This window comes from Humulus lupulus, chromosome 1 (assembly GCF_963169125.1).
Source record: "Humulus lupulus chromosome 1, drHumLupu1.1, whole genome shotgun sequence".
NCBI lineage: Eukaryota > Viridiplantae > Streptophyta > Magnoliopsida > Rosales > Cannabaceae > Humulus > Humulus lupulus.
This window is the reverse complement of record NC_084793.1, coordinates 227,076,210-227,148,298: the sequence shown is the minus strand read 5'-3', so window position 1 is coordinate 227,148,298 and position 72,089 is coordinate 227,076,210. Positions and strand designations below refer to the sequence as shown.

Genomic DNA, 72,089 nt, shown 5'->3' with positions numbered 1-72,089 from the left:
TCACATACAGTTATAAGTCATATATTTCTAAGATATTTGATCCTATTTATGTTTAACTATGATGATTTCCGTTATTATTCAAAGATGCTTGTAAAAAAGTTTAAACACGACCCATTGGCCCATATGTACATCCTTGAGCCTATAAATAGGACTCATCGGATTCATTTAAGGGGAATGAATTTTGTATTCAGAGGGAACAAGTGTTTTTATACGCGATTTTTGTATTCCACTTTGGAGCTTGTGAAACTTAGTGAACCCTAGTTTGCTAATCGCAGGTGTCAAGGTTTACATCAATAAAATCATCAAGTGGATGTAGGTTATTACCAATCTCCGGGGTCGAACCACTATAAAAAATTTGTGTCGTTTAGTTCTTGCATTCAGCTTATAAATTCTTATCGTTTTAGTGACTCCGTGTCGTTGGCAAAATCATCAGTCAACATTTTGGTGCTTTCATTAAGAGCTGAACTCAAGAACTTTAGGATAAACAATGGTGAAAACCTCCAGGAAAGTGGGTCAAACGGGGAAGACATCTGAGAGTACGTCAAATCAGCCTCCTCCACAAAATGTAGCAGAGGACGAGCCACAGGTGGAACTGGAAGAAGAGGAGATGGATGCTAAAACCCTGTGAATAACTTTGATAGTATTGCAAGAGGAATTAGCTACTCTGAAAGCTAATCAAGAGAATGTGGCTGAAACAATGGTGTTACAACAAATGGAGATTGACTAGCAGCGCCGAGAACTGAATGAGCGGCATGCCGACATGAATCGTTGATAGAGAGACACCACGACAAATTTAGAAGTAGCTATTCAGTTGGCTTGAGGAAAACCTGCACCAACCACTCAACCAGATCAGCCACCAAGCTCGCACCCTCAGCAAAATTTGCAGTAAGAGCGTCCCCAGTATCATCACAGTCCACCACACCTAAGGAGTCCTCAAAGACCAGAGCAACCTCCTGTTGCTCAGCAAGAAGACCAGCCCAAAATTTGGACAGAAACAACCAGCAACAACCACCCTCTCGATTTGGTCGAGATAACATTCAACAACACAGGTAGAATATAGCCAAGCAGCATCCTAGAAGCCCTAGACGCTAGAAAGCTGGGGAATAGAACCCTCCTGGCAGGGGACAACATCCCTTGGGAAGCAGAAGGCAAGTGGACTCAGGCTCTACTGTCCGAGATCCCCCACGACATAGTAATGTCAAAGGACCTAACGACCAATGCAGGCCTCCACCTATTTATCAAGACGTACCAGAAGAAAGAGAGGGGAACAATGCATACAACAGGTCACACACTTATAGGTCGCAATTTAGATATGGCCATGATTATAATGAGGCAGATTCTGGCAGGAGGAACAATGGTCGGCAATAGGAGGAGAAAGGCGGACAACAAAATCCTCCCCCAATGGAGAATCGAGCGACGAGCCAAAATGCTGGGGGACAGCCTAAGCAGCCTAATGTCTTTGACCGACTAGGTGAAAGTAAGCAGAGACGTAGGGATGAAGATCTGAGGGATGTGCTCAATAACCAAAGAGAAATACATGACGAATACTTCCCCCCAGCACAAGCCGCTCCAGCAATACCAAATGTTGTACAGGCTCAGATAGATGCCTTGAATTAGGTCGTGCAGCAACTAGTTGGGAATAAAATGTCCCACATAGAGTTTGATTGAAGGATGGGCATCCCATTTGTTAATAGAATTGCTATGGCAGAAGTTCCGAGCAAATTCAAAATGCCAATTCTACCCAACTTCACAAGAGGAGAAGATCCAATATCTCATGTGAACAAGTTTGAGATACAAATGGACATCCAGAAGGTGTCAGAAGATGCTCGCTGCATAATTTTTCCTACCACTTTGTCTGAATCTGCTCAGGAATGGTATTTCAAGTTTCCTCCAGCCAGTATAGTTTCCCGGGAGATGTTCGTGAAGGAGTTTTACTGGCAGTTTATGCTGGTCGAATACATCCAACAGAAGCTAATCAGCTGGTCGACATTCGACAGAAAGAAGGAGAAACTCTCAAGGAGTATATCCAGCGATTTATGCGAGCAGCTACTCAGGCCAAAAACTATTGGAGACAAGAGGAAGATGATGGCACTCACAGCTGAAGTGTGACGACATTCCCCCCTCTGGAGTAGTCTACGAAAGAATGGAGTCAAGAGCACTCAAGAATTTCTGGATCGGGCAGACAAATATATCAAACTCGAGGAGGCCATTTCCAATGAAGGAAAGTCCCCAAAGGACGACTAGGGTAAGAAAGAAGACCCGACCAAAGCCACCAATGGGTCTGATAGCGTTAAGAATGGGGGAAAAAGGCGAACACTGAACCAACGACATCTGATAGCAAGATCTTCAAACAAAACAGATATGAACCAGGTTCACCAATTACAGTGCCCTAGTCGATAGCCGAACAGAAGTGTATCAGGCTTGTCATACCACTGTTCCCTTTAGGCGGCCAGCCCCGATCAGGAAAGACATATCCAAAAGGGATAGGACCAAGTTTTGTCATTTTCACAACGACTATGTCCATGATACCAACGAGTGTAACAAGCTCAAGGACGAGATCGAGTTCCTTATTAGACAAAGACATTTGAGGAGATATGTATGATCAGGGGGTAGTTCTCAGCAGGAGGCAATGAGTAGGCACCTATACGCCAATGCTTGCCTTCTCTACAGCCGACTCCTGTCGTTGGTACATTTTTTACCATCTACGGAGGACCACATGTAGCAGGTGATAGTGGTAAGGGGAGGGAGAGATATGCCAGAACCCTACATCACGGTCAGGACATTGAAATGATGAACGTCGAGGAGCTAACTCACAAAAAAGCTCAAACAGAGGAAGAGTTGATAACTTTCTCCGAGCTGGAAGCAAAATATGTCTGATTTCCCCACTCAGATCCTCTGGTCGTGGATGTTCAAATCGCTAACATGATGGTAACACGAGTGTTGGTAGATACAAGAAGCTCGATCAACATTTTGTACAAGTCTTCACTGGAAAGAACGAAATTGTTAGTGCAAGATTTAGAGCCATTCAACCAAACCATCTATGGCTTTTTTGGAGAAGGGATAGCACCAACAGGGTCGATCAGACTCCTAGTCACAGTAGGAACTGCACCTGCGAACAAGACATTACTCACTACTTTTATAGTAGTTGATTGTCCATCTTCATATAATGATGTGATCAGGAGACCCATACTCGTTGATCTGCGAACCATAACTTCGGTTTGGCATATGGCCATGAAGTTTCCAATAGATGTAGGAGTTGGGTGCGTGTTGGGAAACCAACGAGAAGCCAGAGAATGCTCAAATTCCTCGATCATAATGGCAAGAAAAGGCAGATCGGGAAGCGGAGCCGAAAAAAGGTTGCTATTGGTAAATGAGACGCAATCCCAATCATGTGAACAAGTCACCAAATAGGGCGTTGCCCAAAGTGAGGATAGGGACTTAGACCCTCGCTTTGGGGATTTTGAAGAAAATATTGGGCATGTGGGGGACCTCGAGGAGGTCCAACTAGAAGAGAAAGATGCAACCAGGGTTGTGAAAGTCAGTAAAAACTTAGAGATAACAATAAAAAACAAACTGGTGGAGTTTTTTACGAGAGACCAGGAGGTCTTTGCCTGGTCGCATAAAGATATGGTTGAGATAGACCCTGCAATGATCAGCCATGTCTTAAACATAGACATAAATTATCCACCTATACAACAAAAAAGAAGGTTGCTCGACAAAGATAGATCTAAAGCCCTAAAAGAAGAAGTCGAGAAGCTAAAGGAAAATGGATTCATCAGAGTAGCATTTTATCCATCATGAGTCTCTAATCCCGTACTAGTTTCCAAGCCAAATGGTACGTGGAGGATGTGTGTTGATTTCACAGACCTAAATAAAGCCTGCCCGGAGGATTGTTTCCCACTTCCAAGAATCAACCAGCTGGTCGATGCTACATCAAGACATGAAGTTTTATCATTCATGGATGCATACTCCGGTTATAATCAAATTAGTATGCATCCACCTGATGAAGATCACACTAGCTTTCGAATAGAAGCGGGACTTTACTGCTACAAAGTAATGCCCTTCGGTTTGAAAAATGCTAGTGCGACTTACCAGCGACTAGTCAACCATATGTTCAAAGATATGATTGGAAAAAACATGGAGGTCTGTGTCGGCGATATGTTGTTCACGTAAAAAAAGGCCGGAGAACACATCGAGAACCTACAGGAATGCTTCAACATCTTAAACAAATATGAGATGAAGCTAAATCCTCTAAAGTGTTCGTTTGGTGTTGGATCAGGAAATTTTTTAGGATTCATAGTAAACTCATGAGGAATCGAGGCCAATCCCAACAAGATTCGAGCACTGATTGAGATGAAATCACCGGCCAAAGTCAATGATGTGCAAAGCTTGACAGGAAGAATTACTACCCTGAGTAGATTCATATCTAAGCCTACAGACAAGTGTACCCCATTTTTTAATCTACTCAGAGGAAACAAAATGTTTGAATGGACAGAAGAATGCTAACATGCTTTTCAGGCCTCTCAAAGCCCACGTGTTACAACTGTCTATTTCGTCCAAGCCGATCGAAGGAGAGACTTTGTACATCTACTTAGCCATAATATAGTATGCTGCTAGTGCTGTTTTAATCAGAGAGGAAGACAACATTCAAAAAGTAGTATACTACGTAAGCAAAAGGCTAGTGGGAGCAAAATTACGATATCCGCCCATAGAGAAATTGGCTTATTGCTTGATACTGGCGTCTAGAAAACTGTGACCCTACTTTCAAGCCACCCCATAATAGTGCTTATCGACCAGCCACTACGGCAAGTCTTACAAAAACTGGAAGCCACTGGTCGATTATTAAAATGGGCAGTTCAGTTGGGCAGTTTGAAATTTCCTATGCACCACGAGCAGCCATAAAGGGACAAGCCTTAGCAGATTTCGTTGCTGAATTCACAGGACTCCTTGCCAGCGAACTGATGATAGAGACCGATAATCAATATCAAACCCCTGCCTGGAAATTGTTCGTAGATGGGTCCTCTAACGAGCACAACGCGAAAGTAGAGCTAATCTTAATCACCCCCAAGGGACATCGGTTTCACTGTGCGATCAGATTCAACTTTACAGCCTCCAACAATGAAGCCGAGTATGAGGCTCTGCTCGCAAGATTAAGAATAGCCAAGGATATGAACATAAAGTCACTAGAAATATAGAGTGACTCCCAGCTAGTAGTTAATCAAATTATTAAAGAATATCAGGCTAGGGGTCTCAAGATGGTTCTTATTTAAACAAGGTGAAGGATTTACTAGCACAGTTTGAGAAGTACTCTCTAGCAAGTACCTCACGACCAGAATTCAAATGTCGATGTCTTAGCCAAGTTAGCAAGCGCCAAAGATGTTGACACTTTGAGCATTGTATCGCTCGAATGTTTATTGGCACCAAGCATTCAAGCACAAGAATCCTCGCTAATAATACAAGTGTCCGACACATGGATGACTCCCATCATACAATATCTCGAACAAGGATTGTTACCAACAGATAGGAATAAAGCAAGGATGCTTCAAAGTCAATAAGCTTGGTTTATTTTGTTCGATGGAGTCTTATATAGACGAGGATACTCGATGCCTTTATTATGGTGTGTCTCTAAGGAAAAAGCTAAGGAATTGATGCGAGAAGTACATGAAGGTTTCTGTGGAGATCACACTGGGGGCAAAGTTTTTCAAAGAAGATTCTCCGACAAGGGTATTTCTGGCCTACAATGATCGAAGATTCTATGGAATTCGTTAAAAAGTGTGACAGATGCCAAAATTTTTCCAAGATACCTCGAGTAGCCCCAAATGAGCTCAAACAGATGCAAAGCCCATGGGCATTAGTGGTTTGGGGAATTGACCTAATCGAGTCTTTGCCTACAGGAAAATGGAATGTCAAGTATGCAGTAGTTGTTGTCTACTACTTCACTTAGTGGGCTGAAGCTGAGCCACTCGCAACAATCACGACCAAGAAAGTATTGGATTTCATTGTCAAAAACATTGTATACTGATATGGGTTGCCAAAAAAATTGTCTTAGATAATAGCACACAATTTGACAGCGACCTTTTCACCGATTTCTGCGAACAACATGGTGTCACGGAGAGCTTTTCGGGCAGATTGAAGTTGTTAAAAAAACTCTGAAGGACACACTGAAGAAAAGTCTCGAAGAAGCAAAAGGAGCATAGCCAGAACATTTTCCAGAAGTGCTCTAGTCGTATAGAACATCTCACCGAACAACAACAGGCCATACGCCATTTTCCTTGGCCTATGGGTTTGAAGCCATGTTACCTGTTGAGTTAGATCCACCATCACATAGAAGGCTGACGTACGACCAGAATATGAATAACCAATTATTAATGGAGTCTTTGGACTTGGTCAATGAAAGGCGCGAGCAGACTCAACTTCGAGTTGCAACTTACCAACAAAAGGTCGCTCGATATTTTAACTCTAAAGTACACGAAAGAAAGTTTGACGTGGGAGATTTGGTACTGAGAAGAGTTTTTCTGAATAATCGTGATCAGACTGCTGGAGTACTCGGACAAAACTGGGAAGGTCCATATCAAATTGAAGAAATCCTTCAACCAGGCACATACAAACTTGCTCGCTTAAACATAGATCTTGTTCCTCGCTCTTGGAATGGAGAACACCAGCGCAAGTATAACCAATGAAAAATTCTTTTTAAAGAGTTGACTTGTATTAATTTTACTTTTTACAAGTTTATGAACAAGGGCTGGTCAGTTAGATGGTTGGTCGCTTATAAGTGTAAGATCAATCTTTGATCACTCGTACAGACACGAACCTTGTCCATTTTATTACGAGAAATAAAAGGAACTGTGCGCAACCAGTTATTCTTGCCAATTATTGTATTCATTACAAGTATTTTCTCATTACATGTGTTGTTTTGCTATATTATCATTGATCATTTATAAGTATGCGAGCAGTAATGTTCGAACAAGTATTGGTCATGGCAAGTGACTGAGAACCTTAAGCTCCTCGATCACTTGGGGGGCATAGAAGATACTAATCGAGCAAAGCATATCAACATAAACATATGTAAACACACGAGAAAAATAAGGGAAAGCATACTACGACACTTAGAGTATTTTTAAAAAAAATTAGTTAATTTTGTGAAATCTTAATAAAGTGTTATGCTAAGTTCGGTCATACGAGCAGATGTCATAATAGCAATGAGAATATATTATAATATCACAATGAAATATCTTTACACCGCAAGAAACTGCTGCTCGGATGTAATTAAAAATATTAAAAGAAAAGTAAAGCTGCCTTAGGCAGCAAATTGTCTTAACACCGCGAACGGTTTGTTCGAGTGTTTTAATTACATAACAAAATTTTTACTATGTAGCTGAAGGGGGGTCCTGCTGAGACTGTTGGTTGACTGAAGATCTAGCTTCTTCGTTAGAACTATCGATGCCTGTTGCTAAGGCAATTTTAGGAGAATTTGAGGCATTTTGAGCATTTTTCTCCTCCTCTAAGCAAGCAGCACACTTGGCGAGTTCGGCTTGTTTTATTTTCTCGGGAAGGTAGTCAAAGTTTTCCTCTGGATTTTTCTTCCAAAACATGTAGAAGCATTTGAAGGTGGCTCCTCGGAACCTCTCCAAGTTTTTGTAATTTTTCTCCTCGAGCAGCTTGACTCGCTCCTCTAGACCAGTGGCCTCCTTCATGCTTGCCTCCAGATCCTCTTGAAGCTTGGCTGCTTCCTTGTAATTGGTCTCAGAGGCTTCCTTAAACTTCTCCTTGGCAGCAACAACCTTGGCCAGATCTTCTTTAGCTCCTCGGATAAGACAACTTTATCTTCAGCTGCCTTAACCTTGGCCTCTCATGCCTTGATTTCCTCGGCAGCTGCTTTTTTCTTGGCCTCCCGTGCCTTGATCTTCTCGGCATGTTTTACGTCAACCTCCTAAACACGACGCTAACCGTTGCTCATGGTCAAGATACCCTGCGAATAGTGGAAGAATGAATTTTAGAGATAATCAAAGGCAATGTTGTTTGACTAAAATACAATACAGAAGAAACTTACACTAAGGACTTCATTGAGTGCATGAGTAAGGACCTGGCTGGGTTACAATGAAGGAAGACAAAAAAAGGCCTCTTGGCTGCGATGGTGCTTGGACAATCTCTGCAGTTTGTCATTTGTTGAGCTATAAGCATTGCTCAGCAATTCTGCAGCCAAAGATCTTCCCGTTTGGTTGGTGGAAGGATCAGTGCGAGAAGGAGTTGTTGATCTGGAAGGAATGGGAGCTGGAGTGACCTTTGGTCGAGCCTTTTTCTTTGAAGGTTCCCCACTGCCTTCTCCAGGATGTCTTCTACTCGACTTCTTCTTGCTCGCTGAAGCGTCTGCAGAAGCGTAGATATCGAAGGCGTCATCAGATGGCATGACTACAAAACAAAAATAAATGACCAGATATGTCAAGAAATAGTTTGGCACAATAAAGGAACAAACTAAAAAGAAATTCTAAGTAGTATACCCAAACTATTATTACCGGTCGTTACATTATCTAAAGAGCTACTGCTACACTCACTATTTGCCTCGAAGAAGTCCCAACTAAAACTACTAGTCGTAAAATTTTTATTGCCATCCCTATCAAATAAATGATAAGGGATGGGCAGTTTATTTAAGAGTAAGAAATCTATACCGTGCTTGTTGAAAGATTCGAGTATGGGACCAGTATATTATGGTAGCTTTTGTTTTCCCCTCCCATGTTGGGTAGGAGTATTAGCTTCTCGAGTGTTAGGGGATGATTCTCGAATGGTCACTCCCATTGGTCGGTGCCTCTGGGGTTGTGACACACCCTGCTGGTGCTCGAGGTTTTCTTGCCCTTTAGTGCTGTTGACTGTATTTTTAGCCAACGACGTGAGAATGTCAATAACGACAAGCCTTCAAGAGAATGTAAACGACAACAGACAGTTTAATAAAGAAAATAAAGAACACACAAGAGATTTTTATAGTGGTTCAGCCCCGATTGTCGGTAATAGCCTAATCCACTTAGAGTTGTGATTTATATATCTGTACTCAAGATCAGATGGACTGAGCCAACTGAGTTTCTTCAGTACTGATGGCAAAAATACAAGAATTCTCTCTCTAGAATACTCAGACCCAATTTTCTCTCTCTAGAATACACAGTCCCAATTTTCTCTCTCTAGAAAGAAGAAGCAGAAGAAGCCCCTCTCTCATCCCATCAGCCCTCAATTTATAGGCTTAGGGTCATACAACTGATATCCCTTAGAAATAGGATATTTTATTATTCATCTTATATTTATATTACAAGAAATATTTAAAATACAACTGATTCCTCAATTTGAGTGAGGAATGAGAGATTCCCGGATGCTTAGACCAACTCTTGCTGAAGTCGTTTCGGGGATTTTGACGTAGTCTCACATGCATGTTGATTACTCCTTCAAGCTTTCCTTGGACCAAGGTGATTCAAGCTTGGCTCTCCTTGGACCAAGGTGGTCCGAGCCAACTTCCTTGGTACCTCACCTCGGACAACTTTGAGGCAACCTCCTCGATTCAAGGTCCCTTCGGACCTTGTGGCCTTCTCCACGGACCAAGGTGGTCCGATGCATCCTTCTCTCTTGTTTCTCTCCTCGGAAAAATCCAAGCATACCTCCTCCATTCAAGGTCCCTTCGGACCTTGTGGCCTTCTCCTCGGACCAAGGTGGTCCGAGGCATCCTTCTCTCTTGTTTCTCTCCTCGGACAAATCCGAGCATACCTCCTCCATTCAAGGTCCCTTCGGACCTTGTGGCCTTCTCCTCAGACCAAGGTGGTCCGAGGCATCCTCCTTGGTATCTCACCTTAGACAAGTCTGAGGCACTCTCCTTTAGCATCTCCCAACTATGTCCGATCGAACATTGTGTAGGCTCTCCTTGTCAAAATCTAAGTCTCCATTCTTGACTTGCATGGGACTCCTCCTCCTTAGCTACTTACCTTGGACACTTTCAAGCCAACACTTAGGAAACCTTGAGAGGACCACATCCTCCTCGGGGTCTCCTAGGACCACATACTCCTTGGGGTCTCCTAGGACCACTTTCTCCTTGGGGTCTCCTAAGACCACTTTCTTGAGTTCTCCTCGATACACCCCCCTTAGCTCTTCTAGGATGTACTCCCCTAGCTTTCCTAGAATGCATCCTCTTTAGCCTCCTAGGATCAAGGTGCACTTGGCTTGGCTATGACATCTTTCAAGCAGTCCAAATTCTTCGTCAGTCTACCGGGTCACTTTCTCACAACTCTGAGGAGTCAATGTATTTATTGACTATTAACGTGTCTTTTACTGACCATACACTGCCATTTGTCACATTTATTGCCACGTCCTTGATCTCCAATTTTTGGGTATAACAAGTGCCCTCTCCAGTGGCACTCCCCGCGGTAGATTCCCCCACTTCTTGATGAGGTTCTAAAAGACCGACCAACCTTAAATTGCTTTCCATGACCAGCTCCTTGACATTTTTTTCTATATATGTCATGCTGGCTAGGGCTGTGGCCCTTATCTCCATTTTTGGAGTGGGGTCTGGTCGATGCCATGGACCTAGATACAACACTAAGCAACTAAGGACAAGGAAAGATGAAAAATGACTAGATAAATATCGATTAGAGATTAAAAGTTTACCTCCTTGTGTGAAGGCCATACTGTCTGCAACCAAGTTAGTCATGAGGAAGTACTCTTGGAAGTACCTTCCTACATTGGACTTGTAGGTAATGTCACTCAGGAATGTGCAAGCAGATTCCTGGTGGTAGAAATGGAAGAACCATGTGTTGTTCTGATTGGGGTTGGATTTGAAATCGAATAGATAGTTGATCTCATGAGGAGTAGGCACAGGAATTTTTTTGTTATTAGATAAGATATAGAGTGCTTAAAGTACTCTATATCCATTGGGTGTTATTTGGAAAGGGGGGACTTCGAAATAATTGGCCACCCCTTGGAAAAAGTCATGCAAGGGCAAGATTGCCCCTGCTTCTATATGATACCTCGACCAAGCGCTGTAGGTGCCTCCAGGCATGTTTGCCCTAAGGTAAGGTGTAGGTTTGTATAAAGTAATCCCTAGAAGTCCGTACTTCTTGGGATATTTTGCCACCATCCTAGTCGATATGACGCTAGGATGGGCAATGTACCATGCTGCCTCTACTCGAGGACCGTCATGAGCATGAGCTTAGGGTTGGATGTTTGATGGAGAAAAGTTTAGAGGTTAAGGATCATTTGAAGGACCCTCGGCATTGGTTGCAGGCTAGTTGGAAGGTGAATATGTGGTTTTCTTTTTTCTACGAACAGTGTGTTTGACACGACCCATGTTCGATTGGTTCTGTGACAGATTCTATGGAGGATTGGTAGTAGGGTGTAAGTGTGAAGTCGAAGGCTCGGGAAAAGGCAAAGAAGGTTGTTCTTGATCCTCGAACAGCAAAGCGAGAAGGTCGTCGTCTATAGGTCTCCCACCTCCCCAGAGATCATGCATGAATATCTGAGAAGAGCAAAGGGGAAGTGAGAATCTACGACCAATCTATAGAAGAAAGAGAAAAGCAAGGATATTGTTGCTTGTGTATAAAAGTGAAGCTTTTATACGACCAGCAGCATCCTGATAAAAACACAATAAACATGCGAGCAGGGAGGAAAAACAGATCAAAAAGTGAATGTGAAGAGACTTTTTGGAAAAAAATTTCAAATCTGAAAACAGGCGGGAAAAACCCAGTTTTTTTCGAAATACTCAAAATCAAATTTTCACTTCGATTTTGGACCTGAAAATAGTGTACCTACACCCCATATTCCTTCTAAGAATTTTCTAGTATTTTATATTGCCTAAAATCCCTATTCTAGCATACTTATTCTATGTATGTTTGCCTAAACCCGATTACCCAAAAATTTCTTAAGAACAGTAGAAACCCAGTTACAAAAACTCGTGAATCAGGACCAGAATACATGAAAAGTGCTACAAAGAAAAGAGGATGGATTCGAAAACTTACTTGGAGTACAAATTATGGGAGAAATCACGAAATTTTTTCTTGGAGTTGCTCGAAGACGTCTCAAATCGCACTGGAGTCTCTGTGTTTTTTCTTGAAGGTTTTTCTGAGTATTCTTGAAGAGAGAGAAGGTTTGGGTAAAAAATGAAAAATGGTGAAGAGACTTATATTTATATTTCTCAGGGAAGTAATGGGAATAAGGTTTCGATGCATGGAGAATCGTAATAACCATCAAAACGTTTCTGGGAAACTGTAAAGGTCATGATTACTTGCCTTTTTTAAAAAGTAAGTACTGACAGATGTGATAGGTTAGATGGATTGCTGGTCGAGTAAGTTTATTAAATGTTGATCGCATTAAAATAAACTTAGGTGGCAAATGTTTAACCAAAAAATATTTTCTTACTGACGTGGCATGATCTGGGTGCACGTGGATAGCACGAGACTATTTAGTGATGACAGTCTGGTCGATCAACAACCAGGATAGCAAGCTGCTCGATGGATTTAAGAAAGATGTTGAATAGTACGACAGAAGATATGCTGACATATGCGACCAAGTCTGATCGTAGTAATGAAGCCAGAGTTCAAATATAGCTATAAGTCAGATATTTCTAAGATATTTGAACCTCTTTATGTGTAAATATGATGATTTTCATTATTATTCAAAGATGCTTGTAACAAAGTTTCAACACGGACCATTGGCCCATATGTACATCCTTGAGCCTATAAATAGAACTCATGGGATTCATTTAATGGGAATGAATTTTGTATTAACAGAGAACAAGTGTTTTTATACACGATTTTTGTATTCCACTTTGGAGCTTGTGAAACTTAGTGAACCCTAGTTTGTTAATCACAGGTTTCAAGGTTTACATCAATAAAATCACTAAGTGGACATAGGTTATTACCAAACTCTGGGGCCGAACCACTATAAAACATATGTGTCATTTGGTTCTTGCATTCAACTTATAAATTCTTATCATTTTAGTGACTCCGTGTCGTTGGCTAAATCATCAGTCAACAGTAGTAGTCCTTAGATCCAATGTTATCTTGATATCTCGGGCTATCATTACATTCAACCCCCATACACAACGGTCTCTCCTTGCCACATCAGTAGGCACCAAGTCCTATTCGAACTTAGCCAATCGGTTGAACTTCAAAGCATACTTAGTTACAGTCATCCTGTTCTGAGTTAGATTGGTGAATTCATCCACCATTGCAACTCGAACTGCAACACTGTAGTATTTTTCATTGAAAACATCCCTAAACTCATCCTAGGCCATAGTAGTCACATCCCTCCTCTGAGATACAACTTCCCACCAGATACGGGCGTCATCCCTTAGCATATAGTTGGCATAAACCACCCTCTCATTTCCTTCCACCCTCATGAAATCCAATATGAAAGAAATCATATTCATCCACTGCTCTGCCCGCAGTGGGCCTGGACCACCCTCAAAGGTGGGAGGGTACTGCTTTCTGAACCTCTCATACAAAGGCTCCCACCTATTCTTTATCACAGGCAAATCTAGTACTAGTGCCACAGCCTGTGGGGCCTGTAATCCAACATCCCGAAGATGGGCCTGCTGTCTCAACTCTTGGAGTTCATCTTCAGTTCTCTGAAGTCTGGCTTGCATTTCTACAAACGTCTTCTACAAGTTTTGTGGGGTAGGTGGAGGGTCCTTGTAACGCACTGGTTACACCAAGACTATTACTGTGGACTTTCAATAGTGTTTAACTCGCTAAACAAGTCATTAGGTTATAAACGTCCATCTAGGTGTTAATAACAGGCCAGGGTGAAAATCTTGGTCAAAAGGAAGGGATATATTTTAATTTAAAACGTTAAACTGTACATGGGCCCATAAAAGTGTTTACAAAGTTATTTACAATCCAAAATGGTCATTACAATGTAAAAGTTACAACCCGCCGACCTAAGCGACAAAAATAGGGTTAAACCCTAGTTCCTCTAAGAAACACCTTGGCTGTGGTGGTCTAGCGACCGCATATGTACACATTGCCACCTAAGCTCTCCACTCAAGGCTGGGTGAGCTTTTCTTTCCCTTTACCTGCACCACATAGCACCCGTGAACCAAGGCTCAGCAAGAAAACTCATTACTGCATGTATACAATATCAATAAATGATCATGTAATCATTCTGGGGCTTCCAGCCCTAATCAGATAGGAGACTAATGAGTCACTCCCTGGGTAAGTGACTAATGAGTGACTCTCTGGATAGGTGACTAATGAGTCACTCTCTAGATAGGTGACTAATGAGTCACACTCTAGGGCTCTGCACCCTAAGCCACGTGATGTTTCAGTCACCTGAGCCTTTTGGCCCTAGCTCTAAGTAACTAGCCTTTAGACTAGACCAGCGCTTTAGTTTTCTTCGACCTTTGGGTTGGTCAAGCGTTTAATGCTCATGTTGATTAGAAGTAATCATTTTGGCCTGTGTTAAACACATTAATGCCGCTCTTGACTCTTAAGCCAATACCATACGATCAATGCTCAATACTACTGTCGATGATGACTAATAAGTCAAGACTTCACAACCAACACTAATACCAATGTCGTTTCTGACTAATAAGTCAGTACCATTAGCAAATAAGCAATGTTGCTAAGAATTTACAATGCAATCAATGTCCATATATAGAGCACTCAACATGCCTCATTAATAACCATGCATGTCACATACTGGGTGCAATTTTCTTACCTCTAGTTTGAGCATGAAATAATAAAAGAACGACCCTTGAGAACGATCGATCCTTATGCCCCTTAGCGGTCACCTAACCATAACCAAATATAAAATACCATCAATAAAATAAGTAATAAAAGGTTCCCGGACCAAGACCTAGCCTCTGGGATGTTGAATCCTACGAAACCGGGTAGTAGGAATGATCCCGAGGCCTTAGATTTGAGTTCCCACAATTAAAACATCACTTTGGCCCAATCTGCACTTAAGCTCTGCGATCCCACACCTCTGAGAAATGTCCCACCTCAAAACAGAGACGCCAGCCTCAAGTTGCATGCAACATGCGTCGCGGCCTACCTCCCAGGCGCCGCAGCCTCAACGCCCTTCAGCTTCTTCTCTCATCTCCACTAAGCTTGGGTCGCGACGCCCAATAACAGGGCTGCGACCCTACCTGGAACTCAGCCAAAAATCTTCATTTTCCCCCTTTTAAATCACTCCATAACCCTATCCAAACATATCCAAATCCCAAAACAAAGTTCCCAAACATTCCAGTGGGCCAAAACCATCAAAACCCATGCTTCAAACAACTCAAAAACTCATCAACACATAGAATCCAATTCAAAACTTAGAAACTTGAAAACTCAAAACTTAAAACTTGGATTACCTTTGATTGAGTCGTTTCTTGCTAAATTCTCTAGTTAATAAGCTTCTAACCTTCCCTAGAATTGCTATAACTTGATCCTTGCTTGAATCTGAGTCATAGAACTCAAGTTTCCTTCGAAAATGCGACGAACAGTAAAAAGGGATAATGGGAGAAAGAGAAAAAGTGTTTGAACGTATTTTCCTTCTGACAGGTTACTTCAAGCTTAAGTAACCTCAAGTAAATCCTAATGCTCGAGGTCCCGAAAATTCCCCCGGGGTAAAATAGTCAAAATTCCCAGAATTTCCTCCTGATCTCACTAACTCCCAATATGTCATCAAATAATCAATCTCATTACCCAATATCTTGATAATTGACCTCGTTATGATAAAATCGCTAACTTGCATCTTAGGATCGTCTCATTCCGAATAGCTCAAATATATCCACATAATAATGTGATCTCACTCATATATCACATACATGCACACAAATATACAATTATGCTCTTCATGGCCAAAATTATGAAAATGCCCTTCTAATAAGTAGTGGGCCCACATGCATGCAATTATCATCATATAATAATATAATTCACATAATCATGCATATAATCACATAATTGCATATTAAATCAATTATGGCCCTCCTGGCCCCCTAATCCAAGCATTAAGCCACATTAGGGAATTTTGGTTGTTATAGTCGTGACGCTAGTTGTTATCTTCGGCCATATTGTTATGGAATCTAATTGATCACTGAGAAATGACTTCAATATGCCTGCAATCAATGACGTCGCACATCAGGCACAATAACAACATCTAAAGAAAACAACATCCCAATTAAACCAATCAAACACACACAACAACCAACATAATGCACACAAAGCATAATCATATAACATTCAAAGGGGACATGTCGTAGTATTATATATATTCATCACGCTCTATACATGTCAATCAGGAAAACAGGGCAATTCAAATAAGCAATTAAACATATATTTCACTTAATACCGACCAACCCTGAGTCGAGCTTGTCTTCGGTAGTGAGCGTACATGTTCGGTCAATCTCCAGGAACCATAAACCTTGACACACTTTGATACCAAGTTGTAACACCCTACTACCCTAGAGTCATTACAATGTGATTTTAAAATTGCCATTAGCTCACTAATCGAGGTTTTAGACTAAAAAGTGTGATTAAATTAAAGTGAAGACTCGTTTAATGAAACTTCAATGGAAAAGGTTTGGACATTCATTAAGATTATAAAAGTGTTATGTTAAAATCCCAAAACATTGTTTAAAACATAATCACAACTCAAAAGTTATTATACAGTCGACCCAGGTGAAAAAATCGCTCGTTTGCACAATGTTCCTCAAAACTACCCTAACCGTGGCGGCTAGGTAGGCCAAAAATGTACGCACCGCTCCATGCCCTCCAACTCATGCTTGGTCAGCCTTTACTTTGCCCTTACCTGCACCATAGAGCACCCATGAGCAAAGGCCCAGCAAGAAAACTCCACAAACATAGCATATAATAGTTTATTTCAATAAACGCATAACTTAAACAGATATAACAGGCAATTCACAACAACGCCCTAAGCCGATCTAGGTGCATTATAAGGCACTAAGTTCACGGTCTTAATTGAGTTGGTGAGTAAAACACCCTAGATGTCCATGCCATGGCAGCCTGCATTCAACATGCTTATTGTCATTTCTGGTCCTTGCCGATTCTGGACTTTGCCGATCTCGGCCCTTGCTGAACTCGGCCTTCGCCGATTAGTCATAATGACATAAACATGGCATAACAATTATAAACATTCATACATAACACTAAACACACATAATCAGGTCATCCCCTGCTCTACGAGCACAAACAATTTTCTTACCTGAGTCCCGAGTTGACAGATAGGGTGATCCCAAGTACAATTCCTAATCCCGAGCCTTAGTGGTAAAACCTAGCCACAACATAATAATAATAATAAACATACATCAAACCCTAAACCAATTAAAAACTTTGGAATATTATTTTAGCCTTCGCGACCTCGAATTCTACAGAACTAGGTAGTAGAATCTCTCCCGATCCCTTAAGTTTGAGTTTCTGAGCTTAAAAATTTGTTTTGGCCATTTCCCTTAATTAGAGTTGTGGCACAGCCCCTAGGGTTGCGGTGCGCTACAAGTCAAAGAGCCCAAGGCTCTCTCTTGGGGGACGTGGGCCGTGATGCGCCCCAACCTGTGCCGAGGCGCCTGAGCGATTGTAGAGAATCACCAGGCCCCTTCCACGCACATGGGCCACAGCTCGAGCTCCAAAACCCAAAATTCCCTTGCATTTTCTCATGACAATTTCACTAAAATTCATCCTAACCAACATCGAAACCCATAATTTCATCTAGAGTACATATCAAGGCAACATAATCAGTACAACTACCCCAAAAACTACACCATAGTCTCATCAAAATCAAAAGTTAGCCCAAGGCTTAAACTCAAGAAAACCCTTGAATTACAGCAACAAATCAACAAAAATTAGAATAAAACCCTTACCTCAACTGAGAATCTGACCTTGAGCTAAATCCCAAACACTTCAAGCTTCAAGTTCCTCAATTCCTGAGCCAATTCCCCAAGAGTTTCCTTAAGCCTCCAAGCACACCAAGGGAGAGGGAGTGAACCGAGTAGAGAGACAGAGAAAGTGAGAGTGTTCCTCTTCTTTCTTAAGTGTTCTACTAAGATTAAGTCCAACCAAGTCTCTCCTTTGGCTTTGAGAATGACCAAAATGCCCCTAGGCTTATCCTTAGCCCTTTAACGCCTCCAAGGGCAAACCCGTCATTTTCCCTATTCCTGCTAATTCCTCGAGTACTCCTATAAATTCCCAATTAATCCTGACATACCCAAATAACCGCTAAATAACTACCCATTACCCAATCAACCCCGAATACACACTACATTCCCCAAAATACCCCTAGGCTCACCCCGAGCTGAGTATTTGGCCCCGTTGTGACTATTCCGCTAATTCGCTGCCTAGGACCGCCTTGGACCACACATCTCAAATATATCTCCACAATATTGTGGTCTCAAACATAACACTAACATAATTACATTTATGCCCTCAACGGGCCAAGATTGCAAACATGCCCTTATTAACAAGAACGGACCCACATGCATATTTAATTCACCTAAGCATGCATATATATTCATATTATAATATAACTTAAGTAATTAAGTACTAATACACATAGATCAAAATTAATCATGCAATAATACAATTAAATCAATTATTTCCCTTCCGACATGCTAATCAAGGCACCAAGCCTTATTAGCAAATTCGGGGCCTTACAAAAACAGTACACTAACCCTTTGTTTAGTAGGAGGGGTTAGAGGAAGGATGGATTCAAGACTATGGATTGGGTTAATCCATATTTAGGTTTTATTTTTTGGTAGGGTGGAAAGGGTCAAGGAGTGAGGAAGGGTGTGGATTGTCAATCCACTAGGGCCCACCAAAAACTATCATTCCTTAATAAGAGGGATTGAGAAAGAAAAGCTTTGAAAATCTGGGTTTGCGGGGTTGCGCCGCGATGCTGTTCTTGGAGCGCCACAGTCCACATGATCTCAGGGGCTAGGGCAGTCTTCTGACTCTCCTTAGTGCTGTGGCGCTGGGTATTCTGCGTTGCGGCACATGTCCAAGGAACATAGGTTGAAGGCTCTCTATTTTGGAATGCGCCGTGACCCTTCAAGGGTGCGCGCGCATCGCTAATTGTGATGGTTAGATAAATGAGGTTTTGAGTTATGGGAACTCAAACCTAAGAGCTCGGGAAGGATTCTACTACCTTGTTTAGTAGAATTCGAGGTCCCAGAGGCTAGGACTTGGTCTGGAAGCCTTTAATTTTGCAATATTGATGGTTATTCACTATTATGGTTATGACTAGGGTACCGCTAGGGCTCGAGAAGGGATTGTGCTCGAGGGTCGTTCATATTTATTCAATGCTTGGACCCGAGGTAAGAAAACTGCACCCAATACGTGATATATGTGATTAGGACTTGGCCCGATTGCTGAACATGGTTATGATTAGGGCCTAGGCCCCTGTGAATGAGCATTATTCCTACGATTATTGGATCAAGCATGCTTGAATGCTCTATAATTTGATAATTGTTAAATGATGTATGCTTTTCTGTATTATCTGATTGAAAAGGCTTGACTTATAAGTTAAGGACGACAATACCGCGCTGAGGGCTGGTCGAAAGGCTTGACTTATAAGTCAATTGCAAAAATAGCATGCTCAACGCTGGTTTATATGGTTAGGCCTAATCAGGAGCGTGGAATACGCTTGACCGACCCTGTGGTCGCTTAGAAAATAAAGCACCGCATAGCTAGCCCTATGGCTAGTTATACAAAGGATAGGGAATTGGGCCTTGGGGTGACTTTATAGTCACTTATCCTAGGGAAACGGGCCTTTGTATGGCTCTATGGACATTTATTTAGGGAAACGGGCCCCTGGTGTGACCTTGTTGTCACTTATTTGAATAGAATGTATGCACGAGTAGAGTTATTACTGCTAGGCATGCTAATTATGATTTCGTAGTATGTTGTTAACTGCTTACAAGCATGTTTAAGTTTTCTTGCTAAGCCTTGGCTCATGGGTGCTACGTGGTGCAGGTAAGGGGAAAGGGAAGCTGGACCAGCCATGAGTTGAAGAGCTTCAGTGGCGGCGTGTACATATGCGGATGCTCGACCACCACAGTCGAGGTTTGAAAGAGGAACTAGGGTTAAACCCTATTTTTCCGCTTAGGTCGACTTGCTGTAACCTCTTAAGTTGTAAATAATCTTTTGAGTTGTAAATAACCTTTTTAAATGTTTATTTTGGGATCACATATACGAACTTAACGTTTTAATGAAATGACTATTCCTTTTGACCAAAATTTTTAACCTTAAATTGTTAATCACGTTTACTTACATGTTTATGGCCAAATGACTTGATTAGCGAGCCCAACACCATTTAAAATACACAGCGTAATGATCTTGGCTATCCATGGCATTACACCTACTCACATAATAAACCGGGTGTTGAACATGACCTACTTCACTAACTAAGGCTGCAATGATGGCATTCTCCAAGACAACCATGTAGAGAAGGAGGGGTTCTCCATTCATGGGCTTTGACAGGATCAACGGATTATCCATATGTGCCTTCAGTTGATGGAATGACCTCCTTGGAGGATGTTGAAGAGTGGAATGCACTTGTCTGTTGCCTTGGAGTCAAAGCGACTAAGTGTTGCTATCCTCCTAGTGAGGCTTTGTATGTCTTTATGCTTTCGAGGGGATGGCATTTTGGCCAAGGCCTTGAACTTCTCGGGATATACCTCTATCCCAATGGCGTTAACTATGAAGCCTAAGAACTTTTAGGAGGCAACTCCAAAAGTGCAATTATGGGGATTCAACTTCATCCCAAACTCGCGGAGGATGGAGAACACTTTCACCAGATCTCTCACGTGGTCGAAAGTTGTCCAAGATTTTACTAGCATGTTGTCTACGTAAACTTCCATGTTCTGACCCAGCTGGTTCTTTAACATCCATTTTACCAAACTCTGATAGGTGGCGCAAACATTCTTGAGCCCGAATGACATTGTAACATCCCAAATTTGCTAATAAGGGTTAGTGCCTTGAGTAATGTGCTGGGAGGGTAATAAATGATTTAATTGCATTATTAGGTGAATTAATTGTGATATATGTGCATGATTATTTATTTGCTTGAGTTATATTATAATGTGAATATATATGCATGTTTAGGTGTATCAAATATGCATGTGGGCCCGTTCTTATTAATAAGAGCATATTTGTAATTTTTGGCCCGTTAGGGGCATAAATGTAATTATGTGTGTGTTATGACTGAGACCACATTATTATGTGGGTATATTTGCGATATTGGACTCAAGGCAGGCCTAGTGAGCGGATTAGTGGAATAGTCACAACGGGGTCAAATACCCAGCTCGGGGTGAGCCCAGGGGTATTTTGGAAACATAGTGCATATTCGGGGTTGATCGGGTAACAGGTAACTATTTGGAAATTATTTGGGTATGCTGGGAACAATTGGAAATTATTTGGGTATGTTGGGAACAATTGGAAATTTATAGGATCACTTGAGGAATTAGCGGGAATGTGGCAAATGACCGGTTTGCCCTTGGTGTCATTAAAGGGCTAGGAATTGATCTAGGGGCATTTTGGTCATTTTGGTGCCAAGGGGTAGACTTAGTTAGGCTCTAGACTTCAGTAGAACCTTGAGGAAGCAAGGAAACAGAATGAACTTAGTTACTATCTCTCTCTCTCTCACACATTTTTCTCTTCCCTTCTTGGTGCCTTGGTGGGTTTTGATCTTTGGAAGGGAAGGAGCTTGGAAATTTGAGGGTTGAAGCTAGGATTGGAGAAGGGAACAGTTCAAGGATGCAATTCATTGCTGGGGTAAGCTCTAAACCTTGAATTGATTAAGTTTTGGGTTTGGTTTATTGAGTGTTTTGGGTTTTGAACTCAAGTGATTAAGTTTGAATTGTGATAAGGTTTTTGGTTAAGTTTTCAAGTTTATGTACTGCTCTAAGTGTAGTGAAGATGTTTTTGGGCTTAATTCTGGCCTTAGAGCATGTTTGGATGATTTTTGGGGAGTAGAGAAATCTAAAAACACTGAGAAAAACTGGGTTCGTGGGGTCGGCCCGCAGTGCTGTTCTTGAGCGTCGGGCCCCGCATGAACTCAGAGGCCTAAGGGGCTTTGCTGAATTGCCTTAGCACCGTAGCACTGGGCAAGGTTCACTGCGGTGCGTGTCTAGAGAAAAGTATAAGTTTTCTCTCTGATTTGTAGAGGGCCACGACGCCTCTGGGGAGGGACGCGGCTCAAATAGAGAATGTGGGCCAATTATGGTTTTTAGGCTCGGGAACTCAAACTTAAGTGCTCAGGAAGGATTCTACTACCCGGTTTACTAGAATTTGAGGTCCCAGAGGATATTATATGTTGAAGGTGATTTCGTCAACGATATAGGATCGAAAAACTCAAAGTGTATTGCAAAAAAAATGTAGAAAGAACTTGAAGGAGAAAGATGCAGAAACACACTGGAGCAAAAATTGTATATTCCTTAATTGTCTGAGCATACAAAGAATTTCCCCCACCCCCTAGTCTAAGAGGTGGAAGTCTATTTATAGCTGGGATCTAATGGCCCTTGATACATGGTGGTCCCAGGGGACAAGAACGTACACAAGTACATTGTCAGGGTAGTGGTGTTGACTCTGGTACATCATCGGGGGTGCTCAGGTAGTGCCTCCACTCTTCATACGGATTCGTACCACCACTACTTGTCGAACATGGATGTCAGGGGTCATGCCTTTGTCCTCCTTAGGGTTGTACGCCCCGTACTCATATACGTACCTTGTACATGATGGTCTTTCTTATATGTCAAAGACACATTATTTCTCCAAGATTTCTCCCATTTTTCGAAGTGTGAGAAAGCTTGCAAGTTACTAGAGGTAACATGCTTAGTGGCCTTCACCAATCTCCACTTGATATTCAATAATGAGGGGGTCTCCACTAGTGTTCCTAGTGCATATAAATGAGATTTCATACGTACACGTCACAAGGAACCAAGGTGGGTGTGTGCCTCGTTGGTGACATCTACTTCAGGCGACGAATAGGGTCTCTTCAACAAAGCACGAGTCAAGGAATTTTACCCGAAGCCCTTGTCATTTAGTATCCTACATGTGTGGGTAATGAGAGGGGTTCTCATTCGAGGCTTCCGGTTTAGCACGTGAGGTGCCTCGTATAGGGAGGCGGGTGGCACCTCAGCATGGTCTGAATATGGCGAGGCATATGCGGGTGACGGTTCACCAGGGCCCTCACCTAGTGAGGCCATCCACGAGGATTTACACGGGTGACGGGTTGCTAGGGCCCTTGCATAGTGAGGCCATTCACAAGGTCATCCCACAGTGGGGAACCTGCTCGGATGCCAGCTTCTAGGGCCATCAGCTATTGGCCATCATCGAACCTCTTGATATGGGGTGCCTCCTCCTTAAAGTGTTTGATGTACGCTTTAAGGGTTTTAAGTGTTCCCTGATTTATGTTGGCCAAAGCATTGACCTAGAAATTCACCTTTCGTCTACCTATGAATTGTCTTCGAAAGGAGGAGGAGAGTTGGTGCCAGGAGTGAATGTATCCAGGACATCAATCTATTAAACTTTGAGAGATTGTTGGCGGGGTCCATGCCTCCATTGTATGAATCGATGTTTGGCATTTTAAAGCCCAGAGGTAGTGGTGCCTCCATCCTCTTCCTCAAAGTATGAGACGTGATCTTGTCTCCGGGCCATCTTCAGCATTATCTTTTTTAGACTCTCTAATTCTGCACAGAGGAGGTTGCGATTTTGATTGGCACTCTGTGTTGGGTGTTCCTTCCTCCGATCATTAATTTCATCTCAATGTTCCAGTTGTTGTCTCCCAAGATTGTCCTCGGGAGCTGTTCTGCCCCTGTGAGCGTTCAAGTCATCTTGCAAGTCCGGCTGTGCTTGGTGGCGGCCACCATCCTTGGGGTATTCTACTTTTCCCCCCTCGGAATCAACATACTTGTTTTTGACCGAGACACTGATCCCTTGTCCTCGGTTGACAGAGACATTTCTCCTGTTGGCCCCCTAACCAGGGTCTCTATGATTATGGCGGGTTGCCAGCGGGACACCACCTCTAGGCCTAACGTGATCTGTCACAGCGCACCTAGATGGAACACCCTGGGCTCCGCAAATGCTTGTGACCTGGCGGTGTCTTGGGCTCCACGCCCTTGGTTATCACTGGCCTTCATCGGGGACTGAATGTGCTCAGAAGCCCGACGAGTTCTCTTACGTCCCTGAACAGGATCTTCACCTACTTTGCCTTTGCCACAATCTTGTGGCGCAGGTAGGTCTCGAACTCCAGCCGTGTGTGCAGGTGGCATGCTAGCTAGCAGATCTTACGCCATGTCAGCAGGGTGCTCGGGAGGCACACCCATTGCATTGACAGGTGGCACTCCAACTGGGTGCGTAGGTAGAACACCAGTTGGCGCCCTAGATGGTACTTCGCCATAGGGGTCCACTTGCAGCCCTTGGGCTGCCAAAGTATATTATATTTTAATATAATGTTTGATTGATTAAATAAGTGTTACAAAAAGTGATTATTTAATCTAGTGGGGGAATGTTATATTATTTCATATAATATAATATTAGATTAAATAATGTGAGAAAATGTGATTTGTCACACCTTATAACATATTATTGAGAGTCACAAAATTGGACACATGTGTGTGTCCAAATGTGACATATTTTGGAGTTACAAAATCAGTTACAAATTTGTAACTCCCAAATATTACCCAATAATGTGTATATTATATGTTACACATTTGAGAATGGATTTCTTAAAGCCATATGAGAAATGGCTGATAAGGATGTGATTTTAACTCCCATATTGTGTATGGAAGTTGCAAAATCAAGTGGGAATAAATTAGAACGTTTTGGAAAAAACTAAAAAAATTGGTTGCTGAAAATGACCAAGGGCCGCGGCGCTTGAAACAAGCACCGCGGCCCTAGTGGCTGATAGCTTCATACAAATTCAGTTTTTATCCAATTTTGAACGTTTCCAACAGCCAAGTAACTCCCAAATCTCTTTTTTAATTCCATAAAACATCCAATTAATCATTGGTAACAGCCACGGGGTTGGTGGAATTTGAAATTCAAATGGTATCTCAAAACTCTATAAATAGGAGCCTAATGCTCACTTGTAAGACACACCATTTTTCATCCACAAAGCACTTGGCTGAAAAATACACCTTGAGGCTTGATTATTCCAGAGAGCTATTTCCTTGAGAGATCCCTTAGTGCTTAGAGAATAGGGGTAAATAAGCTTTTGGACAAAGGTTTTGAATCTTGTTCAAGTTGGTGATCCCCATTACTCTACACTTTGGTTGAGTGTGAGTTTGTGTTTTTCATTGATCTTTTCATTCAATTGTTCTTCTTCTATTATTATTGTTTTGAGTTTGTAATCCTCTTCTTCTATTTCTATTTACATATTTATTCGTATCTCTTGTTTTAGAGTTTTAGTTCTAATAATTCTCTTCTTTCTCTCTTTTCTACATTTACTTGTATTGTTGGTCATTGAGTTGTAAACCTATTTATCTATCATCTTGTCCATTGTATTCTTTGCATAGAGTTGTATTTTTTATTTTTCCACTTTTCCATTGAGCAATAAAATATATTCTCTAACAGAGTAGCCCTCATAGAATTAACCATCTTTTTTAGTGTGGCGATATTCCCCTTCTGGGCATCAAGTTTTTGCTACTGGGTGGCCACCTGGCAGTGGAGCTCCACCACCTTTGGCGGATCCTCCACTTCCACAGGTTGAAGGTAATTGTATCGTTCCAAATTCCCTAATGTGGTTTAGTGCCTTGATTAGGGGGCAAGAAGGGAAATAACTGGTTTATTGTATTATTATGTGATTATATGCATGATTATGTGAGTTATATTATTATATGGGTGAATTGACGACGGTGGGTCATTTTTTATTAAAAGGGCATAGTAATAATGGCCTGTTGAGGGCATAATTGTATATGTGTGCATATATGTGATATATGTGTGAGACGACATTATTATGTTGATACATTTGAGATGCTCGCCATGAGGCGATCCTAGGAAGAAAGTTAGCAGTTTAGTCATAACATGGTCAATTATTAGGCTCAAGGTTAGTATAGGAATAATTTGGTAACTTAGTACATTATCGGGATTGAGCGGGTAATGGGAAATTATTTGGTAATTATTTAAGGATATTGGAAGTAACGGGAATTGTGAGACGTTAATTATGATTAATGAGGTATGTGGCGAATGACAAAACTGCCCTTGAGGGCTTTGAGAGAGAGAGTTGGCCCTAGGGGCATTTAGGTATTTTGGGCAAAAAGTAGTGGCTTAGTCACTTTCTCCCATGGCTGAAGGAAACAAAAAATAGAACATCCTAGTTTCTCTCTCTCCCTCTATACGGTTTCTCCTCCTCTTTCGCTCTTGATTTGGTTTTTGGAGAAAACTAAAGAATCATTGAGGGTAAGGTTTGGGAATTGAAAGCTTGAGGTTAGGTGTGATTAGCTGCAGCTAAGGGGATTGAATTCACAACTGAGGTAAGGATTGTAAACTCTGTTTTTAATTTGTATTTTTGCTGTGGTTTTTGTTGTTCTTGATCTTGAAAGTTCAAGGTTGTGGATTGAGTTTTCGGTTGTGTTTTGAGTGTGTTAAATCTTGGGGTTTTCTGCTGGATTAGTGCTAATGTTGTGCTGGGATTGAGGTGTGATTTTGGGATTGTTTGGAAAGGATTTTTGGTGAGTTTTTGGGCTAAGGAGAATAGGGGTTTTGAGTTCATAGGACCGCGCCGCGGCCCATGTGAACCATAAGGCCTAGGAGGGACTCTATTTTGGAGGCGTACCGCGACACTAAGAGGCATGCCACAGCCCGTGTCCTGGTTCCAGATAGGGGGCTTTTTGTCTAGGAGGCGCGCGCGAGGGTTAAGTCACGCCCTGCCTGGGCAGCCTTTGCCACTTTAGGTTTTAATGACGGGAATTCAAACCTAAAGGCTCGGGATCGATTATACTACCAGGTTTAGTAGAATTCAAGGTCCCGAAGGCTAGGACTTGGTTTGTAAGCCTTTATTTCCTTGTTATTGATGGGAATCTGTATTTGGCTATGATTAGGTTACCACTAAGGGCTCAAGATCAGGATCATGCTCGAGGGTCGTTCTTATTTTACTTTACACTCGGAACCGAGGTAAGAAACTGCACCTATTACGTGATATACATGATTAGGGCTTGACCTGAATGTTGAATATAGTCTTGATTGGGCGTGGGCCCCTGTAAATGTGCATGATTATGATTATGCTTGTGAATGATTGATTAAGCATGTTGAATGCTCTGTTTATGTATGTTCATTATATGATGAATGCATGTTAGCATTATAAAATTGGGAAAGGCTTGACTTATCAGTCAATGACGACAATAGCACTAAGTGCTAGTTGAAAAGAATTGACTTATCAGCCAAGGATGGAAATAGCGCTGAGCGCTGGTCGAAAGGCATTGACTTATCAGTCAAGGGCGGTAATAGTGCTCTGAGCGCTGGTCGATATGGTTCGATCTAACTAGGAGCGCTTCATATGCTTGCTCGACCCAATGGTCGAGGAAAAAAACTAAATCACCAGGTATGCTGGGCCAGCTCCAAGGCTGGTTATACAGAGGATTGGGGAATGGGCTCTTGGGTGACTTATTAGTCCTAGATCCTAGGGCATTGAGCCTCAGTGTGATTTATTAATAATGTACTTGGGCAACAGACTCGATATGATTTAGTTAATCATTTGTTTAGGGCGATTGGCCCCATATGACACTGTAGTCATTTATATGAATGACATGCATGCATGAGTAGGTTATTACTGTTGGGCATGCTTATTATGGTTTGGTAATGTGATATTAACTGCTTATGAGCATGTTTAAGTTTTCTTGGTGGGCCTTGGCTCACGGGTGCTATGTGATGCAGGTAAGGGTAAAGGGAAGTTGGACCAGCCATGAGTTGGAGAGCTTAGGTGGCGACGTGTACATATGTGGCTGCTTGACCACCATGGCCAAGGGTTCTCAAAGGAACTAGGGTTAAACCCTATTTTTGCCGCTTAGGTTAGCGGGTTGTAACTTTTGAGTTGTAATGATCTTTTTGTAACTATAAACATCTTTGTAAATATTTATTATGGGATCACATGTACATCTTAACATTTTAATGAAATATCCATTCTTTTTTGCCAAATTTTTTAATCCTAGACCGTTAATCACATTTAGTTGCACGTTTATGGCCAAATGACTTGTATAGCGAGTTGAGCACTATTGAAAATACACAGTGTAACTGCCTTGGCTAACCAAGGCATTACAGTAATCCTTCTCATAGAACCCGTCATCATTGCCATTGTAGTCGACATTCTAATCGTAATCTTCTTAGGCCATCTCCGGGAGGTCGTGTGGAGGTGGCTGGTTTTTTGCTCCTTCCTCAGCTCCGGTGAGAGGGAAAAAGTCGTCTGGGGTGTTTCTTCATGTGGTCACCATAGCAGTTTCTTTAAGCTCTCAATGAAAGCACCAAAAATGTTAACTGCCTTTTTCTCTATCAACTTAATAAAAGAACTTTAAAGAAAATAATGGAGATAAACACCAAGGTCTTACGTGGTTCATGTTATAAAATAACCCTACTCTACGAGTCTGTACTATTAGAGTTCTTAAAGCTTGAGATGACAAGCTTTTATGGGGATTTCTCAGATAGCGTATATATTACTCTGATTACAAATGTGGTGAACCCTTTTTCAATGGTATCATGACCCTATTTATAGGGGCTATAGGTCAGTAATATCATTAATTACAAATATTTCCCTATTATTTGGGGAGTTAATTTCTATTTAACCCTTCTACATGTTCTAATAAAGACTGTGGGCTTGTGCGTATTGTAGGGGCCAAATTCGTAGGTTGCAATCCATCAACTTTACAAGAGACACACTTCTAACACTGTCAAGGTGTGGCTGCACGTTTTCCCATGTTAGGCGGCATTGTGGGAAACACCAATTGTCGAGTGTACGAACTCGATGCTACTACACGAGGCGCCCAAAAAGCTATCAGACATTCTTGTGGTGGCCCAAAGCTACAGTGATGGACACCTGACACTCTCTCTAGGCCCGGGGACAAAGCTCCTAGACTTGGAGGACTATCAGATCAAGAAGATAGGAGGGCCCTTAGGTTAGTCCTCGGAGTGTGGCCTTACTTGGAGACATCCACGCCTAAAACAGGGGACTCGGCTTGCTTGGAGGATATTACACTCTGAGGAGCCCTGTTCAAGCTTTATAGAGCTTCATTATCCTCCCGAGGAGCCTAATTACTTCTCTAATGATTGCCACGTGTCCAATGATGAAATCATGGACACATGACCAAAATACCCTTCATTTTTATTAAATAGTGAATTTTAAACTATATTTAATTAATTTTATAAATAAAAATAAAAATAAAAATATAATTAAAAACATATTAATTAATACAAAATAAAGAAACAAAAATTAAACACATTTATCTCTCATCTCTCTCCCTCTTTCTCACATTCCTTCTTCCCTTCCTCGATTTTAGATCTGAGCTTGAGCTTTCACCACCATGCTCTTTCGTCTGAGTGACTTCATTGTCCATCAAAGCTATTGAGCGCCCACAATAGTGCCAGCATCACATATGTGGGCATTTTCCCAATCCCACAAATATGGGTTTAGCGAGTCCCTGCCACATGGGTCAGATCAGATTCATTGTCTCCATGGTGGCCAAGAGAGGGGGATTCGAACGAACTCATTGTTAGCCCAACCCAAATGGCAGGCCCAATAACTTTGGACCCAAGAGAGATTCAAGTGAAGATTAGAGGCTGGATATAGGATGCTACCCAAAAGGAAGAACCGACCCCTTCATCTGAGAAAGAAGACAGCAACAAGGAAGATAAGAACCACCAAACCAGGGATGGCAAGAGAGTGTGTGCGCGTGGAAATCGTGTGCGCGTGAGACCCCGATGGCTCCAGGAGTTTGTTAGGATGGAGCAACGCTGAGTTGTGGCTGGAGATTGACACTTTCTGTTATTTTTTTATCTTCCTAACTGCTTGATATAAATAGACAGTTTGTAATTAGAAAAGGGATGTTGAATGAAATAGCAAGAGATTTCTTGGGAGATTGGCCTTGTCTCGAAGAAGGCTCTCTACTATCACCGGTGCTTTCATTGTCTCTTCATCTCCATCATGAAGAAAAAAGAATTCGCTGCCATGCTTCAAGCTCTAGAGCTTAGATTATAGAAGCATTCGGATGAGCAATTTGCTCGATTCAATGCCAGATTGGACGAGTAGGTTACTCGCTTGGATGACCGTGTGAACCAGCTGCAATCACCCTCGTCGACGCCGCAAGAAGGTAAGGGGAGTGCGATTAATGGTCTGGATTCACCTGCTGTGCAGCGACCAGAGGTGGTGATTGAAAACCGTGATGTGTATCAAATCCTCAAGATTATGCGAGTGAAGGTCCCTCGTTTTGAAGGAACGAATGTGGAGGACTGGGTTTACAAAATTAACAAGTTCTTTGATCTACACGGGGTTTCACTGATATTTGATTGTCAATGGTAGCATTTCATCTTGATGGGCCTCCCTCCACTTGGTTTCAATGGATGGAAAAAGGGGGAGGGTTCTCGGATTGGGAGTCTTTTCTTCGTGCTTTACGAATGCATTTTGGAGTTTCAATTTATGATGATCCGTTGGGAAGGATTGCTAAACTTACTCAAACTGGTGTGTGTCGACTTTTCGTGCCGAATTTGAAGAGCTGATGACCCGTATTTCAAGTGTGTCGGAGCAATTCTTTCTGAATTTTTTCGTGTGGGGCTTAAAAAATGAGATCAGAAGGGAGTTGTTACTAGCTAAACCAGTGGATTTGGCCGATGCCATGGCCAAGGCTCATCTATTTGAGGATCGCCATGATGATTTGCTGGGTCATGCTCGGGGTGAGGATATTCATTCGGGATGGTCTCCGAGGTTTCCAAATTCATCAATTACGCCAGTTCAGAATGGTGGAGGTTTGGCATCCATTGGGTCCAGTACCAATGTAACAGTAGCTTCAAAACTCCAAAAACCAAGCAACTCTCCATTACCAGTGAAACGTTTTTCACCTGCTGAGATCAAGGAGAAACGAGATAAGGGATTGTGTTTTACTTGCGATGGGAAGTACAGCTTTGGGCATAAATGCAAGAACCGAGTTCTCATCCTTTATGCTTAAGGGGATGAGGAAGAAGACAAAGATGGTGCCTCTACAGAGGAAGGAGAAACTTACGACTTAGAAGACGGGTTAGCAGAGGAGGTAAGCTTGAATTCCTTGTCTAATTCTTCCAATCCAAGGATCTTTAGAATTGCGGCTCAACAGGGAATAGAGACCCTGGAAGTTTTAATTGACACTAGCAGCAACAACAATTTTATTCAAGAAGCTCTATGGACTCGTTTGGGGTTAGCTTGTGAAGAAACTAAATGATTTAAAGTCTACATGGGTAATGACAATTCTCTTTGGTGTTCACAACTGTGTAAAGGGGTGGAGTTAATATTACAGGGGCATAAGTTTCTGGTTGATCTATATGTCTTGCCTATTTGGGGTCTTGACGTTGTCTTGGGTATGCAGTGGTTTCAGACTTTGGGCCCTTTTATCCATGATCATAAGGCATTGACAATGGAATTTAAGTGGCAGCGTAAGGTGGTTAAATTGGCAGGTTCATCAAATTCAGAAAACCACCAGTTATCGTCGGCTCAATTACACATTATGTGTAGAGAGGGGGATGTACGAGAGGTGTTCATGTTAGCAGCGATTTCGAAAGAAGAGGAAGAGGCTAGTTGGGAGGTAGCCGAATTGGAGACACACTTACCTTTGGAAGGACAGGGCATTCTTACAGTGTTTCAGGATGTGTTTGCTGAACCCAAACAACTACCACCACATCAGCAAACCGATCACAGAATCTTCTTGCAATCGGGATCTAAACCAATCAATGTGAGGCCGTATCATTATCCTTATTTTCAGAAGGATATTATTGAACAATTAGTTCGAGAGATGGAGCATTATGGGTTTGTTCAAACAAGTAACAACCCCTATTCTTCATCGGTATTGTTAGTGAAAAAGAAGGACGGGTCGTGGCATTTTTGTGTTGACTATATAGCGCATTGAATGACATCACCATCAAGGATCGCTTTCCCATTCCCACCATCGATGAGTTACTAGATGAGTTGGGTGGAGCAATGGTGTTTTCTAAGTTGGATTTTCGGGCGGGGTATCATCAAATCCGAATGGACCCCCAAGACATTCACAAAACAACATTTTACACTCACCAAGGCCATTACGAATTTCGAGTGATGCCATTTGGTCTTACTAATGCCCCTTCTACAGTTCAAGCTACTATGAATCAGGTATTCAAACTACTATTGTGCCACTGTGTCATTGTTTTCTTTGATGATATTCTGATTTACAGTAGAACTTTGGAGGATCATGGCCACCATTTGAGGCGAGTATTACAGCTGCTTCGGGACCACTATTTTTACGCTAAAGGCAGCAAATGCAAATTCTTTCAGTCAACTATTGAATACTTGGGGCACTTAGTTTCTTCACAGGGGGTTCGAGCAGACCCTTCTAAGGTTGTTGCAATGGTTGAATGGTCTCATTCGCGTAATCTCAAGCAATTAAGGGGATTCATGGACTTAATGAGGTACTATCATCGATTTGTAGCTCACTATGCCACCATCGTCGCCCCTCTCACGAAGTTATTGAAGAAGGACAATTTTGCTTGGACCGAACAATCTTTGGCAGCTTTCCATCAGCTCAAACGAGCAATGACCGAGACCCCAGTTCTTATTTTACCAAAATTTTCTAAGCTTTTTGTCATTTAATCTGATGCATCCAATGTGGGAATCGGTGCAGTCCTCATGCAAGATGGTCACCCTATTGCTTTTTCCAGCAAGAAATTAGGACCCAAGTTCGTGGGTACTTCAGTATATCTCAGAGAATTAAGGACTATTGTAGAAGTAGTTACCAAATGGCGCCAATATTTGTTGGGACGCCACTTTGTTATTCGAACGGATCACAAGAGTTTGAAAGAGTTACTTACTCAAGTGATTCAAACCCCTGAACAACAACATTTTCTCCGAAAGCTAATCAGATTCCATTTTTCAATCGAATATAAAGCAGGAAAAGCTGATTCAGCAGCTGATGCATTATCTAGAAAATACGAAGGATCGTTTTCCTTACTTACTGCTGCTATTACTTCAGCTTGTTTTGATTTTTTGGAAGAATTAAGAAGAGAAAATACCACCTGTTCGGAATTACGTCGCCTCCATGCTCAGTTAGCAGATCACACACTCGATAGTTGGACTACTCAATACGAGATGGGTTATTATACTACAAGCAGCGCCTCTAAGTGAGTACCCATTCTAATCTCAAGCAACGACTTATGAAGGAATTCCATGAGACTCTAGTGGGCGGACATGCTAGTTCGGAGCGCACATTCTTACGGTTGAGCGCCAATTTATTTTGGCCAGGTATGAAAACTGAAGTGAGAAAATTTGTGCAAGCGTGCGTGATCTGTCAGACAAAATACTCACCTGCTGCCCCTATGGGTTGCTGCAACCACTGGAACTTCCCGAACGCGTTTGGGAGGATCTAGCCATGGATTTTATTGTGGGGTTACCAAACTCTTTTGGGGTCACTAACATCTTGGTGGTAGTGGATCGCTTTACCAAATATGCTCATTTTGGGGCCCTGCCAAATCATTATTCGGCCACCAAGGTTGCTGAACTCTTTTCTCATATGGTGATACGTTTACATGGCATGCCAAGGTCTATTGTGTCGGATCGCAACCTGATTTTTACTAGTGCATTTTGGAAAAATATATTCGAGTTAATGGGTACTACATTGAAAATGAGCTCTTCATACCATCCTCAAACAGTTGGTCAAACGGAAGTGACTAATCGCTATTTGGAATAATAACTCCGGGCATTCACAGCTGAAAATCCTAAGCAATGGAGTAAGTTTCTATCTTGGGCTGAATACCATTATAATACTAGTAAGCACTCAGCTATTGTTATGACCCCTTTTCAAGCTGTCTATGGGCGAACTCCTCCAACTATTCCTTCTTACACTAGGGGTACCACAACCATTCAAGCTGTCGAAGATGACTTGCTAGCTAGAGATGTCATCCTTCAGCAACTGAAGAAAAATCTGCTACAAGCTCAAAACTGTATGAGACAACAAGCTAATAAGAAGCGTCAAGATATTGAGTTCATACCTTGGGATTTGGTATTAGTTAAGCTACAGCCATATCGACAAGCAACAATGGCTAAGCATCTTCACTCTAAGCTCTGCAGAAGGTACTTTGGTCCTTTTCCAATCAAAGCTAGGGTGGGTTCCGTTGCCTACACCCTCGAATTACCAACAAGTAGTCGCATTCACCCGACCTTCCATGTCTCTTTGCTTAAACGATTTTATGGTAGTGCTCCACCTATTTGTTACCCACTCCCTGATCTTGCTATCAACTACAAACCTGTCATGGTTCCTCAAGCCATCTTAGCTACTCGCCTCCATCACAGCAAACCACAAGTGTTGGTTCAGTGGTCTTTGAGTGCTCCGGAAGATTCGACTTGGGAAGACTTTCCAGAATTCTGCCAACTTTATGATCTCACCAACCTTGAGGACAAGGTCGTTTTCGAGCAAGGGAGTAGTGTCAGCCCGACCCAAATGGCAAGCCCAATAACTTTGGACCCAAGAGAGATTCAAGTGAAGATTAGAGGCTGGATAGAGGATGCTACCCAAAAGGAAGAACCGACCCCTTCATCTGAGAAAGAAGACAGCAACAAGGAAGATAAGAACCACCAAACCAAGGATGGCGAGAGAGTGCGTGCGCGTGGAACTCGTGTGCGCGTGAGACCCCGATGGCTCCAGGAGTTTGTTAGGATGGAGCAACGCTGAGTTGTGGCTGGAGATTGGCACTTTTTGTTATTTTTTTATCTTCCTAACTGCTTGATACAAATAGACAGTTTGTAATTAGAAAAGGGATGTTGAATGAAATAGCAAGAGATTGCTTGGGAGATTGGCCTTGTCTCGAAGAAGGCTCTCTACTATCACTCATAATAGTCAGATTTGTTGGGGATGTATCGATCTAGGTGGGTATCAAATTTTTTTTCTTGAGTGATACCCATGACTTGAATGGACATACCATATTTTGATTTTTTTTTTGTCTCAACATCAAAATGATGTTCTTCATTTTGGCTGGAAACAAATGATGTTCAACGAATGTTATTCATTTTTTTAACATCTAGATGATTTGATACCCATGTATTATTAGAGAAATGAGCTTTTACTGTTATTCAATCTCTTCATATAAAAAATTTGAAATTCATTGTTGGTACAAATTTAGGTGGGTGATTTTTTTTTTTATGTTTTTTTTTCTTTTCTGTTTTCTATTTTGGCTGGAAATGGGTGATGTTCTTCATGATTTTATATCACCTGTTATTTAATTTGAGGTTAAGTTTAGGTTTTAATTTGAGTATCGTGGTTTAGGTTTAGGGATGAAGCAAGAAACGGGGCGAGAGAGCGTGGGAAAGAGAAGAGAGAGGACAGAGGACAGGAGAAAGAAAATAAAATTAAATATATGATTCTCTTATTAATTTTCATTTAATAATTTAAAATTAAATTTTCATATTAACTAATTTATAAAAGTAAGGTTATTTTGGTATATTAAAAAATATTTTTATCAAAATCGATTCTACGATTTTTTTTATAAAATATATGGTCTAAATTGTCATTTAACAAAATAGATAGTTCTATCATTAGCTTTTGCATAACATAAAATTTAAAATGATATTTACCCTTTATTTATATTTATAATTATATATATTTTTTATGTTTGTTGAGAAAGAATGAAGGAGAAAAGAAAAAGAATATTATTATAAAGTATTTTAAGTTGTCTAATACTGTATTGACATTAGTATTAAGTACTACATATGCTGATCATTTGAGAGAGACGTGAGAGAGATCTATTTCATTTCTTGTAATTACTTCTTGATTATTGTTACTGTCTCTCTCTCTTCTTTTTAAGTCTTAATAATTAATATTATTAATTACTGGAGATTGAGTTATCTTGTAGTACCGTTGGTATTAAGGAGTACATCACTACTAATTAATAATATATATTTTGTAGGTTTTTATAATGTTATTTTTTTATTTATTATAAGCACATTGTAGCGTAATAATGTATTTAAGTAATGGATATTGAGTACTATCATTTTGTAAGTAGAAAAAAATTCTCTAAAAAAAAGAGAAAAAATATAACTTCTTTTTTATTTGAATTATCATTCATGACGGCAAGGAATAGGCGTAATTGTCACTCATTCTAAGAGTGAAATATGTCCCTTTTATTTTCAGAAATATTATTTGCAGTGTCACTTAATTTGTCTGTTGAGATGCTTTACTAGATGCGAATATTCAATATAATTTATATTGCAATTTAAAAAATAATTAAACTAAGCAACATCAAGTATAAGGGAAAAAAATTAGAACTGAAGAACTTCGTTTTTACTTTAAATGGGATTCTTATTTCTGAGCAGCACACTTCTATTTATTTATTAATTTTTGCTTAATAGCACACTTCTATTTATTGATTATATATATTTAGATTGGTTCTCAATTTCGTTTGAGACAGACAATTTGTGTAGCCATACAAGAAGTACTTGTACAGTTTTATTTTCTACTTATTTGTTTGGTACTGCTTTATGAAAAACAAGTAACTGTACTCCCTTTTCTCATTTTTAAAGTTATAATTCATTGCTAGTTCTTTACTGAATTTGTTGTTTTTTCTTGAAGTTTTTCTTCATGGGAATTGGAAATATATTATGTTTAGTTTGTTAGTTTAGTAGTGGTGATTGATATGATATTAAAGTAATAATTTTCAATTCATTGACTGTGAATTGATTCACCGTTTTGATAACAATATACTATAAAGTCCATGTTAATCGAATTTACTAAAACAATTTAGTTTAATGCATAATAGATGATTATCAGTTTGAATCACACCTTCATCACTTATTATTATGATTATCAGTTTAAATAATAATAATATATAATATTAATTCATTTGGATATTATTATATTGTTTTTATATATATTGAATTAAAAGACAACATACCTTTATTAAAAAGGAAAAAGAAAAGACAACAAGGCCAGGTTGGCTTGACCAAGTTACAATGTTACATAAGAAGATAAACGTACCCATTACTAGAGCAACATAGCTAATGGCTTGGGATATGGATGTAAATGGAGCCTTGGGAGCTCAAGCCCACTTTAACTTTTTTCCTTTGCAATTTTTTCTTAATTAAGTTTTAAAAAAAAATATCATTATTGTTATATTATTTTATAATATAATATTTAGATTAAATAAATGTGATAAATAGCGTCATATGCTGTAACATACAAATGAGAGTTACAACATTTTGATAATGTGTAGTATTCAAATGTGTAACATATTTGAGAGTTACAATTTCAATAAAAAATTTGTAATTCCCAAATATTGCCAATTATTGTGTAGATTTGTTGTTACACAATTTTGATTTGAATTTCTCAAAGCCACAAGTGAAATGGTTGTTTGAGACTTGGTTTTAACCCCAATAATGTGTTTGGGGTTACAAAATCATTTGGGAGTTGTTTGGAACCGTTTGGAAAATTGCACAAAAATATGTGCTAAAAATGGGATGTGGCCACGACCACTAGTTTTCCTGGCCGCGGCCTGTGGAACAGAGACTCACGGCTGCGGCCAGTAATGTCTCTGGCCGCGACCAGTGAGGCTGACAACCAAGGCCATTTTTCCATTTCCTTTTTGAACGGTTCCAATAGCTCATGTAACTCCCAAAACTCTTTTTTAATTCCATAAATATCCAATTAAACATTGGTAACAACCATGGGGCTTGGTGAAATTTGAAATTCAAAGGGTGTCTCAAAACTCTATAAATAGAAGCATATAACTCACTTATAAGACACAACATTTTCTATCCACTAGAGCACTTGGCTAGAAAACACCTAGAGACTTGATTATTCCAGAGAGCTATTTCCAAATTGTGAGAGTTCCCTTAGTACTTGAGATAGGGGGAAATAAGCTTTTGGATAGAGGTTGTTAACTTTGTTCAAGTTGGTGATCTCCAATGCTCTTCACTTTGGTGGTGTGAGTGAGAGTGTTCTTCCTTTCTTGTTCTTGTTATTTCTGTTTCTACAATTGCTTTTCATCTTATTCTTCTTTTTCTATTTACTTGTATTTCTTGATTAGATTTGTAATCCTTTATTTCTTTTGTTTCAACACTATTACTTTATTTGTATCTTTTGTTTAGAGTTGTATTTCTCTATTCTCTTCTTCTACTTCTTCTCTTATTTTATTTGTAATTTTTAGTCATAGAGTTGTAATCTTGTTTAATCAATCTTTGCTTTATTTGTACTAATTTGTCTAGAGTTGTAATAGTTCACATATTTTCCATTGAGGCAACATTTTATTTTCTAACATTCAAAAGTTTACCGCTTTATTTGTTTCAATGGAAGGTGAGACTATCAAAATCATGAACCAAGACCTAGTGAGGTTGGATAGGTTTTGTAACGCCCTACTACCCAAGGACCGTTACACTGTGTATTATAAATAGTGTTAAACTCGCTAAACGAGTCATTTTTCCATAATCGTGTAGCTAAATGTGATTAACAGTTTAGGGTTAATTTTTTTTTATCAAGGATACAAATGTTTCACTAAAACGTTTACTGTATACATGGGATCCCAAAATACATTTGAAAGGTTAATTACAATAAAAGAGTTACAACCTGCCGAACTAAGAAACAAAATAGGGTTTGACCCTAGTTCCTCGTTAAACCTTCGGTCGTGGTGGTTGAGCAGTCGCATATGTACACATCGTCACCTAAGCTCTTCAACTCAAGGATGGCCCAACTTTCTTTTACCTATACCTGAACCACATAGCACCCGTGAGGCAAGGCTCAGCAAGAAAAATTAAACATGCTCATAAGCAGTCAATGACATGTTACCAAATCATAATAAGCATTCCTAGTAGTAATAATCCTACTCATGCATGCAGGAAAGTACAAATAAATGATTATGAAGTCATTTTGGCTTGACGCCCTAGGGTATAGGACCAATAAGTCATTCTGGGGCCCTATGCACTGTCCTCTGTGTAACCAACTTTCAAGCTGATCTAGCGTACTCGACGCTAGGTTGTCTTCGATCAATAGATCGGTCAAGCGTATGATACGCTTCTAGTTAGGCTAGATCATCTAGACCAGCGCTTAGCGCACTATTTCTCTACTTGACTAATAATTCAATGCCTTATGACCAACATTCTGAGTGTTATTGTCGTCCTTGACTAATAAGTCAGTGCCTTTCGACAACCACTCACCATGCTAATGCCGTCCTTGACTAATAAGTCAGTGCCTTTCGACCAACACTCATTGCTATTGCCAATCTTGACTAATAAGTGAATGCTAGGATATGTGACTATCAAGTCACCTTAGGTCTCTTAGCCATATCCTATGTATAAGCGTACCTGGCGCTGACCAACACTCAACGTGCTAAGGCCGTTCTTTACTAATAAGCCAAAGCTAGGATATGTGACTATTAAGTCACCTCAAGTCTCTTAGCCATATCCTCTATATAAGCGTACCTGACGCTTCTGCTTAGCCTAACCAATACGACCTGCGCACAACGCTATTGCCGCTCTTGACTAATAAGTCAATGATCTTAGGCCAACACTCAACACTATTGCCACTCATGACTGATAAGTCAGAGCTTTATGACCAGCACTCATCACTATTATCGCTCCTGACTGATAAGTCAATGCTCTTCGACTAACACTCAGCACTATTGCCACTTATGACTGATAAGTCAAAGCTATACAACCATCGCTCAACACTATTGCCATTTCTAACTGATAAGTCAGTGCGCCCTCAAGTAAACAATGCAACCACGCATTCATGATGCAATAGATATCCATATATAGAGCACTCAACATGCTTCATCAATAATCACAAGCGTAATCATAATCATGCACATTTACAGAGAATCAAACTCTGATTCATTCCATATTTAACAGTCAGGCCATACCATATTCACATGCATCACATACTGGGTGCAGTTTTCTTACCTTTGGTCCAAGCACAGGTTACCAATAAACGACCCTCGAACACGATCCTGATTCTGAACCCCTAGCGAACACCTAGTCACAACCATAATGTAGAATCCCATAAAAAACGAGTAAATAAAGACTTCCGGACCGAGTCCTAGCTTCCGGGACGACGAATCCTACCAAACCGGGTAGTAGGATTGATCCCGAGCCCTTAGGTTTAAGTTCCCACGAATAAAAACACAACATGGCAAAAACTGCCCTTAAGTACCGCGACCCACTAGCCCTGAGCCGTGGCCCACCTACAAACAGAGGCCAAGCCCCCTCTCTGCCTGTGCCTCGCGCCACGGCGCGCCTACCCTGCACTGCGGCTCTAGTTGCCCAAACAACAGGCCTCCTCCTTCATCAAGCCTAGGCCGCGACGCCCAAGAATAGGGCCGCGACCCAACCACGAACCCAGCCAAAACCTTCATTTTCTTCATTTAAAAATCTTCCAAAAACTTATCCAAATCCCAAAAACAAAGTTTCCAAACGTCCCAATGGCCCAAAACCATCAAAACTTAAGCTTTAAACAACCCATAAATAAAAAAAAACATGAAATCCAATCAAAGCTTAAAAACTCAAAAACTCAAAACTTGGATTACCTCTGATTGAGTCATTTCCCAGTTAAATCCTCTTACTAATAAGCTTATAATCTTCCTTAGAATCGTTATGATTCTAACCTTGCTTGAATCCAAGTCCTAAAACTCGAGTTTCCTTCAAAAATGCTAACGGGCGTCAAAAAGAGAACAGGAGAGAGAGAGAATGTACTGAACGTTCTTTTTATGTTTCTGATAGGTTACTTCGATCTTAAGTAACCTAAAGCAAATCCTAATGCTCGGGGTCCCAAAAACGCCCCCCAGGGTAAAATAGTCAAAATTCCCAGAATTCCCTCCTGATCTCACTAACTCCCAATATATCATCAAATAATCATTCCACTACAAGAAATCTGATCTTTACCTACCAATATTTTACCTACCAATATTTATTCGTAAGATTTATTGGTAGGTAAATATTGCCAATATTATAATATTTAGAAGGATGATTATCTACTAATAATATGGGTAAGTAAAGAGTGTTACCCTACACATATACTGGAGGGAAATTTTTTTGCATTTGGCGCCAATGTTTCCCTTTTATTATTTTAATTTTTAATAAAAATGATGCTGAGTTGTGTGATGATGTGTTAAAAATATCCTACATGTCATCTTACTTATTTTTAACATGTAATATTATTTTTAACAAAGGTACAAATCTTAAAAACAAATAAACATTACAAAAATTAAAATTAAAATTAAATTAATTCTAACTATCAGTAAAAACAAAATAATAATAATAATAATATATATTTTATCATTTAACCCTTTCAGACCAAAAAAAATACTCTGGTCTGGTCTGGTCTGGTCTCTCTCCCTCTTAGAAAACCAGTCGAAGAAGAAGCGCCCATCGAGAAGAAACGCCCATCCTCAGCGAGAGTACCCCGGAGGCCCCGACGCTGACCATCGCCTGAGAAGAAGCGCCCATCCTCAGCAAGAGTACCCCCGAGGCCCCGACGCTGACCATCGCCTGAGAAGAACGCCCATCCTCGCCTGAGAGAAGAACCCATACTCGCCGACCGCCACCTGAGAAGAAAAACCCAGATGTGCATGAGCGGGGTGCCTCTTTTGTCCTCCCCTTTAGCCCAGAAATCCTTAGAAGGTTTATGATAAGAAAAGCCCAAAAAAAATACTCTGGTCTGGTCTCTCTCCCATACTCGTATCAGATTGCATTTTAAGTTTATGCCATAATTTCAACCAAACTTGCTCCTATATATTATTTATTTGTTTTTTTATTTATATGACTTTTGGTAGGTTTATGCCATAATTTCAACCAAATGCCCAGTCCGCTCAATTGAATGGGGCAAGACGATCTCATCGAGGTCTACACCATCGTCGTCTATACATACTACTAACAGCAAATACATATTCCATACATAAAGGACAGATGAAATGATTTATGAGATTTTGTTTCGGTAGGTTCTCTTTTCTACTTATGTGTAAGCTTTCTATTATAGGGCTAGCCGAAACTGGTAGTGCCTGATCATGACGATAATACCATCAGCCGGCCCCGTTATGGAATTTATGAATTTTACTTACCTTAAAACTCAATTTTCAGGATGATGATATGGATATTCAGTACTCACTATTGAATTCTTACTAATAATTCACCCATAAAAAATATATTTGTATATATTTTATAACGTAAATAATCAGTTTTGTAAGTTTTAAGAGTATATATATATATATTTACTGTCACAATGCAAACATTTGTAAGCAGCTAGAATTATTATAAGCCTCCTGCTATAATGAATATTATTATTACACTGTATAGTTTGTGATTCATTGAGTAAAAAAATGTTGAATTTATTTTCTCGGGAAAATGAGGGTAAGAAAATAGGGGAGTGAAGGTAGAGAATGTAATGGAGGCAATTTAAAGAGGGTGCTGAGGCTGAGAGGTTTTTGTTGGACCACATAGAGACTTAGAGCAGGACGAAGACTGTAATGGATTACATTGTTGTCTACACATCTTTGCTTTCTTTACTATCTTTTTCCTCGTGGAGTGAATTTAGTTGAATTGGAGATTGTAAGAGTATTAGGTGATCTGTACATGGTTTACTAGAGCAGCTGAAGGAATTTTCATTTCAGTTGGACGTTAAAAAAAAAAACAGAAGTACATAGGCAAAATGAGAAGGAACACAGGTGGAGAGGTCATCAAAAGCTTGTTAAACTGGGTTTGTGACCTTTTATTTTTATATTTTAAGGGGTAGAAGTCCAACAAAGACGACAATTAATGAACAGGTGGCAATTACATTGAGAGATGGCTTGGCTTGGCATGTGAAAACAGAGTAAGATGAAGTGGTGTTAGTACCGTGAGAGCAGTTGTATTAGTAGGGTAAGAGTGGTGTGTGTGTGTGTGCATGGAGTACAGGTTACTGTCGCACTGAATTAAGCTATATCTATCTACAACTACAAGCTATGGATGGGGGGTTTCTCTCGCTCTTTTCCATGTAGCAAAACAAGACAATTAAAGTTAAAGATCAATTTTCTTGTTTTCTTATGTACAGAACACAGCCACGTTTGCTAACTCACCTTCAATGGCATGTAGTACCCTTTATCTCTCTTCCTTTTTGCTGCTACATCATTTACAGTCTTTTCCAAAAGCCTTTCTTTACATATATTGCTGCAGAGTGTGGCCATGCGGCCTGCTTGGTGGGTTCAGACTATTAAAGACCTTATAAAAATGCTCTCTCTCTTCTGTCAAACCCCCTTAGCCACTAGCAATATTAGAACTATATATATATATATAGTAGTACTAGTACTAGTGCTCTTGAGAAGTGTTTGTACTTGATGATTGGAAACTGTGGTGATCATCAAATCGAGATTCTTATTATTATTATTATTGTTGTTGTTTTTGTTATATATGCTAAACATTATTTATGGCATTAATTTATTGGTCATTCGTATCATCGTTTCTGTGCCTTGTTGAATTTTGATCTTATCATGTTTTGAAATTCCTACTCTCACCATTTACAACAGGGAGCTGACTACTCAGGTAGTGATGGCATGAATTCTGGCTCAATGAATATTATCAGAGGTTTTTAATCAAGTAAGGTTTATAGGAATCTTATCAATGGAAGTTGTTGAGATTTTTATTTATATATTTTTATTTTAAAGATTTGTGCTTTTTTATTTTTCTTTATTATTTTGTGTTTTTTTGTCATTGCTAATGAATATTAGAGTTAGGGACTCTTGAAAATACACCATTTTGAAGACTTTCCCAGCTTCCCTTTTCTTGGTTTGGTGTCTGTTTAATTTGAATGCATCTCTGAAGACTCACTACTCTGTTTCTATGAAGCATGTAATAATAATAATGTATGACTTGGTATGGATTTCATATCTTTGTGAATTTGTGTTTGAATTTGATTGATCTGTTTCTGGTATGATAATAACTGCTATAATAATATAATGAATATTGAGGATTAGCCTAAAGAAGGGGAACACATCTAGATTAAGTTGATCAACTTTCATACTTAGCTGGTCAAAAGAGAGATGAGTCATTTTTATCAAACTCGTTTGGTAAAATTTGGGCAAGTATAGGTGTCTCTTTTGGTACATGCATACTGCATACATAAGAAAAAATGTCCTTTTGTAAAGTGGATACTCTTTAAAGTGGTTGATACTCTTTATATTACAGTAACTGTTTCTTGGCAAAGAAGTACCTTGTAGTAGCTCATTCTGTCTCCTATATGAGAGTAAACCAACCACTGTAACTGAACAAGAATATATATATATATATATAAAATACAGAGGAATTTGCTAAACTAACAACCTGAAAATGTGATATTTAAAGTGGGTTATTTTAGTGTAAATTTTGGGTAACAAGAGCGATTGTTTAGGTGTAAATCAGTCAATTTTGCAAAAGTGCTAGTAAAGTTAACAAATTGTTCAAAGAAAAATACTCACAGCTTCCATCAGCTGCTGTATTTCAGATTCAAAAAGTTTAGATCCCAATCTGGTCAACCCAGTTTTCAGTTCTTCTAGTGTGATTGTGCCACTTCCATCTGTGTCCATGTTGTTGAACATTTGTCTCAAGCCATGGATTTCTTCTTCTGCTAGGTTCTCTGCTATTACCTTACAACAGTCCAGTCCAACATTTGAAATGTTAGAATATTTTTGAAATGTTAAAATTCATCAAAAATTTGTTATCAAGATTCATATCTTAAATATTTAGTGGTGTAATAGAGTATACAAGTAAGTAGCTTTTTTTTTGGTAGTGGAGAGGTTAAAAAGGTACAAATATTATAATAAAGGTTATAGATTATAGTACCTTGAGAGCAAGTTTCTTCATTTTGTTCATAGCCCTGAATTGCTTCATCCTTGTTAGAACAGCACTGTCAATAGGCTAATCAGAGACTTCACCATCTTCCTTCAGCCATGGATGTTCTAATAAAAATAAATTACTGTCAAACTAGTTTCAATTCAAATTAATTAAACATGAAAAGTTGTTTTAAATAAGTTAGTTACTCACCAAGGTCTTCAGCGGCTGTAATTCAGAAGCCAAAAACACCATGAAAATCATATTACTCCCTTGTGAGACTCCCTTTATTATTGTAGTAGTACTACTCTATATATGTGTACTCTTAATACACACCACATATTTCAAACTCATAGAAGAGAAATTACATTAATATCCACCCTATATAGCTAACTAGTAGTGCTAAAATATATATAAATATATATGCTTTTTTGGACCAGATGTGACTTATATATATATGTAGTTGATCATGATTATCATTATGGTGTGTATATATATCTAGCTAAACTTATAGCTAAAGTCTAAAGATTATATATGGACCCCTCTCTTAATATATATGCATGGTTTATAGATTTTTATAGAGAGAGAGAGGGTCTAAACTATTTTTTGGAATTGTTGGCTCCATTTATGTAATTGCTTTACAGCATTATATTTTCTTTAAACTAAACACCTAGAAAAAGGGTCCATTTATAAAGAGACATGTTATCTTAGAAAAGAGTACTATTAAATATTGTTAAACCAGTCATTATTATTTATTTTATTATTATTATTATTATTAAAAAAAAAAGATAAAAACATGTCTGCCCATTTGAGAAAAGATATCCTATTTCAGCATTTTGACAGCTGAAGTATTCTGAATCAAGTTTTTCAAGTAAACTAGAGCCAAAAACAAAAAATAAACAACTGAATTATGTAGTTGCCCAACAACTTATATGCCCCTATGACTAAAATATGACCATGTTCCATAACAAAGTTCACTCTATTGTCCATTCACAAGTAAATATAATTGCCAAAACAGCCCTATGAGAACTCAACTGTTTAGCTGCTCCAAATAGTTGAACCTTTTATTTAGTTTTCTTTATTTCTAAGTCTATTTGAATGTAGTTTTACTGGTTTAGTCTATTTTTTGTATTATCTTTGTTTGTTGTTACAGAATCCTCAAATGAAAGGCTATCACGCCAGAAATTTCATTGTTTTCCTCATCCTTTTTAGCCTTTCCTTTTTCATTTCACTTCCCCCAAATCAATCTCCCACTCTCTCTTATTTCTTATTTTCCTATTTCAATTATAATAATCTACAAAAGAGAGAAATCTTTAATATTTACCATCCTTTTTTTTTTCTTTTTCTTGCTCTTGTTCTCCTCTGTCTTCTTTCTAGAATTTGGGTTCATCATCAGCTCTACCAACTACAACAAGGGACACCATTTTGTTGGTTCATGGATCGTCATTGGATAGGGACATCATCAGCTCTGAATTTAAGGTAACATTTTTTATCATAATATTGCTATTATGATAGGAACAAGAGACCTGACATACTATTTACATATTACTATTTTATTTGGATTTATTTCTTTAGGAAAGAGCATTAAAGAATACTACCAATCGATCAAAGAGGAAATGGGAGTCGAAAAATGGTTCAGTCTCCACACCACGACATCACATTCGACGTGGAATGGTGTTAACTTCTCCTACCGGTCAAATTGAGACATGACGTCTAAAGCATTATGATGCTGAGAAAGGATGGACTGTAATAGAGCTCGAGCCATTATATGTAAGTAATTTAAATTTTTATTTATTATATTTATTATATTTCTTACTAATAATTAATTAAATATATTATTAGGATAAAATGATGGAGTTAAGGGGTCAACATCCTCCAGAAGAACTGTCTGATAAAGAGATTATGGAGCGTGTACTCGGACGTGATTCGGTATACTTGCGAGGGTGGGGGCGGTCTCCTAGTGTCACAACTTCTACTTCATATCGTGAAAATATTGTGGGTAATCAACCAACTTATGAAGAGTTAGTTGAACGACTTAATGATACAACTTCCCACCTTAATGCTACTAACGAACAACTTAGTGTGGTTGTAGATATACTTCGTCATAACAATTTGATGGCACCGCCTCCACCACCTCCAACAGACCAGGCTTCAGATGCAAATTTAAGAGAGTTGCCATCTTTTTCAGTTCGGGAGTCACAAGATGATTCTTAGTTTATTTACATTAATTTACTAAGGAATGAACTTTATGAAGTTTTTTTTATTTTGGTAGGACTAATCTTAAAATGATAACTTTATGACTTATTTTAGTATTGAACATTATAAAGAATTTTAGCATTAAACATTTTATTATTGTATGGTTTTTTTCTAGTTTATTTCTAATATAGAACATTTATAAATAACTGTTATTATCTTTTACCTACACATAACCATTAAATTTGAACAAAATATAAATTGTATAACAGACCAATAAAATAATGCTATGTGGGCTAATAAAATGACACCACGTAGGATGCCATATATGATGCCACGTAGGATGCCACATATGATGCCACGCAGGATGCCATGCAAGATGCCACGTAGGATGCCACATATGATGCCACGTAGGATTCCACAAATGATGCCACATCATCAGCACGTAAAACTACAGAAACCATGTCAGCATACACGTAGGATGCCATGTCATTAAACACGTCATCTGATGACTCATCAATTGAATTATAACTTAGTAGGGTCCATTGATTCTTTGACCTACCAGTGTTAATAAGTGTAGGTAAAGACTTTTTCCCCACTAACCTTTACCTACCAATCTCTACCAATTCAATATTGGTAGGTAAACCATATTATCCACCATTAGGCTAGTTTTACCTACACTTACAATTGGTAGGTAAAGACCCTATTTTCTTGTAGTGTTCCCATTACCCAATATCTCAGTAATGTGCTAATTACCCAATATACCCTTTGACACTTTGAGTCAGGTATGAGTCCCGTTGTGACTTTCCCATTAGCTTGCTCCCTAAGATCGTCTCGTGCTGAGTAACCCAAACATATCCACATAATAATGTTGTGTCACACACATATATCACATATATGCTAAATATACCCAAAATGGGCCAAATTACAACAATTACCCAATTAAACAGAAATGGCCCCACATGCATATTTAATACACCAAAACATGCATATCAAGTCATATTATAATATAACTCACATAATCACATATTAATAAACATATCTATTATATAATCACATAATTTCCATAATTTGTCTCATGGCTCCCTAATCAAGGTCCTAAGCCATATCAGGAAATTTGGGACGTTACAACTAGGGCATTAATCAAATCCACAAGACATGATTTAACACTCCTAGTGCCCATATTTGATATAAAAGTCAACCTTCTGCTTACCCTTCTCCCTGATCTTCAACTAGTAATAACCAGATCGAAGATCCACCTTGGAGAATACCGTCTTAATTAATAACTAAGCCTTTAGTTCCTACAACTTTGATGAAACCCTTCAATACTGTGCTCTTGACCAGGTTCAGTCCTTGGCATCAACCTGGTCACCATTCTATCTCTTTATGTAAAAGTAATTGTAACACCCTGGATAACCAAGATTGTCACACTGTGTATTTTAAAAAGTGCTTAACTCGCTAAACGAGTCATTAGGCCATAAACGTGCATCTAAGTGTTATTAATGGCCAAGGTTAAAATTTCAGTAAAAAAGAATGGATATTTTATTAAAAACGTTAAGCTGTACATAGGATCCAACAATAGTGCTTACAAAGTTTTTTACAATCCAAAATGTTCATTGCAATTTACAAATTACAAACTCGCTGACCTAAGTGGCAAAAATAGGGTTAAACCCTAGTTCCCCTAAGAAACACCTTGGACGTGGTGGTCAAGCAACCGCATATGTACACATCACAACCTAAGCTCTCCACTCAAGGCTAGGTAAGCTTTTCTTTCATTTTACCTGCACCACATAGCACCCGTGAGCCAAAACTCAGCAAGAAAACTTATTACTACATCAATACAAGCATTAATAAATGATTGTGGAATCATTCTGGGGCTCGCAGCCCTAATCAGATGACTGTGAGTCATCCTGGGGTCTTGTGCCCTGAATAGATGACTGTGAAGTCATTCTGGGGTCCTATGCACTGAATAGATGACTATTAAGTCATCCTGGGGTCCTATGCCCTAGCCATGTGACTATCAAGTCACTCTGGGCCTTTTAGCCTTGGCTTTGAGTAACTAGTCATAGACTAGCCATGTGCTTTAGTTTTCTTCGACCATTGGGTCGGACGAGCGTATAATGCTCTGTTGATTAGATCCAATCATATTGACTAGCGCTCGTTGCGCTATTTCCATTCTTGACTCATAAGTCAATGCCATACGACCAGTGCTCAGCACTATTGCCATTCCTAAATGATAAGTCAGAGCTTCACGACTAGCACTCAACACTATTGTCATTTTTGACTAATAAGTCAGTGCGTTTCTCAAGTAAACAATGCAACCAAGCATTCATGATGCAATAGATATCCATATATAGAGCACTCAACATGCTTCATCTATAATTATGTATGTCACATAATGGGTGCAGTTTTCTTACCTTAGGCTCGAGCGTAAAATAGTTAAAGAACGATCCTAACCTTGGCCCTTATCGGTAACCTAATCATAACCAAATATGAAATCCCATCAATAAAATGAGTAATAATAAAAGATTTTTAGATGAAGTCCTAGCCCCCAGGACCTCTAATTCTACCAAATCGGGTGGTAGATTTGATCCCGAGCCTTAAGGTTTGAAAACCCGCCCTTAAAACCAACATTGGCTCAAAAAGAACATGCGGGTCGCGACCTACCCCCAAGGGCCGTGACGCGCCTCCTAGACAGACAACCCCCTTGTCTGGGTGCCAGAGGTGGGCCGCGAATTTCCGTTGAGGGCCTCTCTACGCCATGGAGATAGAGCCCTATCAAGGCTCTGGGGTTCGCTCAGGTCTGGGCGCCCAAAAGCACGGTCGCGACTTGACCCGACGAAACCAGCTCCCCTACATTCTTCAATTCAAACTCAGCCTAAAATACTTCCAATCAATCCCAAAATCGAAACCATTACTCAACAACGTTATCATCAATCCAGCAACAAAACCCAAGCTTAGAAACCCTCAAAAGACTATCGAAAACCCAATTCCATAATCAAACTTCCAAGCTTACAAACAAAATAAAAACGGAGGAAAACTCAAAGTTTAAACTTAGAATCATTGTTAGAGATATTTGTGTTGTCTCAATGGAAAATAAGAAACACTATTACAACTCTATGCAAAATAATACAAAAACACAATGATTAATTAAATTAGATTACAACTCAATACTCAAAATACAAATAGATATAGAAAAGAAATAGATGAAGAGAATGATAATGACTACAACTCTAAAACAAAAGATACCAATAAATATGTAAATAGAATTAGAAGAAGAGGATTACAAACTCAAATACAATAATAATACAAGAAGAACAACATAACCAAAAGATCAATGAAAAACAAACTCTCACACAACCAAAGTGTAGAGTAGTGAGGATCACCAACTTGAACAATGTTCAAAACCTTTGTCCAAAAGCTTATTTTCCCCTATTCTCTAAGCACTAAGGAATCTCTCCAGGAAATAACTCTCTGGAATTATCAAGCCTCTATGGTGTATTTTCCAGCCAAGTGCTATGTGGATGGAAAGTGGTGTTGTCTTACAAGTGAGCATTCAGCTTCTATTCATAGAGTTTTGAGATACCCTTTGAATTTCAAATTCCACCAACCCTCATGGCTGTTACCAATGTTTAATTGGATGTTTATGGAATTAAAATGGAGATTTGGGAGTTACTTGGGATGTTAGAACCGTTCAAATTAGAAAAAACTGAAAAAAACAAATTGGTTGTCAGCCTTACTAGCCACGCCCAGGACAATCAGTGGCAGTGGCCACTGGCCTCTATCCCCTAGGCTACGGCTAGGGAATGTCAGTGGCTGCGGGCACAGGCTATTTTCAGCACAAAAAGGTCATTTTTCCAAAACGTCCCAAATCCTTTCCCACGTGATTTTGTAACCTCCAAACACCTAATGAGAGTTAAAAACATGTCTCCAATAGCCATATTTCATCATGGCTTTGTGAAATCCAATCTCAAATGTGTAACATACAATCTACACATTATTGGGTAATATTTGGAAATTACAAATTTGTGACTGAATTTGTAACACCAAATATGTTATATATTTGAATATTCACATATATCTAAATATTGTAACTCTCCATTATATGTTACAATATGTGACACTTTTTATCACATTATTTAATCTAAAACATTATATTATAAAATAATATAATATAACATTATATTATAAAATAATATAACATTCCCCCACTAGATTAAATAGTTATCTATTGTAACACTTATTTAATCAATCAAACATTATATTAAAATATAATATTCCTCCACTTGATTAAATAATCACTCTCTATAGAAATCTTTACATTGGTGCATAAAGTTAAATGTCTTTCGACTTGGATTTTACCTTAGTGTAATTATCACAAAGATTGTTAAAATTTTGGTTACCGAAGCATTGAACCACTATTCCTTGATAACAAACCAGTGATAACACACATACATTTGCTATGTTCACTTGAGACCTCAATGTCTCACTTTTGCACCATTAATGGCCATGTGCACATTCCATTCATAGACTTTTCTTGAGAATGACTCACAATTCTCATGAGGGGCGGCACCACCCCTAGGTCTAAATAGGGAGAACTCTTACAGTATTTTGTTACCCTAAAATACTTGCTTTTCAAGACTTAGTTATATTAAAAAACCTTTCAGTTTTAACCCTCATTTTTGTAACACACTAGTACTCATATCTCAGATGGGACAAAATTTGAGTACTACTACTATTCACTTGATTGACTTGTTATTATCTATTGAACCTAATACTACTTTGGTTACTAGTATTAAGATAGGTTACCATCAACCGTGAATCTCTTTAGGGAGTCTGAGTCCCACCCCTTGAGATGTAGAAATGATTCTATTTGAGTCATTTCTTTTCTCATGCATGCATACTTTAAACACTCTCTTTATTATATTCAAACTTTGTTGCTAGCCATAGTTTGATTGAAATAGTTACCTCTTTAAAATAGTGATTTTGACTATAGTCAACACCCCCACTATTTATAGTCCAATATCCTAGATAAACATTTGAATATTAATTCAAGAAACCTATTTGTTTCTAAAATTCTCCTTTATCTTTTAAATTGATTCCTTCTTGAATCAATAAATTTAGACACCAAACAATAACTTTAGACACTAAACATGTCTAGATTTTTCCATTCTATACACATATAGCCAATGTGATTTAGAATGTGGAATTCTAAATCACCTATTTAATAGGATGAAAAAATTATCAATTATTATCAACAAAATAAATTGATTAACTTTGGAGCATCACCCCCACATTTCTCACATAATGATAATCACTTTAAAATAGAAATCTCTTCAAATCTATTAAGTCCTTTATCCTCCAAGATAAATATAGACTTATAATTCTCAAAGTTCATCATGAGTCCTCTAAGCCACATGAAAAACTCTCAATAGATCAAGATAAAATCCTCAATGTTTATCTTGATTTATTTACTTGCTAAAGCAAGACACACTTTTTTTTTTAAAGCAACTTTCACTTAGTTCATTTCTTTTATATATTTCACAAAATAAAAATGTAAACAAAAATGTAATATGAGAATTTCTCAAACAAATAATCACATTATGGAATAATAGGTCTACACTCTTACCTATTATTTTAACAAGTTCATTTTGAAACTTTGTTAATATCTCACACAAATGTCTCATAGCAAAATAAATAATTATTATAGAATAATACTTTAATTTTATTGATAGCATTCAAGAGTACAAGCTTTATTACAAAATAACAATTTCCCAACAAAGCACATAAACATGGTAATCATGATAGGATCTCTTCTTCCTTTTCTATAGCATTTACCTCATTCTCATGTGGGTCCTTTCGGTACCTACATACTCTAGCATAGTGCCCGGATTTTCCTCAAACAAAACAATGACCTCCCACATCTTTGAATTGTCCATGATCTTTCTTTGGACCTAAAGTGTTCCAGCTACCCTTTTTGTTGTTGCCCTTGGGGTGCTTGTGTGAAACTGCATCGGCCATGGAAGTCTCATCTTTAGACTCATTCACACCCTTGTCTCTTATTCTCGATTCCTCTTCAAATATAATGTGTTTTTGGATCTCTTCCAAAGTGTAATCCTCACTCTTATGGAGGATTCTTTTCCTATAGCTCCTCCAAGTTGGTGGTAATTTTGCCATTATTGCACCAACTTGAAAGGCCTCGGGAAGCTCAATCTTGAGAACTTTCAACTTGTTCACAATCATTTGTAACTCATAAATTTGAGGTAAAAGAGTTTTCCCATCAATGAAAGAAAATTCAAAATATTGAGAAGTTAAGAACTTTCTTGTACCTTCTTCCTTGGCCTTGTACTTATTCTCCAAGGCATCCCAAATCTCCTTCACAGATTTGGTATTGGTATAGAGGTCATATAGCCTATCGGATAGGGCATTAAGGATATAACCCCAACAAAGAAGGTTGTCTTCTTCCCTCTTCCTTCTTTTCTCCACCTCCTCGAGAGTGTCTTTGTCGGATGGCTCAGCTAGAGGTGCCAAAGATGACTCAAGGATGTAGGCTATCTTGACTGTTGTCAAAAAGAATTTCACCTTGTCTTGCCACCTAGTGAAATTGGATCCATCAAACCTATCCAACCTCACTAAGTCTTGGTTCATGATCTTGATGGTCTCACCTTCCATTGAAACAAAAAAGGATAAGCTTTTGATTGTTAGAGATATTTGTGTTGTCTCAATGGAAAATAAGAAACACTATTACAACGCCATGCAAAATAATACAAAAACACAATGATTGATTAAATTAGATGACAACTCAATACTCAAAATACAAATAGATATAGAAAAGAAATACATGAAGAGAATGATAACGACTACAACTCTAAAACAAAAGATATCAATAAATATGTAAATAGAAATAGAAGAAGAGGATTACAAACAAAAGATATCAATAAATATGTAAATAGAAATAGAAGAAGAGGATTACAAACTCAATATATGTTACAATATGTGACACTCTTCGTCACATTTATTTAATCGAAAAATTATATTATAAAATAATATAACAATCATTACCTCAACTATGAATTGAATCCCTCTAGCTGCAATTCAATTCTAAACCTCAAGCTCAAGAACTCCAAGCTTGAATCCTTAACCTTAGCCTCCAAAAATCACACCGAGAGAGAGAAGGAGAATGCCCTGTTTCTGCTGCCTTGGTTCATTCTACAACCTTCCCCCTTGCTCAAGTATATCTAATATATCCTTAAATGACTAAAATACCCCTAGGGCCAATCTAATCCCTCAAAGCCAACCAAGGGAAATTTTGTCTTTACCACCTACCCCGTTAATCATAATTAACGTCTCACAATTCCCGCCATTCCCAATATCCTCAAATAATTACCAAATAATTTCCCATTACCCACTCATTCCCGGTAATGTAATAAGTACCAAATTACCCCTAGGATCACCCTGAGCCTGGTAATTAACCTCGTTATGACTAAACCGCTAACTTGCTTCCTAGGACCGTTTCATGCTGAATAGCTCAAATATATCCACATAATAATGTGGTCTCACCCATGAATCACATACATGCACATAAATATACAAATACACCCTGGGCCAAAATTACGAAAATGCCCTTCTTATAAGAAATGTCCCACATATATGCAAATCCAATCATATGATAATACAACACACATAGTCATGCATATAGTCACATAATAATGCATTAAATAAATTATTGCCCTCCTGGCCTCCTAATCCAGGCGCTAAGCCATATTAAGGAATTTGGGATGTTACAATAACCCTGGAAACACACCCAAAAAATCATAGAGTAATCCAGTCTGTTCTGGTCCCACTGGCACGACCTAAGTAGTATCCACCACACTAGCTAAGAGTCCTATGCATCCTCCTGCAATGGGTCTTTAGCTCAATGTACAAATGTCATAAGCATACGGGGTCCATGCACAATGCCAACAAATACAAGGGTTTCTCACCCTCAAGCCCAAGAGTTACCATCCTTTCCTTACAATCTATCATTGCCCCAAACTCGGCTAAAAAATCCCTATCCAAGATCATATCGAAGTCGGTCATAACCAACTCTATCAAGTCAACTGATGAGTCCCTTCCTACAATAATCTAACTCTTCTCTTAAAATTATCAATAGAGTGTCAAATTCTCATCACAACATAACCATGTAATCTGCATATCAATTCTATACCTCTTTAGATGAACAAAGCAAAGAACAACATGGCACCAAAACCAGTCGACATAATACAAAAATTAGAACTAGGAAGTTAACCTGCCACTACTGAGGAACCAGCCTCAGTCTTAGTCTCAGTCTCTGACTATGTCAGAGCGAACACTTGAGCTGGAGTCAAGCTATCCGCCCCCTTTAGTTCATCCTTCCTTAACCTTGGGAAATCCCTCTTGAGGTGCCTAAACATCCCACATAAGAAACATGCCCTTGCTCGACATTCTCCCAAATGGCGTCTCTTGCACCAAGTGCATTATGGGTATCGTTTCCAATTCTCGTCCTTGCCTGATCCAATAAGTGGAGGTATCATTGTCTGAGCTTTACGCTCTCCAGCACTTTCCTTCCCATTCTCATTTCCTGTGCTCTCAACAACAAGAGCCTTCCCTACCACCTGAGCGTAGGTAGAGATTTCATGTACTAGGGCAATTCTAACGCCCTGAGCTATTCTAGGATTCAATCCTTGGATAAATCATTCCTTTCGAGCTACATCCATGGGTATCATATCAAAAGCAAACTTGGCCAACCCATCAAATCTGTTAACATACTTTGTTACTGTTGTATTTCCTTGAAACAGGTTCCAAAAATCATTTGTCATAGCAGTCTTAACTGCATCACAATAATATCTTTCATTAAACAGCTGCCTAAATTCTTTCCAGTTCATCACAGCTGTATCTCGTGTCTGGGATACCACTTCCAACCATGTCCAAGCATCATCCTGCAGTACATATGTAGCATAGATTACCCTATCATGACCTACCACCCCCATACTGTCAAGGATGGAGCTGACCATGCCCATCCATTGTTCAGCTCTAAATGGATCTAGGCCCCCCTCAAAAATTGATATTCCTGGAATCTTTCACAAAGAAATTCTCATCTGTTCTTAACCCTAGGCTGAGCCAATACTGGTGCCACTCCTGGCATAATAAAGGAAGAGGTGTTCCCTGACAGAACCTGCTGCTATTTTAAACACTTGATCTCTTCCTCTTGACTCTCCAATCTTAATTGCATATTTGTAAACACCTGCTGCCAATTTTGAGGGGAAGGCGAAGGGCTCAGGCCTTGGCTATAATACCCAGCCTCAGTATAACTACCACTGGGTCCCATTAACTGCCTTGGGTACATAGCCTCTGATTAGTCTGCAGTCAATAACTTGATCCATTAAACATGATGAGCACATTCAAAAGCCTTCAACCACGAGAAAAATCACATAACACCACATTCATAAATCACTGTAGTGCTAAAAACACGCCCACAACATTCATCCATCAATCCATAACCCCTACTCTTTCCAACATACATACCATGCTCTCAACTTCAGCATGCGGATAACACATTCATATATTCAATGAGCAGGTAATCAAATAATCATATCAATATTCAAGGGCTAGGTCCTAACAAAGTCTCATGCTCCCTAATAAGGCATGCAAGTAAAACATTTATATCATATTTAAGTAGTTAAACACATAACCACATAAATACTCACCATACCTTGAGTGGAGCTTGTCTTTAGTGATGAGTGTACATGCCTAACTTATATACAAGAACCCTTAACCTTGGCTCGCTCTGATACCAAGTTCTAACGCCCTACTACCCAGGGACCGTTACACTATGTATTATAAATAATGCTAAACTCGCTAAATGAGTCATTTGGCCATAATCTCGTAGCTAAATGTGATTAATGGTTTAGGGTTAAAAGTTTTGGTCAAGGATACAAACGTTTCACTAAAATGTTTACTGTATACATGGGATCCCAAAATACATTTGAAAGGTTAATTACAATAAAATAGTTATAACCTGCCGAACTAAGCGGCAAAATAGGGTTTGAACCTAGTTCCTCGTTAAACCCTCAGTCGTGGTGGTCGAGCAGCCACATATATACACATCGTCACCTAAGCTCTCCAACTCAATGATGGTCCAACATTATTTTACCTATACCTACACTACATAGCACCCGTGAGGCAAGGTTCTGTAAGAAAACTTAAACATGCTTATAAGTAGTCAATGGCATGTTACCAAATCATAATAAGCATGCCTAGTAGTAATAACCCTACTCATGCATGCATGCAAGTGCAAATAAATGATTATGAAGTCATTTTGGCTCGATGCCCTAGGGTATAGGACTAATAAGTCACCATGGGACAAGCTTTCAAGCTGATCTAGCATACTCGACGCTAGGTTGTCTTCGATCAATAGATCGGTCAAGCGTTCGATACGCTTCTGGTTAGGCTAGATCATTTGGACTAGCACTTAGCGCATCATTTCCCTGCTTGACTAATAAGTCAATGCCTTACGACCATCATTCAGAGTGTTATTGCCTTCCTTGACTAATAATTCAGTGCCTTTCGACCAGCACTCAACGCTATTGCCCATCTTGATTAATATGTCAATGGTAGGATATATGACTATTAAGTCACCTTAGGTCTCTTAGCTGTATCCTATGTATAAGCGTACCTGGCGTTGACCAACACTCAACATGCTAAGGCCGTGCTTGACTAATAAGTCAATGCTAGGATATGTGACTATTAAGTCATTTCACGTCTTTATAAACGTACCTGACGCTTATGGTTAGCCTAACCAATACGACCAGTGCACAACACTATTACCGCTCTTGACTAATAAGTCAATGGTCTTCGAACAGTACTCATCACTATTGCCGCTCTTGACTGATAAGTCAATGCTCTTCGACCAGCATTCAACACTATTGCCGCTCATGCCTGATAAGTTAGTGCTTTACGACCAGCGCTCAACACTATTGTTGTTCCTGACTAATAAGTCAGTGCTTCCTCCATGAGGTAATGCAAATAGACATATATCATATGTCAAATATCCACATATAAGACATTCAACATGCTTAATCGATAATCACAAGCATAATCATAATCATGCACATTTCTAGAGACTCAAGCTCTGATTAATTCCATATTCAACATTCATGCCATGCCATAATCACATGTATCACATGCATCACATACTGGGTGCAGATTTCTTACCTTTAGTTCAAGCACAAGTTGCCAATAAACGATCCTCAAGCACGATCCTTATTCTGAACCCCTAGCGATCACCTAGTCACAGACATAATATAGAATCTTGTAAAAATGAGTAAATAAAGGCTTCCGGACCGAGTCCTAGCATCCGGGACGTCGAATGCTACCAAACCAGGTAGTAGGATAAATCCCGAGCCCTTAGGTTTAAGTTCCTACGACTAAAAACCCAAACTGGCTAAAAATGCACAGGTGGGCCGCGACTTGGCTCTGAGAGTCGCGGCGCACCTCCCAGACATACAACCCTCTGCCTGGTCTTCAGAGCGCAGGCCGCAACTTGCCCCATAGAATTGCGACGCGCCCCCCCAGGCAGAAACCCTCCTGGTTTTGGGTTCACACAGGTCGCAACTTCCAAGAACAAGGTTTCGACCTAACCTTGAACCCAACCATTTTCTACGTTTTCGCCATTTACAAACCTTCCAAAAAACCTATCCAAACATATCAACATCCCAAAATCAAAGTTCCCAAACATCTCAATTTCCCAAAACCATTCAAATGCAAGCCTCAAATAACTCAAAAACTCATCGAAACATAAAATCCAATCAAAGCTTAAATACTCAAAACTTAAAGCTTGGATTACCTCTAATTGAGTCGTTTCCCAGTTAAATCCTTCTTCTAATAAGCTTCTAATCTTACCTAGAATCGTTATGACTCTAACCTTGCTTGAATTCGAGTCCTAAAACTCAAGTTTCCTTCAAAAAAGCTAACGACATCAGAAAAGGATAACGGGAGAGAGAGAATGTACTAAACGTTCTTTTTATATTTATGATAGGTTACTTCGAGCTTAAGTAACGTCAAGCAAATTCTAATGCTCGGGGTCCCAAAAACGCCCCAGGGAAAAATAGTCAAAATTCCCAGAATTCCCTCTTGATCTCACTAACTCCCAATATATCATCAAATAATTATTCTCATTACCCAATATCCCAATAATGTGCTAAATACCCAATATACCCCCTTGGCTCACTCTGAGTCAAGTATTGATCCCATTGTGACTTTCCCACTATCTTGCTCCCTAGGATCGTCTCGTGTCGAGTAACCGAAATTTATATGCACATAATAATGTGGTCCCACACACATATCACATATATGCCAAATATACCCATAACGGGCCAAATTACAACAATTTTCCAATTAAACAGAAATGGGCCCACATTCCTATTTAATACACCTAAACATGCATATCAAGTCATATTATAATATAACTCAAATAATCACATAATGATACTGTTATCCCCATTTCCTGCTTGGGCTCGGGGCCTTCGTCCAGGCCCATTATCAGGGGCCATGTAGGCACGCGGGCCCGGCCCAAGGCCTCTTGGTATGGAGAGTGTCCAAGGGGAAGGGTATGGACCGGGGATTCATGTCTGGGCCCGTTGGAGGGGTCCGGAATGTCCCTCCGGGTCCGTCCTCCGTGACGATAGTCCGGGCGGTGTACAGAGCATTCGGACCACCGCGGCCTATGCGTCCCGATCCCGGACCCTGATACGGTCCGGGCCTGTGGTAAACGAAGCGGGACGAAGGTAAACGGACCCAGATCACCTCACCCCCGGTTGAAGGGGCCAAGCGTCCAGGACCTTGAAGCTGCCTCACTGCACGTGGGCGTTGTCCCCACTTTTCACCTGCAGAAAAGGCCACCTCGGGATTGCACGCCAATGTGTCAGGTCTGTGTAGCCAAGTACTCTGACTGGTCTTGTCTCCTAAATCCGCCTCGTGACTCGAAGTGATTAGACCAAAAGCGCCGTTTTGTCGGGCGAGACGTAGCTCTAAGGTCAACCTGTTGGGCCTTAGCTGGCTTGGAATTCATGTATTTTGTACCTTTTGTATTGGGCCTTCATTAGAAAGGCCACATATATCCATTTCTCTGATGGGCCTGGGTCGGACCCGGCCCAGACCCGGTGTTCCGACAAGCCTATAAATATAAGCTACAGAACACTGTAAAGGGGGTCTCTCCTTTCACCAAAAAGACAGGAACTCTGTCAAAATATAGAGGGAAAACTCCATTGAAAAAGGTTCTTCAAGCTCTAATAATATAGACTCGTGGACTAAGGCTAGTTAACGCCCCAACCACGTAAAAAACCCCCGTGTTAATCTTCTGCTTTCATTATACTTACTAGTAAATATTAGTTATTAATAGAGTTGCCAAAAATCTCGGTTAACAGTTTGGTGCTTTCATTGAGAGCTAAAGGAAGCTAGTGCTAATGTCAGGACTTTACTACGATGGTGAACACACGACACACCACCTTCAACCCTACCAATCCAGAGCAGGGCAACGGAGACCTGCTGCCTTCGCAGCCTATCCCTTAGGATCTGCCCGAGAACGTGCCTCCTCAAACATCTCACCAAGACGAGTCACAAGACTACGAAGGTGGGACAGAATACGAAGAGGAAAACGAGGAGTATTATGAAGAGGAAAATGAGGGGCAGTACCACGACGAAGCTGCGGATCCCAAGACCCCCCACGGCGATCTGCAAGACTTGGAGATGACCAGACTAAGGCAACAAGTCCTAGATCAGGAAGCCAGGATCGCTGAGCAAGTGGAGGCACATCGACGGATGCAAGAGTCTCTCCAAGCCCTGCAGGCACTCTTGGCCGCGCAAGGTCCGACAGTCAACCCCGGAACTGGCCCACTTCCTGAAACGCGGCAACATGCCCCACGAGAGCAAGCCGGGGTCCCTAGAGGTGCTAGCCCTGTCCCTCCCCCGGAGCCTTTTCCCGAGCCAGCTCCAAGATGCCCGGACAGGGAGCGACGGAAGACCCGGGAGAAGACCACTCCCGCCGCAAAATTCGGGGCCCGTTCCCGGCCACTACCTAGAAAAGAAAAGGTGCGCCCCGTCCCAGGACGAGGCCACCCGATCGATCTGCAGGGGACGCGGCCGCGGAATACACAGCCCCGACACGCCCCAGGGCGAGACGGGTGGGAAAGGTCTTTGCACCCAAGTGCCTTGGTTAACAAGAACCGTCGGGAACGACCTCGCTACGAGGAACGTCACGCCCTCAGTTCAGGGGACGACACTTCCCGGATAGATTTACGCAATGGACTGAACGCCCGGAAGGAGTGGGCCCACAAGGAAAAGATCCTCCCCCGAGACGGTGACCTCAGGAACAACATCAACGACATGAGGAACGAGAGAATCCCCCTAGAGGTTGACACGGCCAGGCAGCTCATGGAGCAGATGGCCGCATTGAAAAAGGTCACGGATCGCCTGGTCCGCAAGCAAGAAGGTGCAGACACCGACACCGACTCTGACGAAGAGGATAAAGAGCCCTGCGCAAGGCATATCCTGGACGCCGTACTCCCCAAGGGGTTCAAGATGCCAAGTCTTACTGCCTATACTGGAAACACCAACCCCAGGGACCATCTGTCCCGGTACAACCGACTCATGACAGTGGCCCATGTTAGCGACGACGGCAAATGCCTCTGCTTCTCGATCACTTTGGGCGGTCCCGCCGAAGAGTGGTGGAAGAGGCTTAAACCGGGGTCCATCCAATCCTGGTCCGGGCTGCAGTCAGCGTTTCGAAAGCAATTCGTGGCTGCCATGAGGATGGATATGCAAATCAGCGCTCTCGCCAATATTAAGCAACTCCCCACGGAGACATTGAGAGTCTACATCCAGCGCTTTACTGAAGAAGCCTCCAAGACGAAAGTCGACGACGGACAGCGCCTGGTGGCACTGCAATCCGGGATCCGGGCCGGGTCCCCCCTTTGGGATGACATGCAGCGCAGCAAGGTCACCACCTTGGAAGAATTCATCAGGAGGGCCCAAGGATTCATCAACTGGGAGGAAGCCCAGATCCAGGCCTTCGGGTGGCCCCCAGCTCCTCATCCCGTCTCTCAGAAGATTCCGGGATATACGGGACCGTTCCCGGCACAGTCCTACGCCACGCCCCTCATTGCCCCGGGACCGGCCGTCACGCCCGGAATCAGTTACACCCCAACGGTATACGGCCCTGCCACTTCGGGGGCCCAATCAACCCACTTCTCCGGTTATGGCGTCGCGCCGGCAGGACACAGCATGGCCCCCGTCGTGGCCCAGCAGTCACAAACTGGAGTGACCGAGGCAAGCGTGAATCCCTCCTGGGGGAAGCGATCAGGCAAAGGCCAGAACCGGTACGAGCCGGCCAAGAAGGGGAAGAGGGGCTACGAGCCCCAATATTCAGAATATACCAACTTGGTGGACACCAGGGAAAACATCTATCTGGCGACATAGAGGGCGGTCCACTACCGGAAGCCTAGCCCCATGTTTAAGGGGGGAAGGAATCCGAGAGACACCAGCAAAAGGTGCGCCTATCACAAGGACGTGGGCCACACCACCGATGAGTGTCGGAAGCTCAAAGATGAGATTGAAAATCACATCAAGCTGGGGCACCTCCACCAGTGGGTAAGGATGCCCGTGGGAGTCCCGGGCGTGTTAGCAAGCCCTGGGCAACCCACGACCCCGGGAACGACTCGGGCATACCCCCCCAGGGAGGGTATGCACAGGGACCTCCAGTGCAGGCCCCTTAGGTGGCCTTCACCGCGCAAGTTCCTGGCCCCGGAATGCCTTATCCCTCCGGGGCAGCACCCCCTCGAGTTGACGGACATGTGGCAACCATCTCGGGCGGACCTCACCTGGGAGGGCCTTCAAGGAATGACCAAAAGCGCTATCTGAGCGAGCTGGACCACGACAAGGAAGTTTGCGCCCTTGTCCAGGCTCCGGCTCAGCGCCCTAAATTGATAAACCTCCCCATCACCTTCACGGAGGACGACGCCCGCAACGTCCACTTTCCGCACCATGACCCGCTGGTCATAGACGCTCAAATCGCCAACAAATTGGTGTCCCGCGTGCTGGTGGATGACGGAAGTTCCGTCAACTTGTTGTTCAAACCCGCCTTCACCGCCATTGGCCTGACGGAAGCGAATCTGGCGTCTTGCCCGACCCAAATTTACGGCTTCAACGGAGATGCGCTTCTCCCCATGGGAAAGATCCAGCTGCCGGTTACGCTGGGGGGTGAATTGCAGCACTCGTTCAAGTTCTGCACCTTTGTCGTGGTGGACTGCCCCACCGCTTACAACGTCATCTTTGGCCGGCCCGCACTGGTCGAGTTCGGGGCCGTCACCTCCATCCGCCATCTTTGCATGAAGTTCCCATGCGACAATGGAGGGGTAGGGACCGTCCGGGGAGACCAAAAGAGCGCCCGGAAGTGCTACCATGTCTCCGCCCGGCCCATATACATGGTCCGAGAGGAGCCTGTCGAACCAGTTCTCCTCCCGCCCGCTGAGAGGATGGTCCGGGAAGAGGACGACCTGAACCCGCGGATAGGGGACGATCGTGCCCTGGAGCCAATGGACGAAATAGAAGAGGTGTGCATTAGCGAAACCGATCCAACCCGGGTCATCCAAGTCAGAAAAGGCCTGCCGACAGACATTCGAACCGCCGTCATCGCCCAAGTCAAGCGAAACCAGGACCTTTTAGCCTGGTCCCACTCCGACATGACTGGGATAGACCGTAATATCATTTGCCACGCATTGAGTATTGACCCAAACGCGACCCCGGTCCGCCAGAAACGCAGGCCTTTGGGGACGGAGTGGGCCGAGGACCTTAAACTGGAGGTTGAGAAGCTGTCTTCTATCAACTTCATACGTGAGGCTGTGTACCCCGTGTGGCTAGCCAACCCCGTCCTGGTACCAAAGCCAAATGGGACCTGGAGAACGTGCCTTGACGTCACGGACCTCAACAAAGCCTGTCCGAAGGACTGTTTCCCGATCCCCCGGATCGACCAAATGGTGGATGCCACGTCCGGGTATGAGATCTTGAGCTTCATGGACGCTTACTCCGGCTACAATCAGATCTCTATGCACATGGCTGATCAGGAACACACCAGTTTCCAAACCGACAAGGGAATCTATTGCTACATAGTCATGCCTTTCGGACTCAAGAATGCCGGAGCAACGTACCAAAGACTCGTCAATCGGATGTTTCGGGCCCAGTTAGGACAAAACATGGAGGTATACATCGATGATATGCTGGTCAAGTCTAAAACATCCCCGAACCATTCGGACGACTTGGCGGAGGCTTTCACGGTTATTCGGAAGTACGGGATGAAACAGAATCCTAAAAAGTGCACTTTCGGCGTGGCCTCCAGGAAGTTCCTGGGTTTCATAGTAAGTTTCCGGGGAACAGAGGCCAATCCAGATAAGATTAAGGCATTGATCGACATGGCCTCTCCCCGGAAGCACAAGGACGGGCAAAGCCTGACGAGGCGAGTGGCCGCCCTGAGCCATTTTGTTTCTAAAGCCATGGACAAGTGCGTCCCGTTCTTCAACGTCCTTCGGGGAAGCCAGCGTTTCGAGTGGTCGCCCGAATGTGAATAGGCCTTCCGGAAGCTGAAAGAACACCTGGCCAAAGCCCCGATCCTGGTGAAACCGGTGGAGGGGGAGTCCCTGTATCTATACCTAGCCGTGACCGAGCACGCGATCAGCGCCGCGTTGGTACGAGAGGAAAAAAGGACACAACTCCCCGTATACTACGTAAGCAAGCGGTTGCTCGATGCTGAATCTCGCTACCCGTTGATCGAAAAGCTAACTTTCTGCCTGCTGATGGCGTCCAGAAAGCTCCAACCTTACTTTCAGGCCCATGCCATAAAGGTCTTAACTAACCATCCCTTGTGGCAGGTATTACAGAAGCCCGAGTCATCGGGAAGACTCCTGAAGTGGGCCATGGAGCTAAGCCAGTTCGATATATCTTACGAGCCCAGGGTGTCCATCAAGGGACAGGCCCTGGCCGGTTTCATTGTCGAATGTTCTGTGATTTCTCCAGAAGACAGTATTCCCAAAGCCCCCGCGGCGCCCTTGTGGAAAATCTTCATTGACGGAGCCTCGAACGAGAATGGGGCCGGAGCCGGGATCATCTTGGTGTCACCACAGGGGCACCGGCTGCAAAATGCCCTCCGCTTCCAGTTCAAAGCATCGAACAACGAGGCGGAGCATGAAGCTGTCCTAGCCGGCCTGTGCTTGGCCCGGGAGGTAGGGGCAGCGAACCTGGAAATTTACAGCGATTCCCAGCTAGTCGTCAGACAAATCTCGGGGGAGTATCAGACCAAAGGAGAGAGAATGGCGGCGTACGTGACTCAAACGAGGGAACTGCTATAGGCGTTCGCAGCACATTCCATCCGCCAGATCCCTCGGGAGCATAATGTCTTCGCGGATACACTGGCCAAGCTGGCCACCGACGCTGAATCAGAGCTGGCCGGACTGGTCCCCGTCAACCGTCTCCCCGTCCCAAGCATCAGGGCCCCCATCGTCCACGCTATTGACCACTCCGTTTCCTGGATGGGACCGCTGATCTGCTATCTGTCTGCCGGGGAAGTTCCAACTGACCAGGCCACTGCCAGGAAACTCCAATATCAAGTCCACCGCTACGTCTTGATGGATGGAAAGCTCTATCACCGGGGTTTGTCCATGCCTTACCTAAGGTGTGTGTCCGGGACCGAGCTGGGCGCCATCATGCATGAGGTGCATGAAGGATTTTGCGGAGATCACACTGCCGGGCCCAGTCTGTCCAAAAAGATCCTGCGCCAAGGATACTTCTGGCCAACCATGAAGAAAGACTGTATAAACTACGTCCGCAAGTGCGAACAGTGCCAGAGGTACGCGAAGGTCCCACGGGCCCCCCCGACAGAGATAACCTTGATGAATAGCCCCTGGCCCTTCACAGTGTGGGGGATCGATCTTGTTGGATTCCTCCCGACCGGGAAAGGAGTGGTAAAGTACGCCATTGTGGTTGTGGACTATTACACCAAATGGGTTGAGGCAGAGCCCATGAACACGATTACTTCCAAAAAGACCTTAGATTTCGTCATCAATAACATAGTGTGTCGATATGGCCTCCCCTGCAAAATCGTGTCTGACAACGGGAAGCAGTTCGACAGCGCCCACTTCACAGATTTTTGCGAAAGGCACGGTATAGTAAAGAGCTTCTCCGCAGTTGCCAGACCTCAGGCAAACGGGCAGGCAGAAGCTGTGAACAAAATCCTAAAGGGGACACTGAATAAAAAACTCCAGGCCTGTAAAAGCAAATGGCCCGAGAAACTCCCCCGCGTACTATGGGCTTACTGGACGACCGAGCGGACGTCAACCGGCCACACCCCCTACTCTATGGTCTATGGATGCGAAGCCGTCATCCCGATCGAAACGACCATCCCGTCCCACCGACGTGACACGTATGATCCTACCCAGAACCACACCTTACTCCAAGAATTACTAGATCTCATCGAAGAGATCCGGGAAGAGTCGCAGGTGCAGCTGAAGATGTACCAAGGCAAGATCGCACGACACTTCAACTCCAAAGTCAGGAGCCGTAAGTTTGAAACCGGCGACTTGGTCTTCCGGAGAGTCTTCCCTGCCACTCAAGATCCGGGAGTGGGGGTTCTGGGCCCAAATTGGGAGGGGCCGTATGAGATCCAGCATGAGGTGTGCCCTGGAACGTATCGCTTAAAGCGGCTCGATGGCTCGGAGGTCTCGCGAGCCTACAATGCGGAGCATCTCCGTAAATACTATCAATAGTCAGGGAGCCTTTCCCAGTTTAATATTTTCGTTGTAAACAATGTACGCCTCAGGGCGAATTTCTTTCAAACAATGGAAATGACGTGTGCAAAACGTCATAAAGGGTTATTGTCAAAACTGTGCTAATCTTTCTCAAGTGACCCCAGACCTGTCTCCGCTCACTTGCGGGGGGTATCATCCCAGGTATAAGCAAACACCTGGTGGGGCGCAAGCTTGGGCTAGTCCCGGCTCGGACCACAGTCCGGGAGACGCAAACCCCAAGGCCGGTCCCGCCCCGGACGAACGATGTCCGGCGGTATAAAAGAGGACCGTGCCAAGGTCGGTCCAGCCTGGGACGAACGATGTCCGGGGGTATGAAAGAGGACCGTGCCCATGGCCGGTCCAGCCCCGGACGAACGAAGTCCGGGGGTGTAAAAGAGGACCGTGCCAAGGCCGGTCCCGCCCTGGACGAACGACGTCCGGGGGTATGAAAAAGGACCGTGCCCAAGACCGGTCCAGCCCCGGATGAACGACGTCCGGGGGTGTAAAAGAGGATCGTGCCATGGCCGGTCCCGCCCTGGACGAACGATGTTCGAGGGTATAAAAGAGGATCGTGCCAAGGCCGGTCCAGCCCCGGACGAACGATGTTCGGGGGTATGAAAGAGGACCGTGCCCAAGGTCGGTCCAGCCCCGGACGAACGACGTCTGGGGGACCGGTCCCAAAGTCGATCCCTCCCCGTACGAACGATGTCCGGGGGTATAAAATAAAGAGGACCGACCTAAAGGCGGTCCCACCCCGGATGAACGATGTCCGGGGTTATAAAGACGAAGGACCGTGCCAAGGCCGGTCCCGCCCCGGACGAACGATGTCCGGGGGTATAAAAGAGGACCGTGCCAAGGCCGGTCCAGCCCCGGACGAACGATGTCCAGGGGTATAAAAGAGGACCATGCCAAGGACGGTCCAGCCCAGGACGAACTATGTCCGGGGGTATAAAAGAGGACCGTGCCCAAGGCCGGTCCAGCCCCGGACGAACGACGTCCGAGGGTGTAAAAGAGGACCGTGCCAAGGCCGGTCCCGCCCCGGACGAACGACGTTCGGGGGTATAAAAGAGGACCGTGCCAAGGCCGGTCCAGCCCCGAATGAACGATGTCCGGGGGTATGAATGAGGACCGTGCCCAAGGGCGGTCCAGCCCCGGACGAACGACGTCCGGGGGTGTAAAAGAGGACCGTGCCATGGCCGGTCCCGCCCCGGACGAACGATGTCCGGGGGTATAAAAGAGGAGCGTGCCAAGGCCGGTCCAGCCCCTGACGAACGATGTCCAGGGCTATGAAAGAGGACCGTGCCCACGGCCGGTCCAGCCCCGGACGAACGACGTCCGGGGGACCGGGCCCAAAGCCGATCCCGCCCCGGACGAACGATGTCCGGGGGTATAAAGACGAAGGACCGTGCCAAGGCCGGTCCCGCCCTGGACGAACGATGTCCGGGGGTATAAAAGAGGACTGTGCCAAGGCCGGTCCAGCCCCAGACGAACGATGTTTGGGGGTATAAAAAAGGACCGTGCCAAGGCCGGTCCAGCCCCGGACGAACGATGTCCGAGGGTATAAAAGAGGATTGTGCCCAAGGCCAGTCCAGCCCCGGACGAACGACGTCCGGGGTTGTAAAAGAGGACCGTGCCCAAGGCCGGTGCAGCCCCGGATGAACGACGTCCGGGGGTGTAAAAGAGGACCGTGCCAAGGCCGGTCCCGCCCCGGACGAACGATGTCTGGGGGTATAAAATAGAGAGGACCGACCGAAAGCCGGTCCCACCCCGGGCGAACGACGTCCGGGGGTATAAAACAGAGGACCAGGCCCAAAACCGATCCTGCCCCGAACGAACGATGTCCGGGAGTAATGCCAGTCCTGCCCTGGACAAGTGATGTCCGGGGGAGCAAAATAAAGGGGACGGAGCTCAGGGCTCGTCCAGTCCGGACAAATTACGTCCGGGATATAAAAGCATCCGGTTTATCCCAGGGCAAAGCTAGGGCCTAAAACTGATAAAAGGAGAACAAAACTCCAGGTTAAACCAAGCCCCGAGGGCCCTGGACTGGGTGCCAGGATTAGAAAATTGGAAAGTTAAGTCGTTGGGTCTAGTCCAGGCCGTTGGAACCGGAACTAAACCCTTGCAATCCGTTAATCGCGGCAACAAAATGAAATTCCTACTTGGAGCAACGAAAGGAAACCTTCATAAAAACCAGAGAAGGTAGCAGTGTTTTAAATTTAATTACAAGCCAAAAACACTAATAAAAACTACAAGGTCGGGGTCCGGGCCTACAACGCATCCGCCCGGAGGTCTGCATCCTCCCTCTCCTTGGCCTCGTACTCGGCTCGCTTTGACTCAGGATCGGGGAAGACAAGGAGATTCATACTCTTATCCTTGCACCAGGCCATGTAGATGGCCTCATCAAAGGTGACATCTAGTAGGCCCTCGGCCTCCTCCTTTTCTCGACGGGTCATTTCATGCGCCGCCTTCTCCTGGAGCAAAGAATCGCCCAGCTCGTAGACCCAGGTTTTCAAGGCCTGGCTCTCCTCCTTATCCAGGGCGGACTGAGCCGCGGCCGTCTCCAAGAGCGTCGCCTGCTCATCGGCCTCCTTTGTCTTCCGGGACAACTCTTCTTCCAACCCGGCCTTGGCTCGACCGAGCTCCTCGCGCTCTGCCTTTACACGGGCCAACTCTGCCTGGACGCGGGCCGTCTCCCGGCCAAGAGCCTCCTTGGCGGCCTCCCTCTGATTCACGGCCGCCTCCAACTCCAGCTTGGCCATCTCTATCTTTATGGCGAGCTCGGCCACCAGATTGGCACTCCGTTGGGACAGTAGATCAACCTGGAGCAAAGAAAAGTTAGAAAATAAAACTATCATCAACAAGTAAGGGAAGGAGTGTAAGAGAAGTGAAAGTTACCGCGGTGGCCTCGTGGCGGAGAGCCTGAGAGACGAACAGTACGTCCGAGTTGGCTACCGTGGCGTACCTCTTGAGCTGAAGGTTGGACATGGTGCTCCCAACCTTGTCCAGCAGGTCAGCCGCCAAGGGGGCCGTGTCCTGGCCGAGTTTAGGGCGGAAGCCCGCTTCGGCGACTAGCCGGTCCACGATCTGCTGAGGAGCGCTGAACTCGGCAGGACGATCCGTGAATTCAATCTGACGACGGATCGTCAGGGCCTTGTAAGTTTCGTCCTCGAGCACCAGCCGTTTTCCCAGGTCCGGTTGATAAGCCGGGACTGCTCATCTAGCAGGGCTGACTCCCCCTCCTCGAGAAGAGTCGGGCATAGGGGAAGAACTGGCGGCGCGGGGATTTCCTTCGCGGTTAGCCGACTCTCCCCATGTGACTCTTCAGTCGAACCTGCCCGCATCGTCCGGGGCCTCTTCCCGGTGTTGCCTTCTCCGACGTCAGCATCCGGGCCCCTCTTCCCGAAGCTTCGGCTGACAGCTGCGCCCGCCTCCAAATCAATCACGGGGGGCGGGTTGGAGGCGAAGTTTGCAGCAGGCTCCACGGCCTGGAAGGGGACCACGACCAGAGCTCCTTCACCTGGACGGAGTTCCGTCCCGGATAGTTCCCCTGTAAGGTGGGGCTCCGGGCCCGTCACCTCGTTTCTCTTCCTGGCCGCCTTCTTTGCCGCCCTGTCCTTCATGAGCCGCCTCATTTCGCTGGCCAGGTTTGACATGTCGGAGTCCTCTGCAAAAGTACAGAACAAGGAGTTATGACGGTAAACCAAACAGGAAAACACACAAATCAAAGTTAGAAATGACCCTGGACGAACCCTCGTCTAGGCCCCGGGCGAGACCCAATTCCCTTAAAGCAAATGAGTGGACCCGATCCCCTATGTCGTCCGGGTTCAAGAAGCCCCCGTACTGGAGGAACCCGAATAAGAACATGAGAACCTCTGAGCCTACAGGGACGGGAACTGAAGGCCTTATCTCCCCATCAGCCCCAAACGCGGGGCCCGGGGGTACTAGCCTATCCCTAGCTAAGTCCCCGACTCGGGGAGCATACGCTAAGATTAAAGGGGAGTTACCTCGCCCCGATACGCTAGCCCCGGGAGTCCCGGCGTTTGGTAGGGCATCTTCGAAGAGCTCCTCCAGCTCTTCTGAGGTGGCCGCTTCCGCCGGGGCCTGGTCCTTCTTGCGCTGGGCTGCGTCGGCCCGTGCCGCTCTTACCACCGTGGCAATGTGGTCCAAGGCCAACTGTTCCCGAACGTCAACGTTCTTCTTATAGGGGATGCCCCGAAGGTTCGGGATAACAATGGTCTAGGTGGCCGCGAGCATCCCAACCAGTCAGAGATTGTCGTCCGTGACGTAGCCCCTACGTCCAGATCCTCCGCGGTCAACTTAGAATAAAATCTCCTCCTTTCCAGAATAAACTCGGTAAGGGGAGTTTGAGCGAAGGGTCCTTCCACCGGGAAAATATGATAAGAGACGAGTAGAAGAGATGGATAAAAGAAAGGTCCAAGGAAATACTTACCCACTCGCTGGAAGTCCAGCAACAGTGTGGGGTTCTTGTCCACGAGGAACCCAGACGTCATGAACCAGTAATGCCTGACGTCCGGGGGATGCCTCCAGGAGCTGGTAGGAGCGGGGTAGCTGCTCCGCGGTTTTAGCCTATAAAAGCCATCCAGGGTCTTGTCCTTAACGTTAACCTGCGGCTCTAGCTTGTAGAAGTACAAGACCTTCGCAGGGGTGGGCTCCGCGATCTCCTTTGCGGCGCAAAATACCCGCCATCTAGCGAGTAGACGGTACGCTTGTGGCAAAAGTTGGAACGGTGCGATTCCCACATACGTCAGGAACCGCATGAAAAAGTCATGAAGCGGGAGCGTAGCTCCCGCGCTGATATGGCCAGCACTCCAGGCTCCGAATCCTTCCACGGACTTATGCGCCCGCTCCTCGAGCTTGGCCAGGCGGTTGTGAAAGAGGCCCGGAGTTGATTCGATGCCCAGACGCTGCTCCAGGAGCAGCATCATCCGGTAATTCCGGAACGAGTTAGCTATCACGTCCATTTCCCACCTGTTGCCCTTAGGCGTCTGGGATCCGGGAACGGTGACAGGGGCCCTATTGACCTCTTCTTCAGAATGGAGCGTAACGCCCGTTGCCATGGCTGACGATATGGGAACACATAAAGAAAGACCAAGCAGTCAACACCTAAAC

The 72,089-nt window shown here is 42.4% G+C and overlaps 2 long non-coding RNA genes across 2 annotated transcripts; both read left to right on the top strand.

Annotated features, from left to right (window-relative positions):
• Positions 1–41,460: 41,460 nt before the first annotated feature.
• LOC133828526 (uncharacterized) lies at positions 41,461–42,260 on the top strand. Its single transcript, XR_009891139.1, has 2 exons — positions 41,461–41,798; positions 41,916–42,260. It is a non-coding gene; the product is annotated as an uncharacterized LOC133828526 (long non-coding RNA).
• Positions 42,261–43,188: 928 nt separating this feature from the next.
• On the top strand, positions 43,189–47,307 carry LOC133828515 (uncharacterized). The gene is made up of 3 exons (XR_009891128.1): positions 43,189–43,710; positions 46,297–46,398; positions 46,495–47,307. It is a non-coding gene; the product is annotated as an uncharacterized LOC133828515 (long non-coding RNA).
• The last annotated feature ends 24,782 nt before the right edge of the window (positions 47,308–72,089 follow it).